This window comes from Hibiscus syriacus, unplaced genomic scaffold, assembly GCF_006381635.1.
Source record: "Hibiscus syriacus cultivar Baekdansim isolate YM2019G1 unplaced genomic scaffold, ASM638163v2 tig00110505_pilon, whole genome shotgun sequence".
Classification (NCBI taxonomy): domain Eukaryota; kingdom Viridiplantae; phylum Streptophyta; class Magnoliopsida; order Malvales; family Malvaceae; genus Hibiscus; species Hibiscus syriacus.
The window spans coordinates 3,907,347-3,979,435 of NW_024062765.1; the positions used below are offsets into that span (position 1 = coordinate 3,907,347).

A 72,089-nucleotide genomic window follows, 5' to 3' on the forward strand; every position below is an offset into this window, starting at 1 on the left:
GACAACCATCTTTCCTTAGGATGACCTTCATCTTCAATTTCCACAATGAGATATTTCTCCTATTGAATTTTTTAATATCAAATTTCGTTGCCATAGCTTCTATTACGGATAGCTCCCACTATTTCACAATCATGAATAGTTCTCTGGAACATTCAAAGAATGTGTAATAACTTCTTACTTTCTTATGTTGGAGGATCCACTTTTTGGTGGCAACCACAAAGACAATAAGTAGATATTACACACTCTAATATGGCTTTTGATATCAATTGTTGCGGAATATGACTATCAGATATAGTAAAATCGCAACTGATAATTTGAGAAAATAAAAATGAAGATAAAGAAGACACAAATTTTACATGAAAACCCCTAAATAATATAGGGTAAAAACCACGGCAACGGTAGAAGAATTTCACTATGAGAAAATAGGAATTACAACTTCTCTAGATCTAACAAAGAGAAAACAATGATAATTCTCTCTTGATAAAAAAGAGAAAACAACTCTCAAGAAAACTCTCTAGATTCTCTAGTATTGGGAGAAAGCTAGAATGATTAGGTATGATTTTGAAGCTAAATGGGTTAGGGTATTTATAGTTGAAGCTTAAGGACTAATCTTATAAATACACTAAAGTGTAGGGACAAAATTTGTAATTTTCCCATTACCCAAATTCAACAAAAATTAGCTACTTTTTTCCTTTTTTAATTCATTTGTGCATTAACTTTGCACTTTCGGTGCATAAGTCAAATTTTCAACTAAAGTGTTGCATGCTATTCAAATATTATCTATGTATTTTATTATTACCATGCTTCTTAGAATCCCACTAAAATGGTCGATCGTAAACTTTTATTTGCTCGCCAAGTTGAACCGGTGGGTAAATTAGAAATTATACGTACCAATAAAATTTTGGATTAAAAAAGTAATGGTTTTATAATCCTTAGGTGTATAAGACTTATCCCCACAAGATCTAACCATACTTAATTGATGAGTAAATATACATATTGCTATTAGAATTTGGTCTTGAAAGTTGATTTGGTATCTGATTTTTTTTAATTAGGTGTCTAAATTTAAAGGCTTAAATATACAAAAAGTGTCTAATATATGTCCGTTTTTTCAGTTTAGTATCTAACGTTTACTTCATTCTATTTTGATGCCTAACATTTCATTCTGTTACTCAAAATGGGTCAAGTCGTGACGAACCGTTAGTTTTCTCCGTTAAGTGACACTTGTCACAATATGATAATTTATATAAAATAAAAAAAATAAAATTATATATTTTTTTAAAAAGAAAACACATAAATTTTGAAATAACTCAAAACTTTGAAAACCTTCATTTCAACCCTAAACCCACGTCGATCGTTGCCCTTTGCTGTCGATGAAGCTCCACCCCACCTCACCTTCCCCCAGCGAAAACCCCCCTATGAAATCGTGACTGATCAACGGTCGATCAACTGCGAATCAACATTTTACACCCCGCGAACCCTAGGATGAAAATCGCAATCCCAAGCGATTTCGACAACCAATTGACGACAACTACGACGACTTATAACTAGGCTAATGAAAAGGACTACGTTGGTGGCGGTGGTTGTGGCCAGAAAGGATGCTGGCGGGTTAGTGTTAGGATTTGGGGATTTTAGAGATTTTGTTTGTAATTTAAAAGAAATAAGGTTTTTATAAAATATATACTATTTTTAATATTTAAAAAATAAATTTCAAAATTATGAGAGTCGATTAACGGAAAAAACTAACGGTCTTTCACTGCATGACACATTTTGAGTAACGGAATGAAACGCCAGGCCCCAAACTAGAACGAAATAAATTTTAGGCACTCAAAACATGTATAGGTTGGACAACTTTTGTATATTTAAGCCAAATTTAAATTACATTGTAAAACTTTTAAGAGTTATGATTTGAATTGACATATGAACTTAATTTATTGATTAAAACTAGTACTTATGTTTTTTAATTAATTTAAACCAAGATGATTTATATAACAAAATTCAAGTTCACATATATAATTAGTAAAAAAAAGTTTAAATACCATATTAAACTTTAAAACATTTTGATGCAAGCACGTTTTCACATACAAATGGAGTATTTTTGAGCATTTATATTGTAAGGTATGACTCATAAATATACCGGTAAAGAGGACAGGGGATGGAGCGGAGTGAGCGAAGCGAACATCAACTGTCCTTACAAAGAAAGTCTCGTAGAGGGGGTTATAATTATGTGGGTTGGGGCTACGGCCCTGCGGTACGGTACAGGGTTAATTTTGTAATTATGTACCAGAGTTTTCTATTATAAATAGAGATGTAACCTAAACCTATGAGAATAGAATAAAATTTTCTAACGCCACCTAGACACCGAGGACGTAAGCACATTGCCGAACCTCGTTAAAATTCTTGTGTTCTTTCGTTTACTTTGCCCGATTTATCAACAATTGGTATCAGATGTCAGGAGCAAAATTCGAAGTCGCGAAATTCGATGGTCTGGGTAACTTCAGATTATGGCAAACGAGGGTGAAGGATCTGTTGGCGCAGCAGGGGATCCTGAAGGCTTTGCGACCTACAAAGCCGGTGTCGATGGAGGAGGAAGATTGGGAAGAATTGCAACAACGAGCGGCAGGAACCATACGATTTTGCTTGGCGGACGAGGTTATGTATCACGTCATGCATCTATCATCTCCAGACGAAATTTGGAGGAAGTTGGAAAGTCAGTTTATGTCCAAATCCTTAACGACAAAACTGTATCTAAAGCAGCGGCTGTATGGGCTGAAGATGCAAGACGATCATGATTTGGCGCAACACGTAAATGTCTTCAATCAAATCGTTTGTGATTTGGCTCGGCTTGATGTAAAAATTGAGGATGAAGACAGAGCGATGATTTTATTGTGTCCGTTGCCTCCCTCTTACGAACACATGGTGACTACTCTTACATATGGGAAAGAGACTATCAACGTTGAGGAGATTACTGCATCCTTGTTGGCTCACAACCAGCGGAAGCAGAATGCAGGGGAAAACTCTCAAGCCGATAGCTTATATGTCAAGGGTAATCGAGACCGTGGACAGAAGCCAGAGAAGGCAGGGTCTGGCAAGTGAAATTCCATATCCAAATCTAGGGATAAGAAGACAATTCACTGTTACAAGTGCAAGGAGGCGGGACATATGAAGCGAGACTGTCCGAAGTTGAAAACGCAGACTGATGAGAAGCGTGATGTTTCATCCAAGTCTGTGAACGTGGTCGAGGATGACAATTCTGATTGCAGTGAGGGTGATATGCTTTCTATTTCAACGACTCAATTGACGGATGCGTGGATTCTTGATTCTGGATGTTCTTATCATATCATGCCAAATAGGGAATGGTTTTCGACATACAGGTCGGTTAATTCTGGTTCTGTTTATTTGGGTGATGATCGATGTTGCAATATTGTTGGTATTGGTGATGTCAGAATTAAGATGTATGATGGCTCTGTTCGGACGTTGAGTGGTGTTCGACATATCCCAGATTTGAAAAAGAATTTGATTTCTTTGGGCACTTTGCACAAGAATGGTTTTATCCCTAAGGCTGATGAGGATAGGGAAACCATTCGGATTGTTAAAGGTGCTTTGACTGTGATGAAAGGAAAGATGACTGCAGGAAATATTTATAGATTATTAGGGAGTACCGTTGCAGGTGGAGTTCATTCTGTTGAGTCATGTGATGATACTACAAAACTGTGGCATATGCGTCTTGCTCATCTTAGTGAACGTGGTATGACAGAATTACACAAAAGAAATCTGTTGCATGGTGTCAAAAGTTGTAAGCTCGATTTTTGCAAGTATTGTGTTCTTGGTAAACAGACTAAAGTCCGTTTCAAGACTGCGAGGCACACAACTCAAGGGATTCTTGATTATGTGCATTCTGATGTATGGGGGCCTTCCACGACATCGTCTTTGGGTGGATCTATGTATTATGTTACTTTTATTGATGATTTTTCACAGAAAGTTTGGGTGTATTTTTTGAAACAGAAATATGAAGTTTTTGAGAAGTTCAAGCTGTGGAAAGCTGAGGTAGAAAACCAAACAGGACAAAAAAATCAAGTGTTTGCAATCTGACAATGGTACGGAGTACACAGATTCACAGTTCTTACACTTCTGTAAGGAGCACGGGATTAAGAGACATTTTACAGTGCGCAAGACACCACAACATAATGGTGTTGCGGAATGGATGAACAGGTCGTTGAATGAAAGAGCCAGATGTTTGCGGTTAAATGCGGGGCTTCCCAAACACTTCTGGGCCGAGGCTGTTAAAATGGCGTGTTATCTTATCAACAGATCGCCAAGGGCATCATTGGCTGGGAAACTTGCAGAAGAGGTATGGACTGGTCATGATGTTAGTTTTGATAACTTACGGATTTTTGGTTGTCCTGCTTATGTGCATGTACCTGCTGATGAGAGATCCAAACTTGATGCAAAATCGAAGGAGTGCATTTTTCTGGGTTACAAGAAAGGTGTCAAAGGATTCAATTTCTGGGATTCAGTTGCGAAGAAAATTGTGATCAGTAGAGATGTTGTTTTTGATGAACAATCCATGTTGTAACAGAAGAAAGACACGAAAGTGGTGGATTTCGAGCAGTTTCCAGTTGAGAAACCAGAAACTTCTCAACCGACTTCTGGTGTGGTGGTTCCACTACGGATGATTTGCAGGATTATAGTCTCTCCAGAGATAGGGTGAGACGGACGAATATAAAGCCTCCGAGTAGATTGGGTTTTGAAGACTTGGTCTCTTTTGCACTTATTGTTAGCAGTGATGATTCGGTTAATTTTCATGATGATGTTACTAGTCAGGAAAATGACAAGTGGATGGCAACCATGGTTGAGGAGATGGAGTCTTTGAATCATAATCGTACATGGGAGTTGGTTCGCCTTCCTGTGGGTAAAAAGTTGATTGGTTGCAAATGGGTGTATAAGAAGAAACCAGCAGTAACAGAAAAAGAGGGGGAGAAGTTGAAGTTCAAGGCTCGTTTGGTATCAAAGGGTTTTTCACAGCAGAAAGGAGTTGATTATGATGAAATATTTTCTCCTGTGGTCAGGCACACTTCAATCCGAGCAGTACTAGCATTGGTGGCCAGTTGGGATTTGCATTTAGAGCAGATGGATGTTAAAACTGCTTTTTTGCATGGTGATTTAGAGGAGCAGATCTACATGCGGCAACCTGAAGGTTTCACTCAACCTGGAAACGAGCATTTAGTTTGCAGATTGAAGAAATCTTTGTACGGGTTGAAACAGTCTCCGAGACAGTGGTATAAATGGTTTGACTCCTATATGATCAAGATTGGCTACAACCGATGTGAGTATGATTGTTGTGTCTATGTTAAGAGCCTTGATGATGGTTCTTTTATTTTTCTATTACTGTATGTTGATGATATGTTGATTGCTGCGAAGAACATGGATGATGTTATCGGTTTGAAAACTTTATTGAGTCAGGAATTTGATATGAAAGATTTAGGTGCTGCAAAGAAAATTCTTGGAATGGAAATTTGCAGGGACAAAGACTCAAGGAGACTATGGCTATCTCAACGGGGTTATGTTGAAAAAATGCTAGAAAGGTTTGCGATGAGCAGCGCAAAACCAGTTAGCACTCCATTGGCGAACCACTTTAAGCTCTCATCAGAACAGTGCCCTAAGACAGATAAGGAAGCTGAAGATATGGCAAAGGTTCCGTATTCTAATGTTGTTGGCTGCTTGATGTATGCAATGGTATGTACTCGTCCTGATTTAACTCATGCTGTTAGTCAAGTTTGTAAGTACATGTCTAAACCTGGTAAGCAACATTAGGAAGCAGTCAAGTGGATCTTTCGATACTTAAAGGGTACTGTGGGACATGGAATTGTTTTTGGTAGTCAACGAGATAATCCTTTGGTTGTAGGATATGTGGATTCAGACTATGCAGGTGACTTGGATAATAGAAGATCTACGACAGGGTATGTTTTTACTCTTGGTGGAGGACCTATTTGTTGGAAGTCTACTGTTCAATCTGTAGTGGCACTATCTACAACTGAAGCTGAGTACATGGCAGCGGCTGAAGCTGCAAAAGAAGCTTTATGGCTCACTGGTTTAGTGAAAGAGTTGGGTGTTCAGCAAGGTGGAGTTCAGCTGCTTTGCGACAATCAAAGTGCTATTCACTTAGCTAAGAATCAGGTATATCGTGCTAGAACTAAGCACATTGATGTACGTTTTCACAAGATCAGAGAGTTGGTTGCATCTGAAGAGATTTTGTTTCAGAAGGTACACACTGATGAGAATGTCGCTGATATGTTCACCAAGCCAGTTACGACAGACAAGTTCAAGCATTGCTTGGACTTGTTGAATGTTTCAAGTTGTTAAAGAACTAAGGTAACCCAACCCACATTGAATGTTTCCTAAGGGGCAGGATATTCGCCAAGGTTGAGATTTGTAAGGTATGGCTCATAAATATACCGGTAAAGAGGACAGGGGATGGAGCGGAGCGAACATCAACTGACCTTACAAAGAAAGTCTTATAGAGGGGGTTACGATTATGTGGGTTGGGGGGGCTGCGGCCCCGCGGTACGGTACAGGGTTAATTTTGTAATTATGTACCAGAGTTTTCTATTATAAATAGAGATGTAACCTAAACCTATGAGAATAGAATAAAATTTTCTAGCGCCACCTAGGCACCGAGGACGTAAGCATATTGTCGAACCTCGTTAAAATTCTTGTGTTCTTTCGTTTACTTTGCCCGATTTATCAACATATATGTTATATTTACTTTATATTAGTTTGATCATATATGTTATTATAATACATATCATGTTAACGTTACTAGTTATATAGCTAACAAATAACTTAGCAAGTACACATCTTTACAATTGATGCACATTGTTATTTAAGTATGTTAAGTATGTTAGAATAATCATGCATTCATATTAAGCATGATTCATTACATTTATGAAATGGAAGCATGCTTATCATTCATTTGTTAGCTCGTGTGCATTCATTTGAGCTCTTAGCCCTTATCCATTAGCTTATATATATTATATGATGATATACTTAGCTCATGTCATGCATTCATAGCTCACAAGATCATTATCATGCACGACAGCAAGGTAATTAGCTCATACAAGCTCAATACCATTGAATTACCATGTTTTCTTTGCACATGTAGGTACATTGGAGCATAGAACACATTGGGACTACTTGGTGGAGTATTTGGAAGCCATATGCAGCTCACAATCAGCTCACAAACATCATGGCAGCTCGTGGAACTCTAAGGAGAGCTCAACTCAGCTGGAAGAACTCAAGGCTAGCTAATCTCAGCTAGTTGGACTATTTGAAGATAAGTTGCTAAAAGTGACATCAATTGTAGCTAAATGTAGCTAAAGGTGCAGCTATGAAGCTTGGGAGGTCAAGGCTAAGGAGTTCATTCACCACCAGCCTTTACATTGTTAGCTAGCTAAGCACATGCAAGTTTGAAGGTAGCTCAATTCACGCCCAAGGCTGCTGCCCATGCTTGGTCTTCTTCCTATGCATAAGGTTGCACCACAAGCATCCTAGAGAGCCATGTGCATGCCTTGTGACCATCCAGGCCATGTGTTATACGTGTGACTCCATTTAGGTGCCAAGATGAATGGTCATATAACCATTCGACTAAGCATCATTCCTCCTCTAATTTGGCTCCAACTTTAAGGGCTTCAAGTGCTATTCGGCCATGCGGCATGCCCCTACATTCCAAACGAACCAATACCTATTTTTTCATGTTATTTATTAATTAATTATGTCATTATAGAGAGACACAAGGGTTGGCTGAACCACCATGTACCCATTCGGCCAAGTCCCTTAAAAAACTATAAATAGGTTAGTCCTATTTCATTTGTACACACACCTTTCTTATCAATTGAAGTGAGATTATTCTCTTTGCTTAAGTCCTTGTGACTTTTATCGACTTATCAAGTAATTTATTTACTTATGGCGTCAAACCCTTCATCCCTTGATACTTGTGGTTCCTATCTCCATATAGATAGTGGGTCCAAGTCCTTTTCTACCACCCCTTAGAAAGATTTGTAAGGTTGGGTCTTTGCTCTCTATAGCACTGGTTATTCCTTGGTCATTTCTAACATACTATCCTCACAACTTTCCATTATTTCATCATCCATACCATATCTATAATAACATACTTCCGCTACCATTTCTAATAACATAAATAACCTACCATTTCACCTTTACATCTACCACCAAACCATCTATTTGAGCCATTCACTTATGCAGGTTGTTTTGCTTCCTTAGTAAATCCACAATCAATTAAAAGGCAGGAGTACCTTACATCAAGCGATATTCAGAGCTTTGGTGGAAGAAGCAACGTGTAATAACAAAAAAAAAGTGCAAGTGAAAGAAATAAAAAAAAATAAAAAAAAAAGAAATTGCTAGCACTCCAAAAGAAGAAAACAAAAAGAATAAAAAAGAAAATAAAATAAAGAAAAGTTGAAAGCACACAACAACAATTCTCATTACCAAGCCATTGAAGTAAGCCTTTAAAATTGATTGTGGTGATAGAAGGTTGTGAAGTGACTTTTTGTAAGTAACCCCTTTATTATCTTCTTTCTATTTCTAAGCCACCATTTCATTATTATTTACTTTCTATTCCTACTAACCCTTTTACAGTAAACACACAACATGTAAAATTTTACTTGGTACAATTTTCAGTAAAATTACTTAGAACTTGAGATAAAGATATTGAGAGGAAAAAAGGCTTGAGCGTGTGAGATCAGAAGAGGACTAGTAAAAGCCTTGAAGTCCTAGAGTGCAAACACGAGAGGATTAAATGACATTCAAGTTTCCTTGGAGTAAACTCGTGAGGCTTTGTGAGAGTATTATCTGGTAAGGTCTTTTACAGAGTTTCTTTTCTTATTTCACTAATCATGTCTCGGAGTCCAGAACAAACCCCTGAATGAGAAGCCCCTAACTTGTAAACTCAAGCAATTATGCATGAGATGACAAGATTTTTGAAACTAGAGTTGGAGCCTTTACATGATCGAATGGATCAATTTGAAGCATATTTGGGAAACCAAGGGATAATTAGCCCTAGAATGGAAGAAGAATTTGAGGAGGAGGCTGAAGTAACCCCAGAAGCAAGAAGAGATGTCCCATAGAAATCAAAATGATAACTTCAGTAACATTAAGGTAACCATTCCTCCATTTCAAGGACGAACTGATCCCGAAGCCTATCTTGACTGGGTAATCAAGATTAAACATATTTTTTAATGCCAAAACTACACAGAGCAAAAGAAAGTAAGGCTTGTTGCTATGGAGTTTGTGGACTACGCCCTAGTTTGGTGGGATCAATTAGTAAGGTCAAGAAGAAGAAATGGTGAACGCCCAATCAATACTTAGGAAGAAATGAAGGCCATTATGAGGAAAAGGTTCGTGCCTACTCACTATCACCGAGATTTTTATCATAAGCTTCAAAATCTTAAACAAGGAAATCGGAGCGTTGAAGATTATTTCAAGGAGATGGAGATAACCATGATTTGAACCAATATTGACGAAGACAGGGAAGCAACCATGGCAAGGTTTTTATCTAGCTTAAATCATGAAATTGTTAACCTTATTGAACTGCAGCATTACGTAGAGATTGAGGAGATGGTACATATGGCCATGAAAATCGAACGACAAATTAAAAGGAAGGTCTTCAACCGGAGTAGCCCAAATTCAGCCACCAAATAGAAACAAGGGCCTAATACTTTCCGAAAACCAACTCCAGTCCAAGCAAAGGATCATGTTGAGGTAACCAAAACTATACAAGTGGGTGAATCCATCAAGGGTAAAGAAAAGCAAACAAACACTTTTGAGAGGTCCAGAGAAATCAAATATTTTAAGTGTTTTGGAAAAGGACATGTTACCAGCCAATGTCCCAACCGAAATGCTATGATAGTACTTGACAATGGAGATGTTGTCTCAGATTTCGAAGAACCTATCTATGATGAGGAACCTGAAGCAATCCATGAAGAAGAACCAAAAGAGAATGCGGATCATGGAGAAATGCTTGTTTTAAAAAGGTGCCTCCAATCACAATCATCCAAAGAGGATCTACAAAGAAACAAAATTTTTCATACAAGGTGCCATATCAAGGAAAAAGTTTGCACAATGATTATTGATGGAGGAAGTTGCACAAATGTAGCTGGCACTCTTATGGTTGAAAAACTCGGTTTGACAACATCAAAGCATCCCACTCCATATAAACTCCAATGGCTCAATGAAGGAGGTGAGCTAAACGTTACTAAACAAGTTCTGATTCCTTTTTCAGTTAGTAGGTACAAGGATGAGGTACTTTGTGACATTGTCCCTATGCACGCTAGCCACATTCTACTTGGTAAGCCATGGCAGTATGATAAAAAGGCCATTCATGATTGTTATCACAACCAATATTTTCTTTAAGCATAAAGGATGCAATGTAATTTTAGTGCTTTTGACGCCTAAAGAAGTTCAACAAGATCAATTGCATATGCGAAAAAGTGTCCAAGCCTGGAAAAAATACAAACTACCGATGAAGAATGAAGATAGACAAAACATGAAACCAAACTTCTTCATGAAGAAACATGATGGTTCATTGTTGGAAAATGGAGGGAATTCTACGAAAAATAGTTATGGTTGGGATTCAAAGTTACAACTCTTCACCAAGGGTTTTTATCTTCAAAAGGTAAGTACCCCTTCGTTTGAAACCTCATATCTCTTCACTTTTCAGGACCAACCAAATGAAAGGTCACTTCTAAAAGGGATATCCTTAGAAGAAGATCATTCCCAAAAGGTACCTGTTGGTAATTTGTATTCCAAAGAAAGGCCTAAAAGGAGATCTTGTGAAAGGGTACCTATTGGAAGAACACATTCATTCAAATGATGCTTTCTTTAAGCAAAGGGACATGAAGCTATGCAATGATAGAATGATAAACACTTCAAAGGATTCGATTTGAGGACAAATCGCCCTAAAGAATGAGGGGATGATGCAAGCACGTTTTCACATACAAAGGGAGTATTCTTGACACATTTCTATGTTATCTTTATATTAGTTTGATCATATATGCTATTATAATTCATATCATGTTAAGGTTACTAGTTATATAACTGACAGATAACTTAGCAAGTACACATCTTTACAATTGATGTGCATAGTTATTTAAATATGTTAAGCATGTTAGAATAGTCTTGCATTCATATTAAGCAGGATTCATTACATTTATGAAATGGCAACATGCTTATCATCCATTTGTTAGCTCATGTGCATCCATTTTAGCTCTTAGCCCTTATACATTAGCTTATATATATATTATATATTATATGATGATATACTTAGCTCATGTCATGCATTCATAGCTCACAAGATCATGATCATGCACGACAGCATGGTAATTAGCTCATGCAAGCTCAATACCATTGAATTACCTTGTTTTCTTTGCACATGTAGGTACATTAGAGCATGGCACACATTGGGACAGCTTGGTGGAGTATTTGGAAGCCATGTGCAACTCATAATCAACTCACAAACATCATGGCAGCTCGTTGAACACTAAGGAAAGCTCAACTCAGCTGGAAGAGCTCAAGGCTAGCTAATATAAGCTAGTTGGACTATTTGAAGATAAGTTGCTAAAGGTGACATCAATTGTAGCTAAATGTAGCTAAAGGTGCTGTTATGAAGCTTGGGAGGTCACGGCTAAGGAGTTCATTCACCACCAGTCTTTACATTGTTAGCTAGCTAAGCACATGCAAGCTTGAAGGTAGCTCAACTGACGCCCAAGGCTGCTGCCCATGCTTGGTTTTCTTCATATGCATAAGGTTGCACCACAAGCATCCTAGAGAGCCATGTGCATGCCTTGTGACCAGCCAGTCCATGTGCTATACGTGTGACTCCATTTAGGAACCAAGATGAATGACCACATAACCATTCGGCCAAGTATCATTCCTCCTCCAATTTGGCACCAACTTGAAGGGCTTCAAGTGCTATTCGACCATGACACATGCCCCTACATTCCAACCGAACCTAATTTTTTTCATGTTATTTATTAATTAATTATGTCATTATAGAGAGACACAAGGGTTGACCGAACCACCATGTACCCATTCGGCCAAGTCCTTTCAGAAACTATAAATAGGCTAGTCCTATTTCATTTGTAGACAGACCTTTCTTATCAATTGAAGTGAGATTATTCTCTTTGCTTATGCCCTTGTGACTTTTATCGACTTATCAAGTAATTTATTTACTTGTGGCGTCAAACCCTTCCTCCCTTGATACTTGTGGTTCCTATCTCCATATAGATAATGGGTCCAAGTCCTTTTATACCACCCCTTAGAAAGATTTGTAAGGATGGGTCTTTGCTCTCAATAGCACTGGTTCTTCCTTGGTCATTTCTAAGATACTATCCTCACAACCTTCCATTGTTTCATCACCCATACCATAGCCATAATTACATACTTCCGCTACCATTTCTCATAACATAAATAACCTACCATTTCACCTTTACATCTACTACCAAACCATCTATTTGAGCCATTCACTTATGCAAGTTATTTTGCTTCCTTCTTAGATCCACAATCAATTAAAAGGTAGGAGTACCTTACATCACATTTTAAAATTTAGATGACTCAATTAAAGTTTATATTCTAATATAAAATCATATATCGTCCTAGTTGCATATATCAACCTGTGTTATATAACTGTTATTTCTGTTATTATTAGTTTTCTTGTGGTTGCTAGCTGGAACCGGGAATTCGAAACACATATATTGCATGTTGACGGTGAGGAAAGAAATAAGCAAATACTCCGAAACTTTCTTATTTCTAGAATTTCTAACTAATTTGGTCCGCAACATTCACAGAGCTTTCAGTAAAGATGAGTCAAGATGCGGTCACGGAAGACAGTAACACTTTCGTTTACGATGTCGATGACTCCACTTTTGGCAGTAACTATCTTTGATTCTTTTCCAATTTTTAGGATTCATTTTCCCCCTTTTCTTTAACTTCGTTTTCATTTCTTTAATTTTGTTTCCTAACGTAGATTTGGCGGAGATTGTTTGTCGTATTAAGTATGATTTGATCAATGACGAGGTTTACCGCGTAGCCCGTGTCAATCGCGTCACGTACGGGCTAAGGCGGAAGCTCACGTTTCCTCTGCTCTTTGCATTTCTTCATAACGCGTTAGAGCCTTATTCTGAAGCTTTTTCCAGATTGTCCTCATTTGTTTTTGCGGCACAATTCCTCAACTTCTTTTTGGCTTTTTTCTTCTTTGTGGCTAAATTAAAGCTTTTGCTTGCCTTCTGGGTTGATAATTCAAGATCACGTCATTCTTGATTTGTTAACCTCTCAGTTTGCTTAATTCGGTGGTTTAGCTAACATAATGAGCTCATTACAAGGCTATTTTATTGAGATGATTGAAATACTTTTCTTGAATTCTTTAGCTATTGCAGAATACCTAAATTTTTATATAGAATTATAGAAACTGACGTTTTCTCAAATAAGTTAGCTAGGCTGTATAAAACTTGGATGTGGCATAGAACTATGATTCTATGGGGCATCTTTAGGTTGGTTTGGCCTTTCAATTGACAATATCATTAATGTAGAGTTATGATTTCTTTGCATAGAGGTCTGTTCTAGTTTCTTCAATATCCAATTGGATTCTTGGAAGTTTGTGTTCCTAGTACTGTATGTGAATTAAATAATTGCTTGCTGGAAGAATGGCATGACTGGGACGCCGATTGTGTAACATCTGCTGATCAGACTCCAGCAAAACATGTGTTTCCAAAGCTTGAGATTTCTTGCTCTTTTCCTGTTCTCTTTTTTCTTATTGACCATAAGAAATACAATCTGGTCAGACTTGTTTCCTGAATTTGTATTTTCTTTTTCCTTTATGGCCTAATCCACTTTGTTAACCCGCAGAGAATCTCTTCCCCTGTTCTCTTTCAGGCTAAAGCTTGTTCCTTAGCTTGTATTAACTGGCTCAAGAGCCTAAACAGAAGAAACATTGATAACCTAGCATCTGGACTATATTTCTATTACTCGTATAGCTATGAGCTCACTGGAGATCTTGCTGGAATTCGTGGGTAAGATATTAATAGCTGACTTTCTCCTCTATGGTTCCTGTTATGTCAATGCTTCCATGTAAAGATATATGTTAAAATGCACTATTCAAAAAATAAAAATGTTAAAGCGGAACTTCAGAAATGTAGCGGAAGCTAGATAAGAGTTTAATCATTTCTCTTGTTTTTCTTTGTACTTCTTGCAGAAATCTTCTTGCCTTGTATCGCACTGCTACACGAAACCATGAAGAGCTCAGCCAGGTTTGTCGTCAATCAATATAGAAATTGTTTTGGGTAAGAGAAATTAGAGCTAATGTATAATATACTGGCATATTGCAGGAAATGCTTCGAAACTTGTTGCGTAACTCTCTCCATTATAACCTATATGATCAGGCTGACATGTTTAGATCTAAGGCACCAAGATTTGAAGTGCACTCAAACCAACAGGTAGATGTTGTCTTGTTCTTTTGCTTGTTTAAAGATATTGTCAGCCTCAGGGTAGATTTTGCAATAATCTTTCTTTTTCACTTTTTCATCTGTTATTATTCTCTTGCTGGAAAATTAATACAGTTTACCTTTAGTCTTTATTTGGATGAGCGAGTCACATAGTATGAATCTTTTCCAAATGTCATGAACATGCAAATATCTTGATATTATTAGATATCTCCTAATTTTCAGTGAATCTAATGTCCTAAAATTGGGAAATTGTCTATTCAAGGTACGACCGATGGTATATCTTCTCTTCTGTTCTACAGTTTTGTCGATCTCTTCTACTTAGGGAAGATTAGAACAATTAAGCTGGAGTATACTGATGCAAAAGAGAGTTTGCTTGAGGCTTCTCGTAAAGCCCCTGTTACGGCCCGGGGTTTCAGAATTCAGTGTAACAAGTGGGCGATATTAGTCCGTCTGCTGTTGGGGAAAATACCTGAGAGGTCAATCTTTGTGCAGAAAGGAATGGAGAAGGCTTTGAGTCCATATTTTGAGCTGACAAATGTAAGTGTGGTTTGTTTATGATGAATCCTTGTTTAAGGAGAAGACAAAATTCTTTTGACTTTTTATCTTGATTACCTATACATGTATATTGGATTTGGTGCTGATCATCTTGGGTTTTTTTTCTTTGGTAAATTGTTAACTTGGTTTTAATTTCAAAGAGAAGGTATAATTTCTGGGCTCAAGTTTTCAGGCTGTACGGATTGGTGACTTTGAACTGTTTCAGTGTTGCAGAGAAGTTTACCAGCACCTTCATACCGACAAGACCTGAAACCTTATAGTCTGCCTGCAAAATATTGTCATCAGAACTGGATTACGCAACATCAGTATCTCTTATTCCTGCACTTCACTTGCTGACGTTGCTGAAAAATTGAGGTTGAATTATGAAAATGCAGTTGTAGATGTCAAAAGCATTGTAGAAAAAGCCATCCGTGATGGTGCAGTAGATGCTACATTGGATCATGCAAATGGTTGGATGGTGTCGAGAGAGATTGGTGACATTTATTCTACAAATGAGCCTAAAACTGCCTTCCAGTCCAGGATTGCTTTCTTCCTTGACATGCACAATAAAGCAGTTCAGGGCATGCATTATCCACTATACTGGCCTGAGCAGGAAGAAAGCGAGGAAAGGAGAGAGATTCTACGGCAAGCAGATGAACTCGCGCGCCAAGCTCAACGCCGAGGAGGATTATGATGATGACTATTTTTAAGGATTTTACCTTGGTGATTGTTTTTACTATTTTGTCGTCTCCGTGCGTTATTTCGTTGGACTGATTGTTTTTACTTCCTTTCCTTATTGGATTAAGGTTGTAACGTTGTTAATGATACTTGACAAAGTCATGCAGTCTTCTAGCTTGAATATTGCTTCACACCTTTAACATTCTCTTCATTGATTTTGTTATTAATAATTACTTTTTCCCTCTATATCTATACTTCAAAGCTGTGTTGAAGTCAGAATATAACAGATCATATATCAAAAGATATTTATATATACGAATGTACTTTTCAACCCAATGCTATGTGAAAATATACTAATATTTATGTTTTCAATTTCCAATCAGATAAGGTTAAATACCATACCAAGAAGTACCCAAATGGTACTTGCACGGTTTTACCGCCCTTTTATATGCTGTTGTGTATGTGCTTGATATGATTAAATAAATGAAGTCTCACCAGATTCAGCCTGGGCTTGCAGCAGTTAATACTAGAATTAGAATTAAATAGAAAGATGCTCAATCAGTGTTATTTTTACGGTTGAAAATTTTAGTATCATGTGCAGACACTCACAAACAAGATTAAACACTGATTTGTTTTCCAGGTTTATGTAAGCAATGCCCATGTGAACTTGTATGTTGGACCATGTGACCTATTGGAAACATCGTATCAAGAACACAAAACAAATCAAGTGGTGTCATTTAATCTTCGAATAAAAGAACTGCATAAGACAACTGGGCTTATGGCTTATGGGTTTTCGATCCATTCACCGTTCTTCTGTTGGCAGAGAGAGAGAGAGCATGTGGGAGAGAACGTGGGAATAATTGAATGAGGCTCAGAATTCTTGATTGTTAGCTGAGATTATTCAATTTTAAATACTCGAAATGAATCGGTTTTCGTTTCATCTCTATTTGCAGGGATCACATGAGCTCGTTGTGTAATAGTAGAGTTCGGTCCCTTATTTAAAGACTATGCAAATTGAAATCAATACAAATCGTAGATACATTCATTCTAGTATTCATTTCTTCTTTTTTCACCGCTCTACCATTTACTAAAAGATGGCAAAAACCATATTTGCATTGTCAGTCTTTCTCGGATTCTGCTCTTTTGCTACGACTGTGAATGCCTACGCGGCTTCTGGATGGACTAAAGCTCATGCCACCTTTTATGGTGGCAGTGATGCCTCGGGAACTATGGGTTACTCCCTTTTCTTTCTTTTGGATTTTCATGGAAAAGAAAACATTTTATGGTTTGAATTTCATCGTTTGTTTAATATAATGAATGCTTTTGATTGACAACAGGGGGAGCTTGTGGATACGGGAATTTGTATGCAACTGGCTATGGAACAATGACGGCTGCTTTAAGTACTGCCTTGTTCAATGATGGAGCTTCATGTGGACAATGCTACCACATCATGTGTGATTATCAAACAGACCCCAGATGGTGCATAAAAGGAGCATCGGTGATCATCACTGCCACAAACTTTTGCCCACCAAACTTTGCTCTACCAAACAATGCGGGAGGCTGGTGCAACCCTCCTCTCCAGCACTTTGATATGGCTCAGCCTGCCTGGGAAAAGATCGGCATCTACCGTGGCGGAATCGTGCCTGTTTTGTTCCAGAGGTAACATATGTCTCCCCCATTTTCACTCATAAAAGTCTTATATCATGTCTAATGTTTTGGAGTTCCATCTTATACAGGGTTCCATGCAATAAGCCCGGTGGAGTAAGGTTCAGTATCAATGGGAGAGACTACTTTGAACTTGTTTTAATTAGCAATGTGGGTGGAGCAGGATCAATCCAATCTGTGTCCATCAAGGGCTCTAAAACTGGGTGGATGGTAATGTCAAGGAACTGGGGAGCTAACTGGCAATCCAATGCCTATCTAATTGGTCAATCATTGTCTTTCCGAGTCACCACTACCGATGGAGTTACTCGACAGTTTCTCGACGTCCTGCCATCAAATTGGGGGTTTGGCAAGACTTACACCAGCAACCAACAATTCTAAAGTCACTAAAATGCTATGAGAGTTCAGGATTCGGGGTTCAGTTTTCTGGGCAGAGGCAAGCTTGTTATTTCCCAACGCTGCCCGCCATACATGTCTCGGGATGATGGTTCGAATAGAAGTGCATCCTTACGCAAAGGCTGTTAAATTACCGTATTTTTTTGTTTTTTTTATACCAATGTGTTTGAAATTATTTGAAGATATGAATCAATTGTGAATAAGAAGCGCAAGCTTGCATTGCAGCTTCAGCAAATGTAAATTTTGTTTTCACAAATTCTGTTTGTGATTGGCGTTGTTACTTTTATAATTCCACCATTTGTTACCATAAATCAACTGAGCCGACAAACCTTTTGAGATTTACCCAACAAAGGGTTAATAAGATTCTGTTCTGTGGCATAGATGGAACCTTCGTTGTCTGGATGCAGACTTTGACAGTTTGTCCTAAAGAAGATTTGCTTTGCTTTAAGGGTAAAAGAATGAAGACAAGATCAGCTTCCCTGGACTTGAATACACAGAGAAAGTGACAGAGGCAGGATTTGGCATTATTAACAAAGGGTAAACTATGCTAGTATTTTTTATTTTTAGTCCGATCAACTTTGGTCATCAATTTAAAAATTAAGGGGAAATGTTTCTTAACATTATCGATTCGTTTGGTTTAAGTCCCTAATATTATCAGCATAGTCTTTTTTATTTTTAGGCTGATCAACTTTGGTCATCAATTTAAAAATTAAGGGGAAATGTTTCTTAACATTATCGATTCGTTTGGTTTAAGTCCCTAATATTATCAGTCCATTCAATTTTAGTTCATCTACCGTTAACTTCCGTTAATCTTTTAACTAAAGTCTGAAGTGACAATTAAAAAATAAAACAAAATTCAAAACCTCCTCCTCCTCCTCCTCCTCCTCCTCCTCCTCCTCCTCCTCCTCCTCCTCCTCCTCCTCCTCCTCCTCAAAAGTCTTACACTAATATATTAAGCAAAACAACTCTTTTTTCTCATAAATCTAATAAGTTTATCCACATATCTACTAATCACAAATCTTAAAAACTACTAATTCACCACCCAAAAATCATCTTTCTTGACTTGCCTAGCTCTCCTCAAATATGAAAATTATATCTATTCTAAATCGTTAGCTGGAAATCTTTTCCACTTTTCCTTGTTTATTAAGCACTTCTACCTTTTCATTTTTTTTAGTTTTCTTCACTGTGTTGTTTCATATCAACACTATCATCTTCCATTAAAAAATCGACTTTATATATATAACTAAGAGCCTTTCATTAACAGTTTTTTTTTAACTTTGATAGGTTTTAATCTTATGGCCATTGTTCAACCCTCTATTGTCGCCAAAGGCTCGACCTTTCCCTTCCAGTTTCAAACCAAAACGTCACGAATCGACCCAAAACACCATTGCATACACCAAGAAAACTATCCCACAAAGTTTTGCTTGTGACCCTCCTTTTGGTATTTAGGGTTTAGGTTCAGCCTTTGGTTTTGATCAGGGGTGTATTCGGTTCGGTTCGGTTCGATTTTTTACTAAAAATTGAACCGAACCGAAATAAACGGGTTTTCAATATTTAAACCGAAACCGAATAGTTAAAAAACCGAAAAAATCGAAATCGGTTTTTTCGGTTCGGTTCGGTTTTTTTAACGGTTCGGATTTTTCGATTCGGTTCGGTTTATAGGTTTTTCAATAAAAAAATCACTTGAAACTATAATTTTTTTTACAAAAATTGCCTATTCGGTTCAATATGGAACAAATGGGTTCCATATGAAAAACCCGAACCGAACCGAATCAAAAAAATGAAGCCTTTAAACCGAACCGAAAACCGAACCGTTTAAAGCCAAACCAAACCGAACCGAACCATTTTACTTGGTTCGTGTCGGTTTTTCGATTTTCTCGGTTTCGTTGCTCAACCCTAGTTTTGATGTCTGGGAATGCCCTGGCGATAATAACCTTTTTATCGCCATTGAATCTTTTCTCTGATTGTAAAGACTTTAGAATCTATGAGAAGAAGAAAAACATCATCAGACATAAAACGAGGAAGAAAAAGAAGAAAAAGGTTCATCTCAAAAGCAAGAATACGGGTGGTGGTGGTGGTTTAGCAGTGAAGATGAAACCGACACCACCTCCTGGGAAGTCCTCGTGTTGCACCCCTTATTTTTGGACTATTGTGTTTTTATTTCATCTTTAACACTCTCTCACACACATATTCTTCCTGCTAGGAGTTGATCGAGCACAGAGAAAAATTCAGGTCATAGAATCCGAATTTTGAAAGTTTCTTAAGGATGGATTAGAAGAAAACGATATCAGAGATAAACCCTTAAATAAATTAAGGATGCAAGACATGACGGGTGCGATCATATCAACACTAATGCACCAGATCCCATCAGAATTCCGCATGACCAGAGACATTTTGACCGAAAAAGTTGTAGCAATGTTCGTCGGAGAGGGGCCAAGAACCAAAGTTGCGACATGGGAGTTTTAACATTAGACGGAGTCAACAACAATAAAATGAGAGATAACTTCGCTGTGGTGAAACATTCGAGTGGGTGGTTTTGTATGGTTTTGTTTTAATGGGTTTGTTTTTGCTTAGATTTGTAATTGAAATGGTCGTGTGGGTGATTTAATGAGAAGAAGAAGAAGAAGAAAAAGAAAAAGAAGCACATGATTATTTTAAGTGCCACGTAAGATTTTTGTTAATAGGTTAACGGACATTAATGAAAGAGAGACTAGAATCGAACAGATCGATAACATTAGAGATTATTTCTCTTTAATTTTTAAATTTGTGACTCAAGTCAGTTAGACCGAAAATAAATGGGACTATTCAGATAGTTTACCCATTAATAAATTATTTGGATCCACTCATCTACCTTTCCAAGTTGATCAAAATTCCATGCAACAGAGTCTGTGAGTTCCAAAGCACTGTAAATGATAATCGCATCTATAACTATAATCTAATGCTTTAGACTTTGATTTCCAAAGCTTTACGCTCTTGATTGCATGAAAGCTCTAAAGCTCCTACGTAAATGGCGCTTATATGTATATTAGGGTTTTGAGTTCGAATTTGGAGAAACAATAACAATTTTTTTTAACAATTTTAGGGGAGGGAAAAGAAAATTTTATTTTTAACCACATGCTCTATAGATTGTTAACAAAAATAATAACTTTTTAAATGATCTACGACAACTTTAAAAATAATAATATTTATTCATATTTACCTAAATGCCACCTTACCAAGAATTGAATCTCAAATAAATATCATTTTTAGATTTATGTAATATTTATATACATATAACTCGTATTTTTTTCATACATAATTTGTACAATATTTTTCATATTTTTGGCTTTTTTATTTTCTTTTATTTTTTATACAATTATTTTCTTTTATTTTGATTCAACTTGTGATCAAAACTCTAATTGTTCTTTTATGCATATACATATATTTTCAATTAAAAACATCTTTTAGAAAATATGTTTGACATGATACGTTTTTATTCAAAAGATATCATTTCAAAAATTATTCCGAAATAATTTTTATTTAAATAATTAATTTGTTGTAGTATATTTAAGAAGATATACCATGATATTAAAGAAAATAGTACATAAATAATTTAGAACAATTAATGCCCAAAAAGATTTCAAATGAATATCTTAACCCATATTTATAATCCTTTAAAGGAAATTATGAAAGATCTTTTAAAATAAAGGAGATATATACGAGAGAAAATAGAGATGGATTTATCTATATTTTTTCGTATTTTGATGAGTACATGAACCCCATATATATATATATATATATATAAGGATGAGGAATGCTCTCTAATAATTATAATATATGTGAAGAGTCAAGTTCTTTGACATTTCATCTTAATTTATTGAAGAATGCTAAAAGCCACATTAACTAATAAGAGTACTAATGAAATCCACATAATATATTCATAACACTCCCCATTTGATGCCCATTATCTAATTGTAACTCATTAAAACTTTTCTAGGAAAAACCCAGTGGGACAAAAACCTAGTGAAAGAAAAAGTACATAATTATACGCTTGACATATTGCCTCATTAAAAACCTTACCTGGAAACCCAGAGGGGAAAACCAAGGTTAAGGGAAAAAGAGTACAACGCGTATTTACTCCCCCTAATGGCTACATCACTTGAGATCTCTAAGGTGACGCATTCCAATGTAGTGTACTAACTTCTGAAGCACAGATGTAGAAAGTTCCTTAGTCAATAAATCTGTCAAATTCTCACTTGAACTGATCTGATTAACTTTTATCTCTTTAATCTTCTGAAGGTCATAAGTGAAGAAGAATTTAGGTACAATGTGTTTTGTTCTATTACCTTTGATATGCCCACTCTTGAGTTGTTCAATGCATGCTATATTATCTTCAAACAAGACACTAAAAAAACTTCTTTTCCATATGATAAACCATAATTATTCCGTATATGCTGAATCATAGATCTTAGTCATACACATTCACGACTAGCTTCATGGATTGCTAAGATTTTTGTATGATTAGAAGAAGTTGCTACAATCATTTGCTTCATGGAGCACCAAGAGATTGTTGTACCACCATATGTAAAAACATATCCAGTCTATGATTTACCATTATAAGGATATGACGTAAATATTGCATATGCAAAACCAATTAACTCTTACTTGAACTGATCTGGTTAACTTTTATCTCTTTAAGCTTCTGAAGGTCATGAGTGAAGAAGAATTTAGGTACAATGTGTTTTGTTCCATTACCATTGATGTGCCCACTCTTGAGTTGTTCAATGCATGCTATATTGTCTTAAAAAAAGACAGTAGGAACTTCTTTTCTAGATGATAAACCACAATTATTCCGTATATGCTGAATCATAGATTTTAGCCATACACATTCACGACTAGCTTCATGGATTGCTAAGATTTTTGCATGATTAGAAGAAGTTGATGCAAGCGTTTGCTTCATGGAGCGCCAAGAGATTATTGTACCACCATATATAAAAAAATATCCAATCTATGATTTACCATTATGAGGATCTGACATAAATATTGTATATGCAAAACCAATTAACTTTGTTTTGGATTTATTATAGAAAATAGACTCGCATCTTTTGTGCATTGGAGATAACGAAATACTTGTTTAACTCTATTCCAATGTCTTCGAGTTGGGCATGAGTTAAATCTTGTCAACAAATTTACAGAAAATGATATATTAGGTTGAGTATGACTAGCAAGATACATCAATACCCCAATTACACTAAGGTATGATACCTCGGGACCAAGAAAAACTTCATCATCTTCCTGAGGACGAAAATGATCTTTACTCGGTTCAAGTGCTCTTACAACCATTGGGGTAATCACTGGATGTGCTTTATCCATATAAAATTACTTTAGCATTTTTTATATATACGTCGATTGATGCACAAGGAGTCCATATTTTTGTAACCCCAAATAAAAATTCATTTTTATAAGGTCTTTCATCTCGAATTTTTCTTCAAACAATCAACTACAGTTTGAATCTCTTCAAGAGTTCCAATGATATTTAAATCATCAACATATATTGCAATAATAATGTATCTAGTTCTAGACTTCGTAAAAAAATGCATGGGCCAACTGGATCATTCTTATAACCCTTATTTAACAAAAACTCGCTTAGGTGATTATACCACATACATCCAGATTGGTTCAATCCATAGAGGGATCTATTCAATTTGATTGAATAATGTTCTCGAGAACTTGAATTCACTACTTCTTGCAATTTAAATTCCTTAGGGAGTTTAATGTAAATGTTAGTATCCAATGGGCCATACAAATAAGTTGTTTCTATATCCATTAGGCATAAATCAAACCCTTCTCTTATAGCTAGACTTATCAAAAATCTAAATGTAGTTGCATTCACCACAAGAGCATATGTCTCCTCATAATCAAACGTGCAACCAAGCGTTCCTTATATCTCACAATTTCTCTTTTTTATTTCTTTTATGAAAAAAAAAACGTTTGTATCCCACTGGTTTCACACCTACAGGTGTACGAATTACTGGTCCAAATGCTTCTCTTTTCGCTAGTGATTTCAATTCAGCTTCAATTGCTTCTTTCCATTTTGGCCAATCATCTCTTTGTCTACATTCATCAATTGATTTTGGTTCAGGATCCTCTTTGTCATTCATAACATCTAGTGCTACATTGTATACAAAAACATCATCGACTCGATTTGATTTTGGTTCCTTTTGATATTGGACATGACATAATCAATAGATATCTCTTCATTTTCAGGTACTTGAGTTTCTTCTAAATTATTTTCCAGTCATGTCTAAATTATCTTCTGGAGATCTTGGTAAAACCATTGTTTCCTTGATTTGAACATCATTCTTCTTTGCTTATTTTCATTTTGAGGATTCTTATCTTTGGAACCAATTTGTCTACAATGTTTTAGGCGTGCATTAGACCCATTAGAAACTATAATTTGTTCTTCTGAGACGTCAAGTGTTATTGGGGCATTCACAGTTGGTATATGTGACTTAGTCACTCTCTTTGGGTCAGTAAATACGTCTGGTAATTCATTAGCTAAACTTTGTAAATAAATAATCTTTTGAACTTCTAATTCATATTACTTAGTATGGGGATTAAGATGATACAATGACAATTCTTTCCAATTAATTTCTTTTATCGGTTGTTTGATCTCTCCCCTAATGTTAGAAAAGCTGACTTTCAAAATGACAATCCACAAATTGAGCAGTAAATAAATTTCCAGTAGATGGTTCTATATATTTAATTATCGATGGGGATTCAAATCCAACATATACACCCAACCTTCTCTGAGACCCATCTTAGTTATGTATGGTGGAGCTATGGGAACATATATATCACATCCAAAAGTTCTTAGATGGGATATATTTGGTTTCTAACCATGAACCATTTGTAATGGGGAGATTTTATGATAACTTGTTGGCCTGATGTGAATCAATACCACTGCAAGTAAAATTGCATGCCCTCAAGCAGTGATTGGGAGTTTATAGTTCATGAGTAATGGTCTTGCTATCAATTGAAATCGTTTAATTAAAGATTCTACAAGACCATTCTATGTCTGAACATGAGCTACAGGAAGTTCAACACTTATTCCAATGGACATGCAATAGTCATTAAAAGACTGAGAAGTAAATTCTCCAGCATTGTCAAGACGATTTGTATTAATAGGAAAATCTGGAAAATAGGCTCGCAATCGAATCAATTGAGCAAGTAACCTCACAAATGCCATATGGTGAATTGATAACAAAGATACATGGGATTATCTAGTCGATGCATCAATTAAAACCATAAAGTACCTAAATGGTTTGCATGGAGGATGTATAGGTCCACATATATCCCCTTGAACTCGTTCAAGAAAAGTAATTGATTCATAATTTATATTAGTAGGTGATGGCCTAATTATCTACTTGCCTAGTGAACATACGACACATGAAAAAATTATTTTGAAGAATCTGTTGGCTCTTCAATGAATGTCCACATGTCTTTTCAATTATTTTTCGCATCATAATTGAACTGGTATGGCCTAACTGGTCATGCCAAAAAATAAAGTTATCAGTAAATTTCTAGTTTAATATAGCATGTGTTTCTATTGAATTGATCTTTGTGTAGTACAAACCAGTAAAGAATGTAGAAAACTTCTCAAAAACTTTTTATTGCCTTGAGTAATTCTCTATTTGAAGAAATTCTCGTAATTTTAAATTAATTTTTTATATTAACATTAAGTATCATAATTATATGTTTATTTATTATTATATAAATTTTGTATAAGAGAGGAATTCACTTTATAATACTATAATAGTATATGTATTTTATCTATTTACTATGAAACTATAAAATTTTATCCAATCTATTTACTATAAAATTTTATCATACAATATGTTTCCTACCAATGATGCATCTTATGATGCATCATGCTATTCATTTTAATGGTGAACTGTAAGATATATAATTTTTATATTTGTAGTTATGTATTTTTTTTCTTTCTAAGTTATGTAAAAATGAACATTTTTATGTTACGATATAAAAATTTGATATGATTTTAATGATATTGTTTGTATGTTATTCATTAACATTATAATTGTTATTACCTATTATCAAGTATAATAGTACTTTTATGATTTATATTTTTTTTAATAAATTTTTATCTATGAAATTAAATTTTTATTTTTAAAATAAAATATTAAAAGAGTATATTAATATTAGTATATTAAAAAGATAAATGTAAAATGTATAAATATAATATTTTAGACGTATTGTGATTTTTGAGGAAGGTATCACGTCCGCCACAACCGCAACACGTTACGTAATGTCCGCAGCATCCGCAACCGCGATACTGCAACCACATCCGCAATAAAATCCGCAACCACAATTTGATACTATGCATCCCACCCAGATGGAAAATCTATGTATGGTTGGCGTGGCGTGACAGGTTACTAACCAATGCTTGACGGCTTCTTGGGGAGTCTCCCACTCGGCTGGTTATGTAATTTACGGTTGTCCCATGAAAAACTTGAGCCATATCTTGAGTGAATGTGCCGTGGCACGTAGCATTTGGAACCGTTGTATCACAAGCACCATGCATTGAAGTTTCTTTTCTCAGGATATGCAAAGCTGGCTTTTCCGATAATCTTGATATTGTGAATCAATCACAGGAGTCGGTTACACAGTTTGCTACTTCCATTTGAAAATTATGGACTGTGCGATGTAAGAGAATTTTCGAGCCTAATGATTACGTGCATGATGAGTACGGGCTCTGGTTTAATATCGTTACAACAACGGAGGCTTTGATGGCTAATAGGAAACCTGCTCGAAATTTAAACCCTCACCTTCATGTGGCGTGGCTACCTCCAAGATATGGAAGATTGAAATTAAACACAAATGATGCTAGTCAAGGAAACCTGGGAGTTTCAGGAGCCAGTTGCATTTTGAGAAGCGAAACGAGTGAAAGGATTTTGGGATTCACGGCACATTTGGGTATTTGTACAAGTGTGGCTGCTGAGCTTCATACTATAAGAATAGGGTTGTCCATTGCATGGGAGTATGGATACGGAGTCATTGAATGTGAGGTGGATGCTCAGGTGGTTCTACAACTTATTGAGAGTGGTGATGTCGCCCTACATCCTTTGGGAACAATTATTGAAGATATTCGAAGCTTGAAAGCATGTATTTTTTTTTTTTGAGTAAAAGATAACATTCATTCATTAAATTCCAATTGCGTCCAAAATAACAGCATTCGAAATACAACAAGGGTAATCGCTAACAAACCAAATAGGAGAGCTACAATTTGAAACAGCCCATTTTGCTAATCCATGAGCTACTCAGTTAGCCTCTCTTGGAACATAGCTCACCATGAGAAGGGGGGATTCAGCCAAGGAAAAATGAGCGTTTGAAAAATGAATACCCACAACGGATAGATCGATATCTTTGGAACGCTGTCTGTTAATCACGGCAAAGGAGTCCCCCTCTATATCCACCTTAGCCAACCATTTTCCTTGCCCATTTCAATCCCCATTCGGAAAGCTTCAGCCTCCGCCAGTTCATCCGTGAATGTTCCTCTAAGTTTTCGGGCATGTCCTCCTACCACCATACCATTGTGATCCCGAGCGATGACGCCGATTACCGCTTGCCCTGGAAAGCATGTCATTGGGTTCTGAAATTGCAGCATACTTATCGCGAAGGAAACTTTTTTGTAGATGTCCTCTCGAAAGTGGGATGTACTCTCGACGAGGAACTTGTAATCTTTGATTCTCTATCGGCACAAGTTTCTCCTTTTTTGGACGCTGATAATAAGAGAGTTTCGTTCCCTAGAGGCTTCACCATGAGCTAGTCTTTATTTCTTTTCTCATTTCCCTTTGTAACAATATATATATATATATATATATATGGAAAAGTTGTGCTCCTGCAACATATTTTTCCATTCAATACACAATTTTTTAAAATTTATAACGAACAAACACAAATAAATTTAAAATCGTTCATTACTTATCAAAAAAAAAATTAAAATCAAACAAACGTAAATAAAAATTAACTCAATCAATCTCGATTTATTTACAGTAAAAGATATTTATTTATAATTTTGATGGTATAATTTGTTTACGGTATTAATTATGCCTGTATGTATACGCTTACGTTAATGTATATGGTAGAGAATTTGATGGAACTAGAAGAGGAAAAGTTTGATGTTGTTTTGCAGTTGTCTGTAGCTCCAAATCAGTTTCTACAAAACAATAGTCTAAGTATCTACAATATAGACAGCCGAGTCGGGTAAAGTAATTTGCAGATTTTGACTCAGAATTTCTGGTAAAAGGGCCTGTTTTAGGCGACGGGGCTAAGACAAATTCCAGATTCTCTTTCTCTTCCTTTTAAAGCTTAGAAGTGTCATTTCAATGGATAAAAAAAATAAAAAAGTTTAGCATTAGAATCTTTATGTCTTCCAGTTAAACGAAACCAAATTGTACAACGGAGTGCGCATATCATGTTTAAAAGATACAATCCAGATCAGGAAAATGTTGATTAACCCAAAAAGGCAAAAGGATGCAACATTCTTGGTTTCTCACCGAACCAATACGAATGAAACACTACATGTTGATGTATGAAAGCAGTGTGTTTCAAAAATTCTTGTTAGACCCAAAAGACATTGATGCTTGCTTCCTTTATAGATTTACAGACAGGACAAGAATGGAGGAAAGGTTCACAGGACTCGCACGAGCAAAGGTGTCTGCACGGTAGAAACACAACGCACGATCTCCTTGTGTTGCAGTGCTTGCAAACCATCTTGTTATCATTGCTCTTTTCTTCCACTTCACCTTGTTGTTGATGATCAAACGAGCCACTGAAAACGGATTCTGCGTCTTCTGCTGTGTTTCTGGCCCAGACTAGGCTCTCCTTCACTTGTTGCAGTGCGTTGCTTAGATCCATAACCGTTGTTTGCTTCTCTTTCGCAAGTCTTTGCCATGAGTTGCTCTCCATTTCCGCTTTCCTCAGGAAGGCTTCAAGCTCCATTCTTTTCTTTGTTGCTCCAGCCAATTCATCGTCTTTTCTTCTCATCAAATACAAGGCCTTTGATTCCATACGGTTTAGCAAGATGGCCAATTGTCGCTTTCTTTGCTCTCGTAAAGTAGATATTAGCCTCTCATTCTGGTTTTCCCCGCCCATGAGAGAACATAAAAAAGAAAAGGATAATTCTCAGTTTTTTTAGGATTAAAAAAGGTGATAAATTTATGATGAAAAAAATAAGGAAATTCTTGCCTGCCATTGAAGAACGCTATCAAGTTCCTGTCTTTGCATCTCCAGATGAGCATCCAAAGAAAAAGACGAAGAACCCAAATTATGAGCGTTTTGTTGCAGATGAAAAGGAATGGTATATCCAGAAGGGTCTTGAAGATTGAAACAAGAATCAAGTTCAAGGGAAGAAATTAGAGCTGGTGCTGGGTTTAACTCCCAATCCTGAAGACCGCACATGGACGAAGGTAAATCCATATTTTCAGCATGCAACTGTGCTTGAATAGCCATTGTAATGAATGCCAGGAAGGAAAAAAAACACCCCTTTTGGCTCTTTTAATTTCTCATGCTTTACTTGTTAGATGGCTATTAATAAGAAAACCAGAAAGGGTACGAAAATGGGGGGGGGGGGGTAAGTTCAAAATTTGAAGGCTGAGGCTCTCATGTCAGGAGAGAAGCATGACTCGATTGCGTTGCTTTGGTTTATATTCAAATTGAAAAAGACCATGCGTCATCCTCATGAAACAAGGAAGCCCGTGGATGGTTATAAATCGAGTGAGAAAACCGACCAAATCTTAAAATATTTTAAACATATATATTCATTAATGAAATGGGAGATTTTATGGACATAATTTGTTAGTAAATGACGTATTTAAGGAACTAAATTAGGAAAATAATTAAGGATAAGAAGAGAGTGGCACAAAAGTTGGCCAAAACATTCACTCAATAGGTACGTTAAAAGAGTGAGACGTTATGGAAGGGAGGAATCAAAGATTTTGGAGATATTGTATTTATGTGGTCGGTTCCAAACGACAAAATTTACATGCAGAGAGAGCTCTGCAATTAAGTTTCAGCTCTGGGATTAACGGACCACTCTGCCATTGATTTGATGTTATGGGGCTGTAGGGTTCTTTTTTTGTTCTATCTAAATGATATTGCCTGTGTAGGCCATCACGCATTTGCCATCTGCAGCCACGTCGGAGCCAGGACCAGCCGGCCAGGCCAGGGCTCCTGCCGTATACAGTCATTCACATAATGGAAACAGAGGACTCTTGTTGATGTGATTGATTGTAGCCATTTATGTAACGCCAAAAAAAGAGAGATCTTAGGGTTGAAAAGTTATCTGACAATGAGAGACACTGTTTTAACCTGGAGAGACAGTTTTAACTTCCTTCGTTATATGCTCTGGTGTCTTTTTAGCTGGCTCCATAGGCTGATTAATAAGGTTAATTAGTGCAATAGATAGCGATGAGATTGTAGCTTTAAAGGAGGGCATCGCCAGCAGGCAACTGCAGCATTCGCGCCATGCCAAGTCCAGATAGTCAACAGGTATCGAGAAGGGAATGGAACAGCTTATTCTCAATCAAATTAATTATTTTAAGTACTGTCAATGAAAAACTTAATTTTTTGTAAAGATGATAAGTATTTTTAAAATACATTTAAAAATTTAAAAGTAAATAAACAATAAATATTGCTGGTGAAATTGTTTTCTATATTGATGATACACCAAATAATAGTACACATAAATTACATATGTATGTTAAGATTATTGTTAATGTCAAAAAATGATAAGAAAATTATTCAGTGAAGTTTACATAAATGATATTGATAATAAAAATCCAATTATAAAGCTTAATAGACTGAAATGTAAATTACCCAAAATTTTCACAAGAACCATAATCCTAAAGACAAATACCCAAACCGGTTTCCTTTTCTGTTGTTTCCGGAAAGCCAATTAGTTATGGGGCGGCGGTGGATAATAAACACTGGGCTTAGCCTAAGGGGTAAATAAACCTAATATTCGATGGACTATTCGTAAACTGTTTGCATATCGTTCGTTTATGTTTATTTGTTAAGTTAAATAAACGATTATGAAAAAAAAAAAAGTTTTCCCTGTACCTATTCTGATGACAATACATCAGTTTTTTGTATATAAGAACTGTAATAATGTCACCCCAACTCTTTGAGATTTCTAAACTTATTGTTGGTAGGGCGACCAATGTTATTTATTAAACAGCATTCCCTGGACCTATTCTGTTTCAATCATGAAACAAAGAAGCTTTGGTTAGTTAATGAAATTACGGGGAAGTATTTATCCACATTACCTATCTTTTTTACTTTATACACTTTTTTTATTCCCTTTCAATCACAAAAACAAAACACGCTTTTATCTTACAGCTTTATTATTATTTTTCTTTTTTTGCAAAATTAAAATTGAATTTTACAAACGGTACGGAATTTGTTGGGGGATCCTGAACCGGACCTGAGAGGCGGGCGAACGAACAGCGACGCCGTGCCAGCAAATACCCCCCCTGCACATCTCTCGAACGTGTACCGAAGCGGCTTGATCGCCGGATATCGCGTAATTGACTTTACGGATGACGTCCCACGTCGGCGTGCCGACCAAGATGACACCCACCACCGTACTCAACACAATCAGCACGAACCCACCGCCAAAGCTCCGCCCACTCACCAAACCATATGCCTTTATCCTCGCTATCACTGCTAAGTATATCATCATCAAATTCCCAATCACCGCATCGGATATCGCCATATTCCCCAGCTCCACCCCCACAATTCCCCTCTTCTTCTCAGTCTCACGCTCAGTAAATAAATAGTTAAAAGAGTTGGCTCTGGGGGCGCAGCTGATCAAAGAATAATAGGAAAAGTATCAAGTAGAAGACGGTGAGGATTTTTAACTAACAACTTAATTGAGGAGGATATTAAATAGGTAAACTACATTTAGCTACTCAACTTCTATCAATTTTCTATTCTTGTTATCTAATTTTAAAAGTTTTCCATTCTATCACTCAATTTTGAATTGTATTATTTTATTACTTGGTTATTAATTTAATAATAATAATAATAATAATAAAACGTTGCATTTGGATAATTTTATTTATGAGATTGCCCTCATATCTCATATTTTCTTGGTTATCGATATTTTTCTTCATCTTTATTATTGTCATCGGCCATCATTTATAACGTGATTGATATTTCTCTCTTCTTCTTAGCTTTTTTTTAAAAAAAATTGACGACACACAAATTAAAGGTGAATTTCTTGAAAAATCATATTTTTATTAAATATTTACGTGTCAAACATCTTTTTAGATAATATTACAGATCTAACATTCTTTGTAGAAAGGCGCAACCGATGCACCGTGCCTTACGTTGATGTAGCGCCACATGAGGTAAGGTGCGGCCCATACATCGCGCCTTACGTTGATGTGGCGCAACACAGGGTAAGACGCGGTGCATGGGATGCGCCTTATGTTATGTAGGGTAAGGCGCGGTGTATGAGTCGCGTCTTTTTGCCAACTGACACACATCAGAATGGCACAGTGCATAGGTCGCGCCTTCGGTATTTATTTCGCCCCAACCGACCGTTCACACCCTCCATCCCACCCTATAAATACCCCTCTTAACTATTTTTACCACATCAAATTCTCTCAAATCCTCTCAAAAATCAAACCTCGATCAAGTTTTATTTATAAGGTATATTATATTCTATTTAATTTTTGTTAGTATTTTATTTAATTATTTAATTTTTTTAGTATTTTATTTAATTATTTTATTTTTCTTTTGTAGTTATAAAATGGAAGGCGGTCTACTTCGTTTGGATGGAAATCATATATCGAGACATTTTGCTGATACGGTAACATTTTTAAATTTTAATTTAATTTAAATTATTAGTAATAATTTATTTTTATTTTTTTATTATTAGTTTATAAATTAATTTTTGTAATAGACATGACCGTCTTGCATCCATGTTTAAGCTTGTCCCCTGAGCTTCGCAAAATGCGCTCCCAAACGAAAATATATCATTTTTACTAAAGTTGTTACCGGTAAGTGACGTGCCCCCTTTAAGGTCGAATTGATTGTCTCAGCCAAGTTGATCGTCATGTGCTCATATCAATATCCACCATCATATGCATTTGTCCACATTTCTTTATTGATGAGGCTGATATAATCGTATCCTTCCTCGTTCTTCGCCCGCAAATCTTGAAGCATGGATTCAAATGTTTGAGGTAGTAGTTCGTAACCCTGAGCATAAAATGTAGAACATACTAACTTTGTTTCTATAAAAAATGAAAATGATTGAAAGAAAAAAAACTACAACAGTTTCACTTACCCATGCGCACAAGTAATTGGCGCTCATCATTCTTCTTTAACCTTTCATGGTAGTTCGCAGCAATGTGTCGGATACAATACCTATGTTGGACAAAGGGTGGTTGCCACATTGAACCTAAAGACTCCATTGTTGCTTTAATCCCAGCTTTGCGATCTGAAATGACAGATTTTTTTCCTCGTGATAACATGTGAACGTAAGTTTCGGAGGAAAAAAAACCCAAGAATCTGTATCTTCTCCTTCAACAAGGGAAAAAGCAATTGGAATAATGTTGCGATTACCATCTTGGATAACTACAAATAGTAAAACTTGCTTGTATTTTTCATACTATAAAGTCCCGTCGATCTGGACCACATGCTTACAGTATTTCACAACATTAATACACTGTGGGTAAGTCCAAAAAACCCAGTAGAATTGACATCGATCGTGAAGAACTCGATCATTATGGTATGCATGGCAAGTTTCGAAGTCCACAATTGTCCCATGATTCAACCTCTGCACCACCCTAAACCAACTTGGAAGTTCGTTGTAAGATGCATCCCATTTGCCGTGAAGTTTTTAATTGCACTCTGCTTTGCCAACCATGCTTTTCTGTATGAGAAGGAATATATATACTGCAATTGTATAGCTGAAATCAACACACCAATAGCTATATGGGTGCTTACTTTTACGATGGGCATGATGGCTTGGCAGATCATTTCAGAGTCCAAGTTGGGATAATCTTGATTGATCCCTCCAGCACAACATGTGCGAGGACCGTTATATATCGTTAGTTCTCATCTATTGTTTTTCCTCTTCCTCTTCGATACGTGAACCATCCAATTGCATCCGTTTTCACGTCAGAAACAGTGGCAGACTATAACACCATTAACTCATATCCGACCTGAATACAAGTCTGAGGTGTCACATTGACTTTTCAAAACCTTGACTCTTATAGAAAATCCCGGGAATTTTTAAAACTTTCATTAAAACAAAATACTTTAATTTACATAAGACCATAAAATACAAAATCGATCAGAGTATTCATAATTAACACTTATTACATGCCAACATTCTATACATAACCAAGTACATACTTCGTTAATTACTTCTGATCTGATCTCTTAGTAGTATTGTTGTCCGTGCTAATTCTATTTCCACTTTTCCTGATTCTTGGTACCTACGTGTAAATCACTTACACGCTAAGTCATAGACTTAATGAGGAATTAAATGAATATGCAACAATAAACTTATGAATGTTCATACTTACCATTGGATCATGACATTTCAATATGCATGTATCTATCGCACGATAACATATAATGCACATAGGAAACTTACCTTCTTGTATCACTTTCACTGTAAATCTGCATTTCAATTGTATAGCCCATGTATATTATTGAGAATAGAGGTATGTGAGTACATTGAGGTTGTGCACTAATGTTGTCACCATAGCTCATATCAATTCCCTCATGGGGCACCGAACCTTAGTTCAGTATTCGTCCCGTAGGACTATTATCTATGTCCCGTAGGACCCCTATATCCCGAAGGACTACATCCCGAAGGACTATTATACCCTGGACTCTTGGCATGCCAATTACACCTATAGTTCTCATATCGTATACTATGGGCATTATTGTTATATTTCATATGTTCATGTACTCATATCATTTCTCTTGTGATCATGTATCTCATATCACTTCATATCATGTTCTCATATCACATGTCATATCACATGAACATATATGTCTTATGCATGTATCACAATAATATCATGTATGCATGTTCACCACTACTATTATAAAAATCAACTTAGGGATTAGACTTATCACAAGTCTTATTCCATTATAATATACATATAGTATGCACTCACCTTAGCTTTGCTTTGATTCGATTCTAATCCTTTGATCGTTCCGGAATAAGCTTACTTTTAGTATCTACATAATCACACATGAATTTATATCAGTATTATAACTAATATACTCTAATGGTTCACTCTTTAGACTAAGAGAAAAGTCAATTTCATCTTTTAATGAAGGTATGCATCGATGCACTACTGATGCATCGGTGCATAAAAGGTATTTGATGTATTATTATTGATGGGATGCATCGATGCACTCCTTATGCATCGAATCACCAATTGCATTCGATGTTTCATTATAAATGGGATGCATCGATGCACTACTTATGCATCGATGCATGAATTGCATTCGATGTTTTTATTTTAAAAGAGTGCATCGATGCACTACCAATGCATCGATACACCTTCAAACAATTTATGGGTTTTAACCTTGATGCATCGATCCGCTATGAATGTGCATCGATGCACTCTACCCAGAATCCTCTTTTTGAACCCGAAAATTCATTCATTTTGGATTAAATCCTTTATGTTTAATCATCTTTTTCATTCTTAACTATAGTACACATCCTTAAACCAATTTATACTCATTTATTTCATCTTAAACCTTCAAATCCTATCCTTCATATGTAATTCAAGAATTACATTAATAAATCAACATGTTTGAATTCTGCTTTTAACAGTTCGTATATCTTAACTAGATTGATGACAAGTTAAATATAACTTTCAATTCTAGTTATGAACTCTATTCCAAGATTTCATTCAAGAACCTCTAATCTTTAATCTTCTCTATCTCATTTATATTTTGATCTTAAGATAACTTAAGTTTTCCTTAAGCTTAGTTATCATCTAATGATCAAAACCCAATCTTAAACTTAACAAATAATTAACTAAGTAGAAGACTCACCTTTGAGCTTGGAGATACGGGAGGAGAGGAAGAAGAAGGAGAAGAAGTTCTGGAGAAATATCTCCCTACATGCTTATCTCTTAATAAAGAGATAAGATAATTATCTTTTAGATAAAAAGACCATTTTGCCCTTTAATTCCTTTAATAATTACTAACAGCTTTTAGGATTTATTTCCAAATAAATCATTGAACTAATCCATTCTTCTACTTTAATCACCAAATTCTGAAACTTTACAATTAAGTCACTAACCCATAGTTTGGGATGTTACAACTCTCCCCCTTTAGGAAAATTTGTCCTCGAATTTTCATTATACAAAGAGGTAAGGGTACTTAATCCTCATGTCCTCTTCACGTTCCCATGTTGCTTCCTCTACTTTGTGATTCCTCCACAATACCTTAACCAATGGAATAGTCTTGTTCCTTAGTTGTTTGACTTTGTGAGCTAATATTTGAACATGTTCTTCATCATAAGTTAAATCTGGTCGGACTTCAATTTCTTCAGGAGTCACAATGTGAGATATATCATATCTATATTTTCTAAGCATTGAGACATGAAAAACATTGTATATCTTTTCCATTTCATGTGGCAAAACTAACTGATATGCTACCGATCCTACCCTCTTAGTAATCTCATAAGGTCCAATGAACCGAGGACTCAGCTTTCCTTTACGTCCAAACCTCAATATTTTCTTCCACGGAGACACTTTCAAGAACACTTTATCTCCGACTTGAAATTCAATTTCTTTCCTTTTTAAATCAGCATACGATTTCTGTCTATCAGCTGCAGCTTTCAGATTATTCTGAATTACTTGAACTTTCTCTTCCGTATTCTGAATCAACTCAGGACCAATAACTTATCGATCCTTAAGTTCATACCAGTTCAAGGGCGTACAACATCTTCTTCCGTATAGAGCTTCATAGCGAGCCATTTTGATGCTTGACTGATAACTATTGTTGTATGCAAATTCAGCAAGTGGTAAATATCTTTCCCACGATCCTTTGAATTCAATAACACAAGTTCTTAGCATATCCTCCAGAATTTGAATAGTTCGCTCGGATTGACCATCGGTTTGAGGATGAAACGCTGTACTAAAGTTTAACCGATTCCCAATGCTCTATGTAATGACTTCCAAAACCGTGATGTGAATCTAGGATCCCGATCAGAAACTATGGAAATAGGTACACCATGCAACCGTATAATCTCTCTAATATACAACTCAGCATACCTATCCATGGAGAAATCAGTTCGTAGTGGAATAAAATGGGCTGACTTAGTCAATCTATCCACGATTACCCAGATTGAATCCTTTTTGTTCGGAGTTAAAGGCAAACCCGTCACAAAATCCATCGTTATGTTTTCCCATTTCCATTGAGGAATTGAAATCGGTTGTAACAATCCTGACGGAACTTGATGTTCAGCTTTGACTTGTTGACAAGTCAAACACTTTGATACAAATTCCGTAATGTCTTTCTTCATTCCCGGCCACCAATATCGACTCTTGAGATCCATATACATTTTGTTCCCTCCCGGATGCATTGTCAATGGACTACAATGAGCTTCCGTTAACAAATCATTCTTTAATTCATCATCATCTGGAATTACTAATCTTTCTTGATAATACAAGTTCTCATCAGACTTAATCTCATAATCCGTACCCTCTCCGTTCTTTATCTGTTGTATCCTCTTTAAACACTTTTCATCTTTAACTTGCAATTCTGTAATTCGATTTAGTCATACGGGCTTGACCATCAGTTCTGCACAAATTACACCATCTTCTCTTAACGATAATCTAGCATCAAGAGTTCGCAAAGCTGTAAACGTCTTTCGACTCAAGGCATCAGCTACCACATTTGCCTTTCCAAGATGGAAATCAATCACCACATCATAATCCTTGAGAAATTCCACCCATCTTCTTTGTCTTAAATTCAACTCTTTCTGAGTCATCAAGTATTTTAAGCTCTTATGATCCGTATACAAGTAGCATAGGCTACCACTTTGCCTTCTTGCATTAATACGCATCCCAAACCACTATGAGACGCATCACTATACATTATAAAGTTCTTTCCAGACTCGGGTTGAACTAACACTGGAGCTTCTGTAAGAATCTTCTTTAACTTTTCAAAACTCTCTTGACATTCTTGAGTCCAAACAAATTTTACTTCATTTTTCAACAGTTTAGTCAGGGGTAATGATATAATCGAAAAGTTTTTAACAAACCTTCGATAATAACCAGCTAACCCCAGAAAACTTCTAACTTCCGATATATTCTTTGGAACTTCCCACTCCAGAATAACTTTAATCTTTTGGGGATCCACTCGAACTCCTTCTGCAGAAATTACATGTCCAAGGAATGCCACTTCATTCAACCAGAATTCACATTTAGAAAATTTTGCATAAAGCTTATTGTCTCGTAAAATCTGTAAAACAATCTGTAAGTGTGAACTATGCTCTTCTTCTGACTTTGAATATATTAAAATATCACCAATAAACACCACAGCAAACTGATCTAAATACAGTTGGAAAATTCTGTTCATTAAATCCATAAAAGCAGCTGGTGCATTCGTAACTCCAAACGGCATCACGATAAATTCATAGTGACCATATCTTGTTCTAAACGCCCTTTTCAAAATATCTTTTTCTTGAATCTTTAATTGATGATAACCCAAACATAGATCGATTTTTGAGAACACTGAAGCTTCCTTTAATTGATCAAATAAATCGTCGATTCAGGGAAGTGTATACTTGTTCTTGATGGTCACTTTATTGAGTTGTCTGTAATCGAAGACGCATTGATCCATCTTTCTTCTTAACGAATAGAACTGGAGCTCCCCAAGGTGATACACTTGGTCTAATAAACCCTTTTTCCAATAACTCCTTTAATTGAATCTTTAATTCTTGCAATTCTTTTGGAGCCATTCTGTATGGTGCCATTGCAATGGGCGCTGTTCCTGGTATTATCTCAATCTGGAATTCTACCTCTCTGTCAGGAGGTAAACCTGGCAACTCTGCAGGAAATACATTGAGAAACTCTCTGACTATAGGAATCTCTTCAATCCCTTTCTCTTTGGTTCTAACATCTAGTACATTAGCAATAAACCCTTGACATCCCTGTGGCAGTAACTTCTTTGCAGTCATCACTGAAATCACATTTGTTAATGGATTATATCTTTCACTAAATACAATAACTTCTATTCCGTCGGAACTTCTCAATGTCACTCTTTTCAATCTACAATCAACATCAGCGTAATAACGATATAACCAATCCATCCCCAGTATCACTTCGAATTCATCAAAAGGTAATTCCATCATATTAGCAGGAAATTCAATTCCCTGAATCCGTATGGGACACCCTCGGCTCACCATATTTACCTGAGCACTGTGCCCTAGTGGATTCATCACTATTACTTCATTACTAGTAGTTTCTAAAGGAATGTTCAATTCTCTTACTAACGTACTAGTAATATATGAATATGTAGACCCCGGATCAATCAATACAATAACACCTTTGTCAAACAATAGAAAGGTACCTGTTATAATATCTGGGTCATCACAATCCTCATTAGTCTTGAGGTTGTACACTCGAGCAGTGGAGTGTATCTCCTGTTGAGCAGAGGACTCTGACTGACTTCTTCCTCTACCTCTTCCCCTCTGGGCTACAGAAACAGACCTATCTGGCTGTACATATTCACTGGTTGACATTGGACAATCTCAAACGAAATATCCGGCGTCTCCACATCTAAAGCAGACTCCAGAAATCACCCGACATACCCCTAAATGATTTTTTCCACAATGCGGGCATTGTCTGGCTTGACTCTGATTAGTTCTCCCAGCTTCAGATTCCACTGACTGAGTTTGTCTACCTCTCATTTGATTTGATCCTCTAGCGGAGGATGCCACTGATTCTGATCTAACCTGGGGTCGAAAACTAGCATCTCTGCCCCTTTTTGATGGTGCGGAACTCGAAGAAACACCCGTTCTTTTGACTGACTGAGCTCTTGAATTTTCAACCCTCTCGTTCTGAGCTCTTTCCAGAGCCTTGGCACGGTTAACTACTTCTTGAAATGATGATAAATTCAATACAATCAACATTTCCTTTAACCGAGGACGTAAACCCTCTACGAACCACTCACAAGCATCATTTTCAGTAGGAACTAGCTCGACAGTAAAGCGGCTCAACTTATTGAATTCATACTCGTACTCATATACAGTGTGATTTCATTGCTTCAAATTCATGAACTCTTGCTTCATTTGACGAACAAATTGATCTCCAATGTACTTATGCTTGAATTCTTCTAAAAATAATGACCAAGTTACTTGGGCATTAGATATCCTCAATGTAACATTGGTCCACCAGATCCTTGCTTGTCCTCTTAACAAGGAAATTACTCCATCCAGCTTCTCAGCATCGGAACAATGAAGTCCCGTAAGCATGACTTTCATGTCATTAAGCCAAAGTTCCGCAATAACAGGACATTCATTGGCTTCCCCTTTAAACTCTGGAGCTCCTAATCCCTTCAACTCTTTCGCAACATTCATTTTTGGAGTTGAAGTAACAGGAGGTTGGAAACGCGTCAATACCACGTCTAACGTTCTAAAGAATATATCTTGATCATTGACAGGCATTCCAGAGGATGTCTGTTCTTCACTCTACCCGGCCAGGGCATGTGAATTACTGCTTTCAGCGGGTCTATCGTCTCCCGCTTCATTTCTAGATCTACTTTGTCCGGAAATCTATAAAAATACAACCATATAGTTCTATTAGCAAAACAACATACTTACTATTCCATCAGATCAGAAGTTTCCACTATTTTGTTGGCATGTATACCTTATAAGACACTCTAGACTTCGAGTTATGCCGAGAATCGACTAAACTGTAGCTCTGATACCATTAAATGTAACACCCTTAACTTATATCCGACCCAAATACAAGTCTGAGGTGTCACATTGACTTTTCAAAACCTTGACTCTTATAGAAAATCCCGGGAATTTTTAAAACTTTCATTAAAACAAAATACTTTAATTTACATAAGACCATAAAATACAAAATCGATCAGAGTATTCGTAATTAACACTTATTATATGCCAACATTCTATACATAACCAAGTACATACTTTGTCAATTACTTCTGATCTGATCTCTTAGTAGTATTGATGTCCGTGCTACTTCTATTTCCACTTTTCCTGATTCTTGGTACCTACGTATAAATCACTTACACGCTAAGTCATAGACTTAGTGAGGCAATAAATGAATATGCAACAATAAACTTATGAATGTTCATACTTACCATTGGATCATGACATTTCAATATGCATATATCTATCGCACGATAACATATAATGTACATACGAAACTTACCTTCTTGTATCACTTTCACTGTAAATCTGCATTTCAATTGTATAGCCCATGTATATTTTATATGTTCATGTACTCATATCATTTCTCTTGTGATCATGTATCTCATATCACTTCATATCATGTTCTCATATCACATGTCATATCACATATCATATCACATGAACATATATATGTCTTATGCATGTATCACAATAATTATCATGTATGCATGTTCACCACTACTATATTATAAAAAATCAACTTAGGGATTAGACTTATCACAAGTCTTATTCCATTATAATATACATATAATATGTACTCACCTTAGCTTTGCTTTGATTCGATTCTAATCCTTTGATCGTTCCGAAATAAGCTTACTTTTAGTATCTACATAATCACACATGGATTTATATCAGTATTATAACTAATATACTCTAATGGTTCACTCTTTAGACTAAGAGAAAAGTCAATTTCATCTTTTAATGAAGGTATGCATCGATGCACTACTGATGCATCGGTGCATAAAAGGTATTCGATGTATTATTATTGTTGGGATGCATCGATGCACTACTTATGCATCGATGCACCAATTGCATTCGATGTTTCATTATTAATGGGATGCATCGATGCACTACTTATGCATCGATGCATGAATTGCATTCGATGTTTTTATTTTAAAAGAGTGCATCGATGCACTACCAATGCATCGATACACCTTCAAACAATTTCTGGGTTTTAACCTTGATGCATCGATGCACTATGAATGTGCATCGATGCACTCTGCCCAGAATCCTCTTTTTGAACCCGAAAATTCATTCATTTTGAATTAAATCCTTCATGTTTAATCCTCTTTTTCATTCTTAACTATAGTACACATCCTTAAACCAATTTATACTCATTTATTTCATCTTAAACCTTCAAATCCTATCCTTCATATGTAATTCAAGAATTACATTAATAAATCAACATGTTTGAATTCCGCTTTTAACACTTCGTATATCTTAACTAGATTGATAACAAGTCAAATATAAATTTCAATTCTAGTTATGAACTTTATTCCAAGATTTCATTCAAGAACCTCTAATCTTTAATCTTCTCTATTCCTTTATATTTTGATCTTAAGATAACTTAAGCTTTCCTTAAGCTTAGTTATCATCTAATGATCAAAACCCAATCTTAAACTTAACAAATAATTAACTAAGTAGAAGACTCACCTTTGAGCTTGGAGATCGGGAGGAGAGGAAGAAGAAGTTCTGGAGAAATATCTCCCTACATGCTTATCTCTTAATAAAGAGATAAGATAATTATCTTTTAGATAAAAAGACCATTTTGCCCTTTAATTCCTTTAATAATTACTAACAACTTTTAGGATTTATTTCCAGATAAATCATTGAACTAATCCATTCTTATACTTTAATCACCAAATTCTAAAACTTTACAATTAAGTCACTAACCCATAGTTTGGGATGTTACACAGACATATTTTTCTGACGTAGAGCGGTTGACTCTAGACTGAACAAAATTACGGATATTGTAATTTTTTATAGCCGTTATCGCTTCTTCTTTGCTTGAAAACTCCATGCCTAAATATAACTCACCATTAATTATTAATGAGTTAAATCCATACTCACTGAGATTATGCATATCCGTAAATTCTGGCTCATACATTGCACCATAGTTAGCTTCATACATGTGTGCTGGAGGTTCAGTTTGTACCACATTTTTGGGAACTTCATCTACATCATCATCATCATAGGAGTTGAATTGCGGTGTTTTTGGGTGAACGAATAGCCCAGTCTCAACACCATCCACACTTGGCTCACGAAGCAGTTCTTTTGGTGGAAATGAAGGTTCCTCCATGCTCTCTACATTTAGGTCGAAGAACCTACTACTTGCATGCCTTCCCCTTGAACTATAAAGCATATAGACATTAAAATCGAAAAAGCTCGTAGTATAATGCTTCCCCCTGGAGCTTGAAATCATCGTGTCAAATGGAAACAACACAGATTATTGCGTCGAGGGCATCTCCATATTTAGGTCAAAGAAATTGGCAGATGAATGACTTTCCCTTGAACTGGAAGCAATGTTTCTATATAGATTGTTTGTGGACCGACCTTGGTACAGATTGTAAGGAGTTGCTGATGAATGTCTCCCCATTGAAGTTGATGGAATGGCACCATGATGCGGATTTCTCATTATGACATTAAAATCATTACACATTATTGTATTTGGGTTGTCAACTTGATCAACTTGTTCAACCAGCCCATAGTGGGAGCTTAATGACAAACCTCGAACAACATACCTTTCAATAAACTTTGCATACATCTCCATATCGACGTCTGAATAATGATTTTGAGAATCAACCATCATTTCAACATCACTTGGAGATTGAGATCATGTATAAGAATCTTATTATCCCGAGATTAATAATCATACCAAGCTTAGTTCCAACAAGTACTATAGGAACACCAGGAGCGTAATGCTTTAATTCAGGAATCCACTGAAATGGAAAGAAAGAAACACACATGAATTGCAAGGACATGCATTGGAGATATAGTGCACTGAATATTTATCATCTCAAAAGAGAAGCCATTTGATGGTTTGACCTTCTTGGCCACGTTTTCATAACTGACCTTGCTGATGAGAGAAAATGCAAGAATAAAGACATCCGCCCCACGATAACTCAGCGGTCTTAATATATTGTAATCCTCCTGACATGTTTTCAAGGCAACGATTTCAAACCCAAAAGCAAGAAAGAAAACAAAATAATAGAAGAGGAATTTCCAAATTACCGGTAGTATCCCATAAACCTATGTTGACCGTGTTGCCATCCACAACAACATTTGCACTGAAATTGTCGAAAACATTTGGTACATAGTCCTGTTACCATAACAATGTAACCAATAAAGAAAATCAGTACCAGCCAGGTGCAAAAAGCACCAAACTTGATTTAAATTATAAAGGAATGAAGCTTCCATTAATTTGAAAGAGATCTGGTTGCACTTGATCTGCCTACATTGTATGACATTAACAACAATCTTGACAGCATTTATAAGAGACAATAAAATTTCCCTAGGAAATTCGAAGTTGCAGAAATACAGAACAAAGCTCATTCAAACGTTAACAAATTTTAAACAATTCTTCTTCATTTATTCCAAAATAACACACACACACACATACGGGGACGTTCCTATATAAGTTTAAATATTAGATAGATCAAGTTTAAATACGGGGTTTCATCATGGTTCCTTCCTTGTATATGTACAAATTCAGCCTGTCCTATGATTTTCATTAGCTATTTTTTAACCAACGGAAGACTAAAAATGCTAATAAATCATGCGATCAAGCAACAATATCCGAAAATGCAAGAAAGAGGCTCACCGTAGGAAAAGTATTGCTGGTGTAAGAAATCAACAGGCATGTCTTTCCGACGGCGCCATCGTCGACGGTGACACATTTTATGAATCTGGAGGCGCTCATACTCCCTCGCCTCCGTAGGAAAAAGTCGCCAAAAGCCTGTGTTTTACTCCTTTCTCGGGTATTACTATTCTACAATATTCGAAATTCGTTTTTTTGTTCCTCTCAGATTTGGTTGAGGCTGTTGTTAAGCAAATAAGAATGAGGATCCATAGAGTTCATCATTTGTCTACACGAGGTAAACCCTAAGGAAACACAGAGGTTGGAGAGAAAAACACCAAAAAAAAAGAGAAAATGAGAGAAAGAAAAGGGAGGAAATGTGGCCAAATGATGGAAAGAAGAGGGAGAAATTTCAGAATCAATTACAAATCACAATTGCGGTTTGAGCGTAAGCCTCTATTAACAACTCACTTTTCATCATTTACAACTTACTAATTATATCATCCTTCCCCCCTTTTTTATCATTTCTCTTATCTTCTCTTCATTTTCAAAAATAAAAATTACAACAATTTTCATTTGCCACAAAAACAATACATTTTTCTGGCTAATCTTTAAGTTTTGGAAATACTTAGAGAGTTCTAAGCAGTAAGCAAATTTATGTGTCATGAATATCATATATGATTGTTAAAGTTTATTCTATTCAAAATATAACTTTTAAATTTTCATATATATATATATATATATAGTTAATTCAAATTTTGAACTCATTTAAGTCTATTTATTATATTATATATATATATTTTTTGTCTTACGGAAAAATTAAGTATCCAAGTAATATTTTTTGCGAACTTGTAATATATAAAATAACTCTTGTTTCAAATCAATGTTTAATATATTTTACGTTATTCTTTTAAGTATGTCTTTAGAAAAACTGTTATTTAACACATGTAGTGTTTATATTTTTTTGAAATTTTTATTTAAAAAACTTAAAATATAATTATATAAAAAGCAAATTTTTAAAATTAAGAAACCCTAAAATCTCTAATTTTATCTCTCACCGTCCCGGAGCTAACTCAACAAATGTGGGATTTGAATAATATGATGTGTGGAGTGCAGCTGACCCTTGCCATGGCCGCTACATAACAGCCTCGGTTATGTTCCGTGGCAAGATGAGCACCAAAGAAGATGATGAACAAATGATGAATGTTCAAAACAAGAATTCATCATACTTCGTGGAGTGGATTCCCAACAACGTGAAACCCGCTGTGTGTGATATTCAACCACAGGGTCTGAAGATGTCATCAACTTCAGTTGGGAACTCAACATCAATCCAGAAAATGTTTAGAAGGGGAAGCGAGCAATTCACGGCGATGTTCCGTTGCAAGGCCTTTTTGCATTGGTATACCGGTGAGGGAATGGATGAGATGGAGTTCACTGAGGCAGAAAGCAACATGAATGACTTGGCGGCAGAGTATCAGCAATACCAGGATGCAACTATCGTAGATGAGGGTGAGTACAAGGAGGAAGGCCTTGAGGAGAGCTAAAAGTCCTAAAATCCCTTTCGCAGACATTCACTAATTGCAGAAGGAATTCATAGAAAACAGCTGTCCTAAAAGAGAGGTACCAAAACATTCTTAATTATGAACATTGGTTTCCAGATTGATATGAGAATTACAAAGTATTTCATTATATTTAGACTTGTACAAATGATCATCGGTTAAAAATTCAAACACTTGCTCCAGGGAATGGAATTAATACACATCGGTTAAACTGACATCTTAATAAACAAAAAGGTACGTAGAAGAGCAACCTCCAAGCCAAGAAATATGGCGCAGGTCATCCTCCCTTGGGAGACGAGGTTTTCAATCTGGGAACTTTGAATGTAGAAGTGAACAATATCGGAGTTTCAGCAAGAGGTATAGCATCATCCTTTTTTTCTCTTCGTGCTTCTGCTTCCCTAAACGACCATAAGAAATTCAACATTTGGTTAGACAAAGGATCTTTCATATAAGCACACAGACAACAGTATTCAAACATGCTATTAACATCATAACAGAATAAGTTCAGATTTCAGAATGAAAATTAACATATTGGCGGGAATAGATGAAATCATGAACATTAACTTTCTTATTGGTGGTTACTCAAGCTAGATCGATGAACAAAAGTACCTTTCATTGTTCTTCTGAAGATCATATACATGAGGGGCAGAGTTTTCTTTCCGCGCAATAATGTTGCATCTATCCCTGCTTCCATTCTTACCTCCGAGAACGGAAGTTTTTCGGCCTGCTGTGCAACGTTTTAGTAGAGGTGTACTCGAAGCTGTTGCGGACTTCCTTGACAAGTCTATATCCTGAGAAATTTTAGAAGCCTCTTGGAATCTACTTGCGTCAGCATCCTTCTGAGACAACTCAGCTTTTAATCTCTCAATTATTCCATCCTTTTCAGCATTAGATGATCTCAGCTCCTCCATATCAGAAATTAGTGCCTCGATTCTCTGGTTAACCTTTTCAAGTTCAGACTGCTTGATGTTTAATTTATCCGTGTACTGGCTTTCCAGAACATTAAACTGATTCCACGCAAACTTATTCTCTGCCATAAGTGCAGTGGCTTGAGAACTCTTTTCTGAAACAAGATTTTCTTATTGAAGCTTTAACCTTCTAACATTGTCTTCCAACGTCTCCAAAGTAACAGACTTTGAACCATTGCCTCCCGACATTCCTTTTTGGGTTTCTATGGTTTCCCTTTGAGAAATATCCTGAAATAATGAGTTTATAAAAAACTCAGAAGTTTGTACAATGTATGAAATTATGAAAAAGCGAAAAGTCATGGGAACATATTTTTGAACTTTTACTGAGGATGTTAAACCAGACTCTGAAATCAGTCAATTCATCCTCTGTTTCCTCTGTAATAAGGCCAATGGAGAAAATCTAAACATCAGACCACATCAAAGTTACCAAAAAAAGGAAAACAATTTGTAATCAGCTCACTCATCAAAGCATGAATTCAACCCAACATAAAATTTCACAGCCACCACTCATCACAGTAATCACTTAATCACAAGTTTGTTTCTTCCATAGTGAATTAACACTCCCCCTCCCAATATATATATATATATTAATAGGAAACAGCACATACCTAATTTCATTTCGCAAAGAAGCGCTTCTCTGTGCTTCAATCCTACCATCATATCGACTTTTGTAGCCCCAAGCACAAGAGTCATCTCTTCCGATTGCAACTCACTTTTCATCTAAACATCCAGAAATATAACCAAAACCCCTCACATTACACCTCAAATTAGGTGAAACAAGATAATAACAATATTAGTGACAAAAAAAAACCCTAATTTTCCCAAAAAAAAAAACGTCAAAACCCTAAATTGAGAAGTTTTACCTGAGAAATGTGATCTTCATAGAGGCGAACATCAGAGACACACTGTTCATATTGCATCTTGATCCGATCTTCGAGAATTTTTCGTTCTTTAGCCAACGTTTCAAGATGTTATTGCTGGGTTTTAATCATCTTAACTAAACCCTCAAAGATTAAATCCCACTTCAGACGCTCTGATGAGGGTTGAGACCGTGCTTTCGCTCCCATTTGCGGCCTTCTTGATAGCTGAACTACAAGGACAAGAGGAAGAGGAGGAAGAGGGAACGATTGAGAGATTTTTTTGTTGGGTTCTGAAACTTAGAGATTTTTGAATCGTTGCAATTTGAAAAGGGAGTTCAACGGTCGACTTCGGCGCGTTATAAAGGGAAATTATGGAGGTGATACTAACGTACACGTACAAATACCGTTTGCCTTTTTGGGCTGTCACTTGGGTTCTTTAACTGAAGCCTTGGGCTTCTATGGGCATAAAACTAATTTAATAAAAAAAAAGGAAAAGGAAATTACCTCATAATTGAAATTAAAATTTACTTAAAACATAGTTTCAACCGATTAAAAATATTTTTATTAACGTCATAATTATTTATTTATTATTATTATTAAATTAATAAATAATGATTTGAATGCCGATCTGAGTTTTATAACATTGTATATAACAACATTTATGCTTTAAGTTAAGTTAATTTTAAATTGATTTGATTCGAATTTAAAAAATATTTAATCTCATAAAATTAAATTAAAATTTATTAAAATAGAATAAAATTGACCCCCCTACTAAAATATATACCAACCAAACTAAATTCATTCGATAAAAAATATAAGATTATTATTTTCTATATTAATAAGAGATGCTTCTCTAAAATTACAAGTTTCCAAAATTACAAGTGCATTTATAATTACAATTGTTTGCTTTTTATAAAATTATAAGTGATAATTATTTTCTATATTAATAAGAGATTATTATTTTACAATTGTCGCAATATTTAATTATTATAAAATATAATCGGATTTACATATGACAAGACTTAAAATAAAATAAAATCTATATCAATAATGGCCTAATAATCTACAACGTGGGAGCGATCCAAGAACCAGAAATGAGTCTCACAGGATAATGGTGAATTATTGATGAGGCCGAGGGGCAGCGGATGAACTCGTCAATGGAAGCAAGCGATTCAGGCCATTCACATCTAATCCAGAACCCAATCCTTGGCGGCGAAATTAGTCGATAGCTCCCATCGTTCCAGGGTTCGAAGGTCTGGATCCAGAGTCAGATAATAATGTTTTGGTAATGCAGCCAAGGGGGGAAAAGACTAAAAAAGAAGAGAAATTGGGGAGACGAGGTTTTCTCGCCAACAACGTGGGATTTGGCCCCCCCTCTTAGTTAATATGAACGAAATGAAAAGATAGGGATGTTGCTGCGTCTTGAAATCCTAATTGCCATGGTTCCGCTGCATCACAAGTACTTAGCCATTGTGAGGAATAACCATTCTAGAACAATCATTTGGTTTCTTTCATTCTTTTTTTATGCTTCATATATTAACCTATTATTAGAATCTCAAAAAATATCATATCTCAATCAATAGGGTTGACATTCAACTTAGACTGCTGTCAATTTTTTAACGAAAAATGATGAGTTTAGAACATAATAAATAGTTGGATGACCATTTTGTAATTTTTAATAGTTGGAGACTGAACAAAGCGATACTCGGTGGACCATTTTATAACTTTTAATAGTCGATGGATTCAATGAGACTATTTGTTTACTTTCCCCTTAAATTAATAAAGAAAATATATATGAATGAATTTATGCAATAATTTTAAGATATAAAACTTGAAGTGGAGGGAGACATAGATTCCAAGTGTATTAAATAATATTGTTTCCTTTGTAAAATTAGGCATTGAGAGTAAAGCAATGTAGAGGGCCCTGAAACTGAAACAGTAGAGCAGGTCCGTTGGGAATAGTTAAAGAGTCCCTCTCTGCCGCCAAATACAACAGGCGAAGCCCGTATATTATATTAACACATTCCAGTGAAGTGGACGCCAAGCAACCAAGTTCCCTTCCCACCATTTATATTTCTTTTCCTCTCTCAAATATCTTCGTTCTTCTCCCAAAAATTACTTCATCATCATGGAGTGTGAAGGCCAACTTGTGATGATCAATAGGACAGAAATCGACACCAGGGCACCCTTCAACTCTGTTAAAGAAGCCGTTGCCTTGTTCGGTGATACTGTTTTAGCTGGCCAAATTTATGCCCCCAAGCTCAACCAACAGGTACTCTCGTACGATAATCATTTAGTCATTATGATGAACCTGAATATACTGTGTTGCTTTTCCCAATTGTTAGTTTTTACTGTGTTCATTTGCGACAGGTGCATGGTGAAGCTATTGAAAAGGGTTCTTCCAGGCTTGTAACTGTTACAGCTGAACTGGAAGAGACGAAATATAACCTTGAAAAGGCTAGAGAAGAGGGTATGGTAATGGCGAATTGTCTGTGCTCTCTCAAAGAAGAGCTTGAAAGAACGAAGAGAGAACTGGAGCAATGAAAGAAGGAGAAATCAAGAAACTAATGACGGAGTTCGAGATGGAAGATGTCAAGATCGTCCCAGGCTCGGCTAGATATGAATTCAATGAAACAAAAACCATTGATGAAGGAACTACTGAGTTTCAAAAGAAGAGATACGTGACATTTGCAAATCAACCTTCTTTAACTCGAGTTATCGGTCCACAAGGTGTGGAAAAACTCGATAGACACCCTTCACTGAGAAAGAAGAAGAAGAAGCCATTGATCTCTTTGATTGGAGGGTTATTTTCGAAGAAAAAGGGAAGCCATTAATTTCGTAGATCCAACTTATAATACTTTTCTGAGGTTTTACTTGTTCTTCTTGCCAGGTTTCATGTTTCTTTTGTAACACACTGGAGGGTGTGATGCTTTTTATGAGTTATCTAATAAACTTCACATAAATCACTTTTCTTGGCAAATTTGGACTGATTATACCTCTTTTGTTAGTTTCATTCAGCTTAAACAAACAGAGAAATAAAAAACTATTTTTCACGTGAAGATATTCTCACTGTACAAACAGAGAACAAACATGAATCTCAAGTTTTCCAATGTCTCTTTCTATGGTATAGATTCGTAACCCAAGAAGGAAGAGACTGATCCAATTCTTTCAAAAAAGCTATTATGCATTAACCAAAAAAAAAAAGGACAAGAAACATCAGATTTTGGACTCAAACAAAAAAGCATCAGCATCCATGATGAACAACGGTGAATATTATTAAACCCAAACATCAGATTTTCGACCCTCCAAAATCCCCTCTTGTGATGACTTGTTGAAGAACTCAATGCAGTCAGCTATCGCCTCGGTGTAATGGGAATGGGAAGAGTAATACGAGCTGCATGAAACCTTAGGTGGATCAAACCTGTCACTGTTGTTTTGCTTGGAAGACGCAGTTGATGACTTGCCAGAAGAACCACCGGAAGGAAGGGAAGAAAACAAGAGACGCATAAGAAACTTGCGGAAACGATGAAAGAGCTTCATTGCAGATCGGGAAGGAAGTAGTGTGGGTTTGGTCTTTGTTGTAGAGTTTCACTATGAGGCAACATTGTAAATTTGTAGTCTCTCTCTCTCTCTCTATGGCTTTTGCTTTGCCACTTTCCAGATGCCCTGGGGGTATCATGTGTGCGATTCATTGTGATTTTTAAAAAAAAAAATCCGAGGTTTTGAAAGAGGAGTGTTTATTCTATTTTGGAAGTCTCGAAGTGTACCGGTAAACACCATGTGCCCAAATCATTTGTGTTGTGCTTCACATCAGTTGTCCTCGCTATGTTGTTTCTTTTAAATGTATGTACGTATGTTTATTGTTGTACTTTTCCGATTTCTTTTACAAATAACATTTTTACAGCAATTTTTATCGCCTCATTAGAGTATCGGTAGTAATCTCCTTTGTCATATATATATATATATATATATGCGTTGAAATAAATTCGATCAAATTGTTTCAATAATAATTCTCTTCTTTCACTGGTTTCGATTTAAATCGATTTATGACATTTACTCAATCAAAAGAGCAAATGGTATACCTCATTTGGACTTACTCTGCAAGCAACACATTTATTGTCAATCTTCCGCCAATCAAGGGCTCTGAAGGAACTCCACAACTGATTGAAGCCTTTGAAGTTCCTAGAAGCTTCCAAAATTTCATGTCCTCTGACTAGTTGCATTCTCTTGATATTACCAATTGCAGGTCCAGTATAATTTGTCAAAACTAAATATATTATCTAACAATTATATATATTTACTGCCAGCCTACGAATAGTCGTCATACCCTAGACTTAACGCCAACATTAACGGTCAATATATATATCACTATGCGTAGCTGAACAATGGATCATTTCCCCCTCACACGCACTTTTTCAGCTTCTCACTGCTATTCTTCAGCTCACTATTCTCCATTTCTTCCATAGAACTATCAGCTACAGTTGTCCGTCGGAATTACTTGTAACCATCACAATCTCACTTTTCCCGCGAACAGTTTATGTATACAAGTGTACATGTATAAAGTGTATATAAATAAAGTATAAGCAAATCCATGCATGGAAAAAGAAGCAAAGGATTGTGAAGGTGAATGATGAGCAGTGACCCTCATTGTCCATTAAGAAAAAGACACCTTAAAAGGGTCTTTATCCTAAGACCTGAACATTGGTGGGGTCACTGTGACTACCAACTTTTACTTTGATGATCTCAAAATCCGCCACTAAAAATTTAAAGATCATTCATTGATTAGGTAAGTTAGTCTAATCCATAACAAGTAACATTTTTAGGCATTTCTAAGGCAACGAATCTGTGGTCCTAACGAGCTAAATTCATAGTTGGACCAATCGAAAAAGCAAGTCAAAGGGACAGTAAATAAAGAAGAAGCCATTATTTGAAAATAGGGGGGAAAGGAGTAAAAGATGATGAAAATTATGAGAAGAGCTGAGATGAAATGATTAACAGTGTGGAGGCTTAGGATAATGATTGTGCCTCGTACTTGCATCTTTAAACTACTTAAGAAGTGGAACAATCATGGGTTCTGCCACATTTTTAAAGATGCGAGTTTCATTAACAATTAGTGAGATTAATTATTCTCTTAAAAAAAAAACAAGATAAAACTAGCTTGTTAATTAATGTTTGACGGTTTAGGCTTTTACCTTCCTACCCGTCCCACAATAAAAAACAGTAGGCACTATTAGCAATATGTAATTTTTATGCACCGACAGTAAACATGATGCCATATCATTAGAAATAGAAATAAATGAATTTAATATTTTAAAATTTTACATTAACAAATATATAATTCCATACACTATTAATAAAAAAAGATGACATCATATCATTAGAAATAAAATTAAACGAATTTAATTAAAGATATTTATAACATATATCATCTGCCACTACTGTTTCTTATACTCCAGAATATTCCTTCTCAGTCAGCTTTCTACAACACTATGGCGCAACATACAGCTACAGTTAATACCTCGTAGTCTCGGTCATATTTACGTTACTCTCCAGTCTCCACATCCAAAAGTAGCACGAAACAACCATTTTCTCTCTTGAGTTTTAATCATTTCGATAACTTCAACGAATGAAAAAAAACAATTTATTAATTATTTCACATAAATAGTGCTCAACATACAAAACAATACTATTATTCAACATTTATTGGTACAATGTCAATTATGAAAAAAGGGGGGGAAACCAAGAGACTACTTTATCGCCAAATGGAGTACAAACTCCACGTTGAAAGTTAACATGTAATCTAAACTAAATCTTATGCAAGAAGACAACACGGGTTAAAAATAAAGCAAATACTACATGATGCTTGACAGCGATTATCGACCTTTATTTGTTTTCCAGAAGGAAAACCCTAGCCACTCCAACAGGTATCATACAACAATTAAAACATCAAACTAGCTAATAGCAGTTGAATTTGCTTTCACCTTTCAGTGGTTGGGGGCCCTCCGATGACCTCTCCTATCTAGTGCTGAATACGGGTTTCCCCTCGGTTGTTGATTACCCCTTTGCTGTTGGTTGCTGCCATAGTACTGTTGATTGCCCCTGTGTAGCTGGCTTCCAGTTTCTTCATAGTCTCCCCTCTGACGATGATGATATGATTGGTTACCTCGTTGCTGCTGATGGCCATGCTCTCTATGAAAACCCTGGTTAACTCCACCTTGTTGATATAAGCCATAACCTCCAGAAACATTTTGATTGGCCTGCGGAGCCATTCTACCACTCCACTGCTGATAGCTACTGTTCTCGGGTCCCTGGTACTGGCGGTTGCCGTCATAACCACCTGGATGAGAAGGATAGATATCAGCCTCTGTTGACATTTGTGCCATAGGAATTTGCCTTGATCCACCATCCTGGTGATTTCTTGGAGGGTAGTGCATGTTATTGGCCGCTGCTTGGTTATTTATTTGGTAGTTATGGTAGCTGTGGGAATTTGAATGCCGTGAAGGTGGATTCTGAGAAAATGGGTTACCTGCACCAGGATAATCTTGTCTAGGAGGAACCATACTAGGCTGCCCCTGGTTATGAAACCCGTAATTTACATTGGAATTGACTGGTGGGTTATAGGGAGCCTGCATATTATTGTTGAACCCATTTCGATCCATCTTCGACTGTAAGCTATTAGCAATAAGTCTGTGTGATGCATCCCCAAGTTTATGGCCAGAAAGAGATCCAGCAGCGTTCCTGAATTGAAAAGGCAAAACATGTTAAAGAGGTAGTAAAAGTTTTCTATCGGTGAATGACATGTAATATGGCAAGAAAAAAGGAAGTTCAGAAACATAGATACAATCTTTTGAATACTGACCTATCCATTTGATTACCAGACTGCCTTCCATCCCAAGGTCTCCTCCCAGAATCTTCATGCCATAACACAGGTTCAGGTTTTAAATCACCAAGTTGCACCATCTGTGAAGCACAATGTTGAAAAATATCAATATATGTCTAATGGATAAATTAATCATGACAAGCATTTTTCTTCCATTTGTTAAGCATTACTTAGACAAAAAGGGGGGGGGGGGGGGATGGATAACAACCTAACATTGTTTACAAGAAACTTCATGAGGAATACGTTTAAGCAGGTGCAAACAAAAGTCGGCTGTGAGGATGAATTTGATAAACCATTGAAATTTTCATTTCACTGAAAAGGAAATGTTCCAACACTTGATTTTTTTTTAATTGTGTTTGATAACCATTTTAATCTTTTACTTGTTAATTTTTTTCCAAAAACATGTTGAAAATGATAAATAGATAGCTTTATTTAAAGGATAAGTAGATAGTTACTTATCACTTAATGTTGAAAATATTAAATTGATTTTGTTTTTTAAAAACTAATATCTGAATAAATCCCCCCCTTATGAAATAAGGAATATTCAAAACTTAAAATTTACTATAATCAAACAATACGATTATATTCGGTACATGTTTTTTACTATACCAAACGGTTTAATAAATATAAATTCTGTACAAAATCCATTACTAAAAAACTCAGGACCTAATTCTTCAGTTTACCAAGCAACACATAAGATGATATAGAACAGGCAAAATTATATTAAATTACTACAGGTTATACAGCATTACTTTAAAAGAAGATAAAAAAAACAAATACATTTACCATTAAGAGAACTACAGCTGCGACATACCTTCGGAGGGAATGCAACTCCCGGTGGAGGATGGGTGATATGCTTATGAGCTTTTGGAAGTCTATATATGCAACATCTGTAAAGCAGGCATCCAAAAGAACATTAATCATTAATGTATTCTTCACTTAATAATCTGCCTCATGCATATGAAAATAAATAAATAGAGCATCAATAACTGAAACTTACATGACTTCATTGGCCAAAATATCTTCCATATCCTTGATTGGAGACCTGAATATAGGAGGCAGTGTTTCTCCAGCACAAGGGGATATGTAACCATTAATCCCGTCACTGCATGTAGACCTAAATAAATCAGAAAAAGTGGGGCATATCTTAAATTCAACTAGCATGGAAAGTAGTCAAGACGGCTAGAATACTAGATTATATCCCACCTCAAATCAGCTTTGATTTCCTCCTTGACTTCAATTCGTTGCCTTTCCGGCAATTGTTTACAACAATTATCAAGAGAAAAGATTTGCTCTGAGAGACGGTGTGAAGCAGCCATAAAAAGCATGTCACACATTGTACTATTTCTCTGTGCTTCTTCATCCTGCATAAGATTGTAGCATTTAGTTAAAAATCCGGCAAGAGCATAAAGATTATTAATGAAAGGAGAAAGAGTGTAAGGAACACATAATAGATGACTTCAATAAAGAGCCATACCGTCAAAGTATGTTCTATTTGTGCAACCTCAGCAAGAAGGCGCTCTTCGTCAATGAAAGGCAATTTTGCAATACCCTTCAGAAATCAACAACAAATAGATTATTAACTTTCTAGTTCATTAGGGACAACATTAAGGATATTAGATACCTTCTTTCTAAAAATTTAGGCATTTTTCAAAAATTTCTTTCTTTATCCCCTTCGAATCCTTTAGATGGCGAGTCAGTTGAGAAGATCTGGTGGGAAGAATTGCGTTACAGTTATTATTTTCAATATTCCAGATTATCTTCATTATCAAGGTCTTAGGTTATTGCTCGATAAATATGGCGAGGTGGTCGATTCTTTCATCCCTAACAAAAGAAGCAAGGGAGGTAGCAGCTTCGGTTTTGTCCGATTTTCTAGAGTGGAGGATGCGAGGAGGGCTATCATCTGTGCCGATAGATCTTGGATTCAAGATAAAAAGGTTAGTGTTTTCATGGAGAGATTTCAACCTCGTGATGTTTTCTAGAGGAAAAAGTTTTCTGGTTCAAATTCAACTGTGGTCAAGAGTAGTGAGGCGGATGTCAAAGAGGCGCCCATTATTGGTGTAGTTGACGAGGATAAGCTAATTACTCTTAGAGATAGTTTGGTTGGTTGGTGCAGAAAATTTATGAAAATGAAAGAGCTAACTGCTATTATGCACAAGGAAGGCATATTAGGCCCGAAAATTATGAGGTTAAGTGGTTTAGCTATTTTGATCATATTTGAAGATGAAGAGAGTAGGGACTATACTCTAAAAAATCAGATTGGAGAGTTGAATAAATGCTTTGACAAAGTGGATTTGTGGTCAGAAAACTTTCAGTGTAGCAGCCGACGGGCATGGTTATCGTGTAGAGGGATCCCACCGTTTGTGTGGTGTCATTCAACTTTCAGAAACATTGCAGAAAATGGGGAGCTCTTATCTCCATTGACGTAGGAACCTTTAATCTAGGCTCGTTTGATAGGGCCTGTTTTCAGATCATTACGAACCGCAAAGATCGAGTGGAAGAATCCTGTGTTTTGAAAGTCGGGGAACAATCTCTTACAGTATTTGTTTCTGAGTTTGAACCTTGCTTTAGCCCAGATTCCGTCTGGGTTGATTCGTCTGTGTTGGAAACGTCAGTTGCCTCCCCGTTGCCCACGGAGGGGGAGCTTATTGGTGTCTTGCCAGTTAAGCCTTCCGAGTTGGTGGTAGATGCTGGAACGTTTTCTAGAGTTAATCTTGATTCCAATAATATTAAGGAAGCTCAGCTAGAAACTCGAGCGTGTTTTGAAGGCATGCATACTGGCGGTGGAATGTGTGGTTCAGGTGCCGAGGAAGTAGGAAATGGTCCTTGTTCCGATGAGGTATGGCTGTGGAAGTTGTGTCCCCGTCAGTCCGTTACAGGACAGTTGCGTATGGGTCTGATTGCCAGATGAACGGCACTTTTAATTCTTTGGAGGTAGCTAGGGGGCGCAAGTGGGGTCTAATGTGCATGGGCATAAGCTGTCGTTTTGTGATAACCCGACAAATTGTAATGGGGCATCTACGCTTGGTTCAGTTGGCCAGAGAAGTGCAGATCTTAATATTTTGGAGGAAGCCAGTGGGTTACACGTGGGCTCAGGTTTGGATGTGTGTGCTAGAGTTGATAGTGCAAATATGAACGATGTGCAACACATGTTTCTTGATGTTAGTGGTAGGCATTTGGCTCCAATTAGAAATGTTGGTTCACGACAGACCAAGGTTTTATTAAATAGTAATAGGTTCTTGGAGATCCCAAATGTTAGTTCGGTTAGTGGGACAGCTATGCAGGATTATGACTGTCAAACTGGTGGCACTTTGCATGCCTTGGAGAGTGTTAGTAGGGCACATGTTGGGTCTAAGGATGTAAGTAAAGATAACGTGCAGCTGTCAGTTGTGTCGTCCTCGACCATGCCTACTGATGGATTTAAGGTATTGGTGGTACACGAGGAAGTGCTTGTTGGTCAAGGGATGGGGCTATTGAAATCCGAGAAAGTGGATGGGCATCAGAAACAAAGAGCTTTGGAGGAGAGAAATGCTATATTTAGTTCTCTCCGAAATTTTCAAGGAAAATTCTCGGCCCACCAAAGGAAGCCTCGTTAAAGTCAAAGCAAGATTTCTCAGAGGAAGATGCATCGAGAGGGAGTTTTTTCTGATCTTGAAGGCTCTAAAGTTGGAGGTTCGGATGGTCTATGTCGACAAGTCGAGCTAGAAGAGGCAGTTAGGAGGAAGAGGCAGTAAGGCGGAAGAAGATTTTGTACTCTTTCGTGTGGAAGTTCAGGGCTTTTTGTTTTTGATTTTTGATTTTATGGTTTGGTTCAGCTGTGATATTTGGCTTCTGCTTTAGTTGTTTTGTTTATGTGTTGGTTTTCGGGCTTAGTTCAAGTGTTAAGTCTGGTCAGTCATTTTTGTGACTGTTGTTATAGCTTAGATGGATTTCGCTGTGTTAGTGTTGCTGTATAGGGTTTTTCCGGCTGTTTTGGGTTGTTTGTTTATGTTGGGGGAGGCGATTCTGGTTGTATCTTATGTTTCTTATGGTTAATGAAATCTTAAGGCACTCTTTTCCTCCTTTCGCTGATTAAGGAGCTTCCTACAAGCTCCTTTAATCAAGAAGGAGGTTTTTAACGAGGCCTTTAATTCCTATAAAAAAAAATATGTAACTAAACCAAATGAGTGAAAAATGAACCTACCTGCCATGAAAACCGCTTTCCATTCATGTCAACTTCAAAATCTGATAAAGAGCATGTTCAAATTTCAGATCTTACAGAAGAAATGAAGAAGAAATGCATATGAGTCATGCTTGTTCAGCAAATTGCATACCGGTCGGATAAAAATCAATAATGGGTGAATTCGGATCAGTCATCAACTTCCTATATTCTATGGGAAGTGCATGGGAACTGCAAAAGAAAGACATTATAGTATCATACAAACTTAAAAACTTACAAGGAGAACAAAGTTGAAACAGGTGACAGTACCTAGCAGCAGGAAACACGCCCAATAACTGATTGAATGGTTTGAAGGGGGAACCCAACTCAAATTGAATATCTAGCTGGCCAAGATCCGTAAAATCAGATGCAAAGGGTGCGTAATGATAAGGATAAAACCTGAAACAACAAAATCCAGAGGCAGCACAATGACAACACAAAGAATATCTAAGCAGAGAGATGAGCTCCTGATCAACAGATCATTCTCACCAAAATAAGGCTTAAAAAATCAACTTGGATAGATCTAAAAAGGAATAAGATGACTATGTAAAAGAAACTCACCACCTCCATGAACAAACACCTTCATAGTAATAATGCATGACCCAACATAAACCTTCTGTGAACTTCAAAACCTACATAAATGAAGCTCCATTTAAGATAATTAAAGGAATAATTTAAAAATATAATAGTCACCATATCATCGTAGAGATTCATTCATTAACTCACAACATCTTTCCGTATTTCTTCCATTTCTTCTGGAGTTTCTGCTGAAAACTTTTCTTTATAATACCTTTCCTTCCACCCAGGCTCTCCCAGTTTAATCTGACAAGAGCAAACAACCATATGAGCAGCTAAAATACCTGAGTAATGGACTAAAATAGCAAAAATATGAGAAAAGACAGAAACAACAGAGTTCTTTATACTATGGCTGCATTCTGTGTCCAAACATGCATGTCTCAACTGCCAAAAACTTGTAAGTCATATGTAAAACCCATTGAATTTTGCATATGATTACAAATCAATATGAGTTCTCTTCCACTTGGTTGAGATTAAAGGGAATGGGACAGTATGCAATTTGAATATATATATATTAAACCAGAGTTCGTAATCTGATGACTGCCTACACCCAAAATATTAGTAGAAACAGGATTCAAACAAAATCATAAATTGCTTAAGAATATATTCAAACCTTATCTTCCTCATGATTTTGGGAATTGAAAACATCAGATTTGTCACGGATCAACTCTTTAAGTTTTGTTTTCAGTTCTTCTTTGTTCTCATTTGCCTGATGCCAATGGAAGAAACAAACAGCATGTAAGTGGCATCCAGTAAAAAAATATAGTGGGATAACTAATACTCTCTTAATTCCTTGCCAACAAAGGCTCATACCAAATCACAGGTTAGCCCATGGAATATGAGTCCTAAAGATGGCTGAAGGAGTCAGATTATATTAAATTGCCTCTCCTGAGCAGTAAAACATACATCTGTTTCAATACTATCTTCTGCTTCAACAATAGCAGCACCAATAGTGACTGATGATGATAAGCGTTGCACTTTGTGCGGCCGTCCAGAGAATCCATTACCATTAGACTCCATTGTTTGCAGAAATGGAGTAGGTGACGGGCCAGATGCAAGACGGGAACCATGAAATCTAGCAACTGGAACCAGAGAATCAGGTTGAACTTGGGGCTGTGCATCATCTCCTCTTCTAGCTTGTGCTTTTTCTCGTTTGATTCTTTCTGCTTGACGCTGTATGATACCATCATAGAACAGATTATTACTGAATTCTTTTACCAGATAAAAGAATGAATTTTGTTCATTGTAATACATTCATCCCAATAATCCTCAATTCAGATGATTATTGTAAGGATCATATATTCCCATAGACATGTTAAAACAACTAAATGAGCAAACATCAGAAGTAGCTGTTACATCCTTAACCGAGGATGCATTCAATCGCACAAAAGGCAATTTTGCCACCAAAGAATAATAGACAAGTCCCCTTTCAGGATTCTAATCATGATAGTTATAACACTTTTAAAGGTAGAGTGATAATGAAACCTCTTGCACGAGCACTGAAGGAGGATTGAACACATAATAAATACCACATGGCCACATAAATAAGAGACTGCAGAATCACAAGGCAAGACAGAACCTTCTAAATGAAAAAATAAACAAGATCATGAGCAAGTTTTACAGAATAATTTGAATCATGGAATAGAAACATAAACTATTTTTTTGTTTAAGTTGAACAGAATCATACTGATCCTAAACTCAAAACAAACCTGATGCAATCGTGCTCTTTTCTGGAATATTTTATCTTCATAGGACCCCACAGCCTGGATAAAATGCTCTACCCTGCTCAAATTTGGCTGAAATAAAAATCATGCAGTCAAAATCATTAGTTTGTAAGATAGGATTTGATCACTGGGATAATACTGGCAAATGCAAAGAAGAGTAACAGATACCTTGCATCCATCAGTCAAATAATCACCAAACGATTTGAATTCCTTCTTGTATACTGCCATTAGCAAGTTGATTGCACCCTGTAAATTAACAAATTGGATAAAGGAAAGCCTACATTAAAACCTCGGCTTGATATAAGAATCTTAAAGTGTCCGTTAAAATATTCCAATATAAAACACAACCCAGCAGTAGAATAATTACTTCAACCATAAACAAACCTCACGAATCTCTAGTGTAGGCATATGAGGTAAAAAATCGTTGCCAACAAAGAAGCATATGAATATAAAATCATCCACTATGCGTTCTAAGTCAATTTCAAAAGGAGGATTGGGGATTCTCATCTCATATTCCAGGTACTCCCTAAGTGTCCATATGTTCAGAAACTGCAAAGTGTAAGCAGGTATCAAGTTGTAATTTATCCAAAGATTTCATTGTAATCATTTCAACTGTAAATTCAATTAAAAAGTAACCAGGTATGGCTTTCTGGCCACAGCATTTCCATCAGCTTTCTCATCAAATTCCCCATTCTTCCTCTTTGCCTTTCCTTCACAATTTGCCGCTACATGGCCCATCTGGCCACATAGGAAGCATTTATCTTGTCCAGGGGTGAAGACAATCTGAAAATATTCCATAAACCCTGTTACTTTGGGGCCGAGAGGGAACATGATAATAGAATGATAAAAACATCCTTCCAAGACAAAATCATTTCACTTGTAACATCAACTTACTCCTATAAATGAGTAAAATAGCCAACCTCGTGTAAAAGTTAAAATTTAAAGAAAAACAGATCACACATAACATTTCATTCTTCAGGCAATTGATAAATAAAAATAAAAAAGGTAGCAGATATCTGCAAGTTCAAAAAAAATACAAACCTCTCGAAGGATTGAAAAGTGAACTTCATGAGTGGCCAAGGCCAACATAATTAAATCAGCATCCTGTCAAGTGTCAACAATTAGCAGAGTGCTCAATTTAGTCCACTAAAATAGGCCAAAGAAAATAAACAGAACACATGCATAAAATTTAAATAAAAACTGAAACCCACAATGGAAATAGTGAAGGAGAGATATACCAAACCATATAGGCAATGACGTGTGTTTGGATCAAAACCAGGAAGGTTCCTTTGGAGTCGTATATATGACATAATTTTATGTTCTCCTTCACCAGGAACATTTGCATCAGATAGAATAACCTTCAAAAAGTTGAAAGAGAAATGCTAAAACTCTCCACCATGGCAAAAGAAAGCAATAAATAAAATGACGAGGTACCATAATATCGGTACTACCTTGGTATTCTTCCATCCAGGGTCATGATTTAATCTAAGGTGGATATAGTACTGCAAAGCAATTGACAGAACAGCCATAAATGGAGTGCCAGGTGTAATAACATTCGAATCAAAAAGCTGTGATTCCTCTTTAGGAGGGAGTCTTCTGCCCTCCCTCTCAAACTCCTCTCGCAGTCGTGCTTCTTCAGCTGCCTGCAAAAAGAATTAACAAGAACAAAATTATTACCAAACTGAGGGAGAATATGAAATATCAATACCTAACATTTTATACAGGATGCAGATTCCCGTCATAGTGATCACAAATATATACCCCCAAAAAAAGATAAGATAACATACCGCCTCTGCAGCATCTTTAGCTGCTCTAAAACGCCTAGATCGCTGCTGATTCATTTTAGCCCGAGGCGCAACGCCATCTAGCATATGTTTCCAGATAAAAAGTTAATATCACCAGATAAACATAAATACAATTTATCTGCAAGTCAGAATACATCTTACAGCCTAAAACAAGCACTACTTACCAATAGCCATATACAAAAGCTTTCGAGGACGGACCATAACAAACAGTCTATCAATATAATCAAATATGCATGAAAAACTTCATCAAAAGTGGTCGGTGAAGGCTGCATGAGACATCGAATAAGCCATATTACTTCAATTCTGAAATTTCAACGAAATAAAAGAACTGGGAATTATGAAATTTTGAATGTGTTGAGAAGGTTACCCTGTCTTCGGGGTGGAAACAAGGATGAATAATCCCGTTCATGTCGAGATAAAGATTATCATACTCGAGTTTATTTGGATTAGGTTTACTCGTATCAACCGGAATGGCGATGCCGTCGATAACCACCGGTTCTTCTTCGATAACGTCCACCACAATCAGCGGATACTTCTCCGCTAACCATCTGTAGAACGCTGGCACTCCCATTTCCAATAGCTTGCTACTGAAACTCCTCGCGGATCTCTAATAAAATCGAACACCAAAGGAATAATCCTAATCCCCTACAATGGAGACAAATAGGAAATAATAAAGATGGCAATTTCCCCGGGTTCTTGTTTATATCTTCTACTATTGTTTGTTTGGCGAACCGTTGAGGTTAGGGCACCAAAATATGGTGAAGGGACAATAATACCCTTTAAGACTAGGGAAAGACGGCTGGTCTTAAATGGTCGGAGCCGGGAGGCATTTTGTAGAAATTTGAGTTATTCGGTGATTATTATTTTATTATTTTTATTATTTTAATTTTATAAAACTTAAATTAAGTCAAATATATTTATTAAAATTTTGTTTGAATTTAATTATAATTATTTAAGATATAATGATATTAATTTGTTTTAATTTAATCATTTTTATAATCATATAAGATGTTTATTTATTCATTTGTTTTATATATGTAAGTAAGATTTGTAATATTATTTAATAAATAATTATCGTTGAAGGATCAAATTGAATAAAACGTAAAGTTAATGAAAAATTAGAAAAATAGTAAATTTATTGTCAAAATAAAAATTTGAAGTTACACGAATTTTCTATAATACTCGATGACTGTGATTTAAATTTGATCAAAAGTAGACTCAAAACAAAACAAAAAATAGAAAATGAACAAAATATGAACCAAAACACAAAATAACCAAATTACTTAACTAAAGTTAAATATTAAAAGCATATTAATTCTAATATTTTTTTAATTATTATAACTTTTAAAATTTAAACTCGTTTTGGAGTTAAAATTTGAACCATTTATTTAAGTAAACTCAAATAACTGAAATTAAAAAATGAATCGAATCAAATTTTTTTCATCCTTAAACTTACATGTCTTTAATATGAATAAGGTCTATTTGGAAAATTACAATTTGTTTAACATTATTATTGAAAAACATGATAAAAATATATTGTATGGAAATAATCTTTTAAAAGGAATGATTCAAATCTTATAATCATTGACACAAGAAATTAGCCATTTAAGATCATACAAGAAAAAGGTAAAAAATCTAACTAATAAACTCGAACAAAAGATAGATACAAACATATATGATCACGTCGGTAAACAAATCACATAATAAGACCAAACTACTAAAATAACATCGATAAATCGTAAATCAGAGTCGAGTGACGTGAGAAAACTATCAACGAACGCAAATCGCGTATCCAAATCTAATTTGAGGGTCTAAAGCAGGGAATATCAAGATGATAACAAATAAGCGTGTTGATCAGTTGTGACGGTATCAATCCAACCTTACGAAAAAAATATTAAACGAAAACACGATAAAAAAACGTTTCAGGAGGTAGAAGAAAACGTGTCATAATACATAATTTTTAAAAACTAACAAATTAAAAGAAAACAAAAAATATATTCTTTAAAGAAGATAAATGGTGATTTAAATTTATTTTAAAACCTTACAAATAATTTAAATTTGAAGCGGTTATTATTGTTGTCAAATATATTCTTTAAAGAAGATAAATGGTGATTTTATCATGGCTAGAATTTTAAACTAATATTGAATTGAAAATTAAATGTTCCAATATACTTTTAAAGCAGCGTGCACTGTTTTACGCATCCAAAAAACCAACTTTTATATAATATAGAGTCCTTCACTCAAAGATTGTGACAATGTTGATCATCATAGTGATAGACATAATATACTAAAATATCAGAGAAAATAAATATTTTTTATAATCAATAAAAAGATTCTAAAAGAAATGTATGAAGCTGCTATTATTTTAGTATGCGCATTTAAAAGTCGATACTAAGGCAAATACTTTCAGCAACGTGAATGGATGAAAATCAATTAAAAGGAAAACCTATTACTGTCATTTTCCGTCGTCGAAGATTCAGGACATCACCATTTTACAACAGTCGTAATTATTGTGGTTGCGATCGAGTGAATTAGTGTCGGTGAAACATGAACCTTAACTTTAATTCTTCACTAAGAAGACCATTGCTTCATTGGGTTGGAAGATTTCACGGTGTTATCTTCCCAGCGTAATATAACTATTTTTTCGCCTTACAAGGAAGCAATCTGTTGGGCTAAAAGAGGCTAAGCCCAATAAAGCAACCCTATCACTATCCTACTCACCATGGGAACATGTTTCACATGCAAATTTGTTGATTTAATCCTCTCATAACACCAAACTTTATTCCATTTTTTGTACCACTTATATATATATATAACCAAGTAATTCATGCGTATATAGTTTTTTTTCCCTGTCATTGCCAATGGCAATTAAACGAGGCCATGTTGGTATATGGAGATCGCTTCAATGAGAAGAAGGACGAATCACATAGTTTATGTCTGAGCGAGCAATTCAGTTGTTTTTAGACAAAAGATATTTCGAAGACTTTTGAGACACATTTCGGAAAGCATTATAACTAAGTGAGAACAATTCATGTTAAAGATTTGGGGATAAATTTGAAGAAATTAAGGGTACAAACAAGACGGGCGCTTGTGGCTCCTTTCTCGTAACAATAAATATGGCAGGTTATTAACTAACTCGGCTGATGGAACCGTGCCCCCGGCCCAGATGGTTTCAACCTTTATTTTTTTCAAAAAGTTTTGGTATGTGTTTAGAGGAGGTATTTTTGAGTTATTTTCGAATTTTACAGGGGTAATCTGGATGATAAAGCTATAAATCATACTTTCATTTCCCTTATTCCAGAAAATTGCTCCCGAGAATATAGATGACTACAAATCAATATCGCTAGTTAGCATCCTTAATAACATTCTGGCGCGGGTTTTCTTAGGAGACTAGCAAGCTGTGTTAGTAAGTGGTCAGTGAGCATTAGTTTGCCTTTGTGTTAGGGAAACAAATCACATATTATTCTTTAATAGCAAATGCAGTCATCGACAAACTTAAATGAAACAAGCAATAAGTTATAATTTTAAAGCAGACTTTAGTAAGGTGTACAATTCGGTCGATTGTCCTATTGTGTGTGTTAAAAATGATTGTTAGAAATGGAGAAGTTGGATGAGATTTTGCATATTGACTCCCATTATTTTGATGTTAGTTGACGGTTCACCATCGGAGAGTTTCTCGATAAAACGTGACTTAGGCAAGGATGTCCCATTTCGCTGACATTATTCAATTTAATCAAGGAAGCGCTAAGTGGTTTGTTATGCAAAACAAATAATTTGGGTATGTTAAAGATGGAATCTTCCTTGGACGAATGGTGAGATGCTGGTTCATATTGGCGCCAAGGACTCCATGTGCATGGCGTGTGGGGGCTGGCCAAATGGTCATGATGCTTGTCTCATACCTCTTCGAGATTTAGGCCTCCTTTTGATGAGAACTCTTCACCAACGTGCACCTAGATGTTATGGCTTCTTCATGGACAACAACATTCATGAAAGTTCACAATGGTTGAAAGGTAACCCTTAATGATTGAGCTAGTTCTAAGGTGAATGAGCTGGAGGTGAGCTGGCCATAGGTGAGTTGTATTATGATGAGTGTTTTGGCAACTCCTTGTGAAAAATATCTCCGGGAAAGGCACCTCTTCGCGAAAAGGTACGATTTATGAAAAATTGACTTGACACATATTTGAAGTATTCTGAATAGTGATGTTGATGGTGCAACTCCCCAGCTTAAATGAAGTCATCTTCTAGCTTAAATCTTCAGCTCAATCCAACTATGAGCTCTCTTGTCACTGGACAACTTTTCACCAATTGTTCCTTATGCTCTCCTGAGTGTTCCTATATGAGTCTCCTTGCTTTAGCCTTCATCATTTAGCTCAAATCAGCTCCCTTAGGTGTGGTCGCCTATGTACCTTCAAAAGAAATTATATATAAGCTAAGTATTAAATAATAAATTTATGATATACATATGTGGTTCATAAGCTATATCAAATGTCAATATTCAACATGTAATATAACTTATGATTTAAAGATTCCTTTTCATGAAATGACTTGAAAACATTAAGGCATTTGTGTGAAATAACTTCCCTGAATTACTTTGCTCTTGCACGATTGATAGGACTGATGGCAGAACTTCAGGATCTGATGTTGGAGTTGTATGATCTTATCATCCCCCTTATTTTAATGCAATTTGTCCTCAATCGTCGTTGTCCTAATATGTAAAAAGATCAGATACATGAAAGTAGCACTTACTTGATATTCGTCAGGTAAGTCTTGTATGGATTATCGTTTACCTTCTTAATTATTTCAAAAGGTCCATCTCCACTCTGCATCAGTTTTGATTTTTTGTGTGCAGGGAATCGTTCCTTCCTCAAATGTACCTATACCCAATCACCTACCTCTAGACTTAAGCATTTGCATACTTTATTAGCCTGTGTTCATATTGTCTTGTCCGTTTCTCTATAGTATATTTGACTTGTTCATGAAGCTTTTTGATGAATTCTGCCTTGTTCTTCCCATCTTTGTTGATTGTATGTTCCTACGGCAAGGGAAGAAGATCTAAAGGAGTTAAAGGATTAAATCCATATACTACCTCAAATGGTGACATTTTTGTTGCATAATGAACGGATAGATTGTAAGCAAACTCCAATGTAGCAAGCATTCCTCCAAGGCCTTGATATTTTTCTTGATAATGGATCTCAACAACGTTGATAGTACCCTATTCACCACCTATGTTTGTCCGTCAGTTTATGGATGTCATGTTATGGAGAATAGTAACTTAGTTCCTATTTTGTTCTATAACGTCCCCAGAAATGACTAAGGAAATTTACATCCCTGTCGGATACTATGGTCCTTGGAACACCATGTAGCCTTATCACCTCTTTGAAGAACAAATTGGCCACATGAGTTGCATCATCAGTCTTGTGCCATGGAATAAAATGTGCCATTTTAGAGAATCGATCAACTACCACAAATATGGAGTCTCGTCTATTCTTTGTCCTTGGTAATCCCATCACAAAATCCATTGATGTATCCATCCAAGTCTCCTTTGGAATTGGAAGAGGCATGTATAGACCATGGGGTATAACTTTTGGTTTTGCTGTTGCAAATGAGGCGTCTTTCATATACTCTTTCAAAGTCTCTTTCATTTTTGGCCAATAGAGATGTTCCTTCAATGTGCCAACATTTTACTTACTCCGAAATGCCCCATAAGTCCTCCGTCATGTGCTTCTCAAACAAGTACTTCTCAAAACGACCCTTTTGGAATGCATAGATGCCCCTTCTTGAATAGGTACCCATAAGACTTATACCTTTTCTCCAAAGACATGATCAGTAGCATAATAGTCTTTGATAAATGAAAATCCAAGTATCTTTGAATCAGGAGTATTAAGAAGTATGTACCTTCTGGAGAGTGCATATACCACAACATTTTCCTTACATTTCTTATAGCGAATCACGTATGGAAAGGACTCCAAAAATTCTACCTATTTGGCATGGCATTTGTTCAACTTGTGCTGGCCTTTGATGTGTTTCAAAGCTTCATGGTCTGTATGAATAGCAAACTCCTTTGGCAAAAGATAGTGCTACTAAACTTCAAGTGCCCTAATGAGAGAATACATCTTTTTATCATAAGTTGGGTAGTTTAGTGAAGCACCATTAACTTTTCGTTGAAATATGCAATTGGTCGTCCCTCTGAGTTAGAACAACACCAATTATAGTGTCGGAGGCATCACACTCCACTTCAAAAGTGTTATCAAAGTTTGGCAATGCTAGTAAGGGTGCATTTGTCAAACATTCATCCATCTTATTGAAAGCATTATTGTTCCTTGCCCCAAGTAAAGATGTAATTCTTTTTAATGATCACTATTAAGGGGGTAGAAATAGAACTAAAATTGGGCACAAACCTCCTATAAAAGCTTGGAAGGCCATGAAAACTTCGGACTTGATTGATTGAAGTAGGTATTGGCCACTCCTGGATGGCATTAATTTCCTCAGGATCAACCTGCAATCCCTGTGAACTCACAATAAATCCTAAGAAGGAAATACTATTAGTACAGAAAACACATTTCTTAAGATTAACATATAACTTTTTCTTTTGTAAAGTTTCAAACACAAACCTTAAGTGTTGTACATGTGACTCCAAGTTTTTGTTGTATATTAAAATATCATCAAAACAAACGACATAAAACTTACCAATGAAAGGCCGAGAACATGATTATCAATCTCATGAAGGTGTTGGGTGCTTTGGTTAAGCCAAAAGGTATCACCAACCATTCATACAAACCTTGATTTGTTTTGAATATGGTTTTCCATTTATCACCTTCCTTCATCCAGATTTGGTGACATCCACTTTGAGACAATCTTGGAGAAGATGATGGCACCACTCAACTCATCCAACATGTCATCTAAACTTAGTATGAGATGTCGGTATTTAATGGTGATTTGGTTGATAGCACAACAATCCACAAACATCCTCCATGAACCATCTTTCTTTGGGACAAGTAGAACATGAGCGACACATGGGCTCAAGCTTTCACGAATGTATCCCTTTTCCATTAACTCTCCAATTTGCTTTAAAGTTCTTTGGTTTCTTCAGGATTACTCCTATATGCTGGTCGGTTTGGAATGGTAGCACCAGGGATGATCGATTTGGTGCTCAATTCCTCTGACAGATGGTAAACCACTTGGAATATCCTTAGGAAATAATTCTTCAAATCCTTCAACAAATTAAGAATAGGAGAATGAAAACCTTCTGGAGGGTTAGTTAAAAGAAAACTCTCCTTGTACATAAGTACAATTAAAGCTTTGTTTGTTGAAAGATGCTTCATGATGTCATTTTCTCTAACATATATGTTCATCTTTTTAGGTTCATCCTCTTTAGAATATTTGGAAGCCTCAATGCTTCTTTTCAAAGAATTCTGGTCCTCGGTCACTTGGCTTGGTGAAAGTGGATTCAAAATGACTTTCCTTTCATTGTGGAAGAAAGAGTATCGGTTGGTGTAGCCATCGTGAATGGCCTTTTTATCGAATTTCCATGGCCTCTCTAATAGTTGATGGCATGCATCCATTGGTACAACATCACACAGGACTTTGTCTTGATACTTTCTGATTAAAATGAAACCGAGACTTGCTTGGGGACTTTTACTTCTCCTCCATCATTCAACCATTGTAGCTTGTACAGCTTGGGTGTTTGACTGTCTTTACTCCAAGTTTGTCTATCATGGTTGTGCTTGCAACGTTGGTATAACTTCCTCCGTCGATAATCATGACACAAACATTGTTGTTTACATGACAACAACTGTGGAAGATGTTTTCTCTTTGATGGTCCTCCCTGGCTTGAAGATTTAAAGTTATTTTCATAACAAGAACTTGTCTTAAAGTGTTGGAAGATATGAAAAATCTTGAAACATTGTTAGTAATAATAATAAAAAACCTTACCAGCACACTCACAAAGCCTCACAATTTATGTAACATCCCAAACTATGGGTTAGTGACTAAATTGTAAAATTTCAGAATTTGGTGATTAAAGTAGAATAGTTAAATTTTCAATGATTTATGTGGAGATATTTCCTAAAAATTATTAGCAATTATTAAATGAAGTGAAGGGAAAAACGATCATTTGACTTATAAATTAATTAAAAATGTGATTGATAAGGATATAAGGATAAGATGAAAGAGATATTTTCTCCAAAACGTCTCTTCATCTTCTTTCTTCTTCTTCACGTGAAACCCAAAAGCAAGGTGAGTTCTTTGTTAGTTAATTATTTGTTGATTTTATGGTTGAGTTTTGATCATTAGATAATAAATAAGCTTAAGGAAAGTTTAAGTTGTCTTAAAATTAAAAGATAAATAAGTTATGAAAGATTAAAGAAAATGGGGTTTTAAGTGAAATTTTGAATAAAAAGGTTTAAATAAATTTGGAGGTTGATTTTAACTTGTCATCTATGAGAATAAGAAGTTAGAAGTGTTAGAATTAAGTTTAGATAACATGGAAATTTGGTATGATTCTTAGCTTTAAGAATTTGGACAAAATATGGAAGATAATAGGGTGTTGGAATGATAGGAATTGGTTAAAGTTGTTATAGATGGATTTAGTAGCATGATAAGGATTTTATACATGAAAATTTGGGTGAAATATTGATGAATTTCATACTATTTTGGACAGGTGCATCGATACACTATGAGTATGTACGATGCACTAAGACAATTTGAAGGTGCATCGATGCATTAAGGGGTGCATCGATGCATAGATATTTCGAAGTTATTTTGGGTACCGATGCACCAATAGTGCATCGGTGCACTCCTAAAGGAAAGCTGAAATTTGGTTCATTAAATATCCTAAGTTATTAATACCAAGTTATAAGGTTTAGGCTTCTAAAAATCGTCTTGAAATTTATGTTATGTAGATATCGAGCCTAAATGAGTTACAGAACAATCGAAGAGTTAGGATTAAATCAAA

At 36.0% G+C, this 72,089-nt stretch overlaps 5 protein-coding genes and 4 pseudogenes across 5 annotated transcripts; 4 read left to right on the forward strand and 5 right to left on the reverse strand.

Moving 5' to 3' along the window:
* The first annotated feature begins 12,871 nt into the window (after positions 1-12,871).
* On the forward strand, positions 12,872-15,754 carry LOC120130025 (annotated as a pseudogene).
* A 1,062-nt stretch (positions 15,755-16,816) lies between these two features.
* LOC120129925 (expansin-A11-like) lies at positions 16,817-17,885 on the forward strand. The gene is made up of 3 exons (XM_039147312.1): positions 16,817-16,955; positions 17,060-17,381; positions 17,459-17,885. The coding sequence occupies exons 1-3, from the start codon at positions 16,817-16,819 to the stop codon at positions 17,763-17,765; spliced, it is 768 nt and encodes a 255-aa protein (XP_039003243.1). The 3' UTR covers positions 17,766-17,885.
* A 10,515-nt stretch (positions 17,886-28,400) lies between these two features.
* Positions 28,401-29,301, reverse strand: LOC120129929 (probable BOI-related E3 ubiquitin-protein ligase 2). The gene is made up of 2 exons (XM_039147314.1): positions 29,028-29,301; positions 28,401-28,916 (listed from the first exon to the last, which is right to left on the reverse strand). The coding sequence occupies exons 1-2, from the start codon at positions 29,289-29,291 to the stop codon at positions 28,401-28,403; spliced, it is 780 nt and encodes a 259-aa protein (XP_039003245.1). The 5' UTR covers positions 29,292-29,301.
* A 1,844-nt stretch (positions 29,302-31,145) lies between these two features.
* LOC120130026 lies at positions 31,146-31,665 on the reverse strand (the record flags this gene model as incomplete). The annotated part of the gene is made up of 1 exon (XM_039147379.1): positions 31,146-31,665. A coding segment is annotated over one exon (444 nt), but the record flags the coding sequence as incomplete, so codon positions are not given.
* Positions 31,666-44,827: 13,162 nt separating this feature from the next.
* LOC120130027 lies at positions 44,828-46,110 on the forward strand (annotated as a pseudogene).
* Positions 46,111-46,435: 325 nt separating this feature from the next.
* LOC120129930 lies at positions 46,436-47,850 on the reverse strand. Its single transcript, XM_039147315.1, has 5 exons — positions 47,702-47,850; positions 47,404-47,468; positions 47,273-47,321; positions 46,736-47,188; positions 46,436-46,525 (listed from the first exon to the last, which is right to left on the reverse strand). Exons 1-5 carry the CDS (start codon positions 47,811-47,813, stop codon positions 46,491-46,493), a joined length of 714 nt encoding a protein of 237 aa, XP_039003246.1. The 5' UTR covers positions 47,814-47,850; the 3' UTR covers positions 46,436-46,490.
* A 1,512-nt stretch (positions 47,851-49,362) lies between these two features.
* Positions 49,363-50,861, forward strand: LOC120130028 (annotated as a pseudogene).
* A 2,752-nt stretch (positions 50,862-53,613) lies between these two features.
* On the reverse strand, positions 53,614-63,707 carry LOC120129927 (annotated as a pseudogene).
* Positions 63,708-70,203: 6,496 nt separating this feature from the next.
* Positions 70,204-70,698, reverse strand: LOC120129847. The gene has a single exon (XM_039147253.1). It carries the CDS (start codon positions 70,696-70,698, stop codon positions 70,204-70,206), a length of 495 nt encoding a protein of 164 aa, XP_039003184.1.
* Between the last annotated feature and the right edge of the window lie 1,391 nt (positions 70,699-72,089).

Bases quoted from the DNA above. Each gene is read 5' to 3' on its own strand.
- LOC120129847 (XM_039147253.1), bottom strand. From the start codon at position 70,698: ATGGATGCATGCCATCAACTATTAGAGAGGCCATGGAAATTCGATAAA.
- LOC120129929 (XM_039147314.1), bottom strand. From the start codon at position 29,291: ATGGCTATTCAAGCACAGTTGCATGCTGAAAATATGGATTTACCTTCG. The intron at 28,917-29,027 runs GCAAGAATTTCC...GGGGAAAACCAG, and splicing joins ATAGCGTTCTTCAATGGCAG to AATGAGAGGCTAATATCTAC.
- LOC120129930 (XM_039147315.1), bottom strand. From the start codon at position 47,813: ATGAAAAGTGAGTTGCAATCGGAAGAGATGACTCTTGTGCTTGGGGCT. The intron at 47,189-47,272 runs GCAATGGTTCAA...ATCTTGTTTCAG, and splicing joins CCAAAAAGGAATGTCGGGAG to AAAAGAGTTCTCAAGCCACT. The intron at 46,526-46,735 runs GGTACTTTTGTT...TTATGGTCGTTT, and splicing joins TCTTCAGAAGAACAATGAAA to AGGGAAGCAGAAGCACGAAG.
- LOC120129925 (XM_039147312.1), top strand. From the start codon at position 16,817: ATGGCAAAAACCATATTTGCATTGTCAGTCTTTCTCGGATTCTGCTCT. The intron at 16,956-17,059 runs GTTACTCCCTTT...GATTGACAACAG, and splicing joins TGATGCCTCGGGAACTATGG to GGGGAGCTTGTGGATACGGG. The intron at 17,382-17,458 runs GTAACATATGTC...CATCTTATACAG, and splicing joins GTGCCTGTTTTGTTCCAGAG to GGTTCCATGCAATAAGCCCG.